The sequence below is a fragment of the Melanerpes formicivorus genome, unplaced genomic scaffold, assembly GCF_026170545.1.
Source record: "Melanerpes formicivorus ecotype bairdi unplaced genomic scaffold, bMelFor1.0.p_v2 SCAF_37, whole genome shotgun sequence".
Lineage (NCBI taxonomy): Eukaryota > Metazoa > Chordata > Aves > Piciformes > Picidae > Melanerpes > Melanerpes formicivorus.
In genome coordinates, this window is record NW_027142389.1 from 5,440,426 (window position 1) to 5,512,514 (window position 72,089).

At 41.3% G+C, this 72,089-nt stretch overlaps 1 protein-coding gene across 1 annotated transcript; it reads left to right on the forward strand.

Moving 5' to 3' along the window:
• The first annotated feature begins 2,167 nt into the window (after positions 1-2,167).
• KLHL4 (kelch like family member 4) lies at positions 2,168-40,383 on the forward strand. The gene is made up of 11 exons (XM_068157674.1): positions 2,168-2,834; positions 22,436-22,609; positions 23,521-23,657; positions 24,477-24,673; positions 27,267-27,479; positions 27,877-28,063; positions 30,963-31,187; positions 32,415-32,577; positions 35,202-35,414; positions 37,183-37,354; positions 37,956-40,383. The coding sequence occupies exons 1-11, from the start codon at positions 2,413-2,415 to the stop codon at positions 38,013-38,015; spliced, it is 2,163 nt and encodes a 720-aa protein (XP_068013775.1). The 5' UTR covers positions 2,168-2,412; the 3' UTR covers positions 38,016-40,383.
• The last annotated feature ends 31,706 nt before the right edge of the window (positions 40,384-72,089 follow it).

Consider the following 72,089-nt stretch of genomic DNA (forward strand, 5'->3'; position numbering starts at 1 on the left):
TAAATGTTTCAGAGCTGTTGCTAAGAGGAACTGACAGAGCTCCTGAGATAGCTCAATGACCTGATTAAGATAGCAGTGAGAAATCGTGTTCTCTGTCCAGCTCTACAGGATTTTCTCATGAATTGCTTTGTTAACTTGGTATATAGACACTCCCTCCTTAACACAGATCTCATGTAGGCAGTCCTGAGGAATATGCAGATACTACGAGGTCTCCTTACTTTCATAAGACTGGAAAGAACAGTATCCATAGGTCTGTAAGATGGAACTGAAAAGTTAACATACATTAAATTAAATATTATGTAGAAGAAAAAAGACCTGAAACCTCTGGATCTCCAGAACGTTGCAGATTGTTACAGAAGGTCATCAGGAAAACGTGATAACATCTAACACTAACTCACTCCTGAAGTTTGGGAGCAGCTTCTTTAACAGCTTATAGTCTCAAAAACCTTAAACTGAAACCCCCTAATAAACTCACACCCAGGCCTTTACCTTCACTTTAATATAAACTCTCAGAATTTGAACCACTTTTCTAGCTTCTCTCCATTCCTGTAACACATGAAACAAAGCATTTAAAAAATGTATTCCTTTAGTAACAGTCACAGCCAGCTCTGACGCATGCTGTGAGGACAGAAAGCCCTGGCAGCGCAGTGGGGTCAGCAATGGGAGCACCAGTGACAAAGCACTGCCAGGCTTGCTGGGGCTTGTACTCTAGCTCCCACAAATAATTTATTCTTCCATAGGAGAGAGGATTCTTATCTGCAGCCAGGTTTTTCTTGTTCTGTCTGTTAAAAATATTCCTTTGACTTCTTCCTTTGCCTTTTTTTGCCAACTATTTCTCTCAGGCTTCCATTCCTTTCTTTCCCTCTATGTGCCTGAACATTATCTTTCACCTATTTTAGTTTTCCTCACTTTCCTGTAATTTCTCTCACATGCATCCAGTCCCTGATCTTGCACACCATTTGCTTGAATATCAAGGAGAGGACAGGGACTTGCCAGCCCAGCAGAAAGGCTGATGGTTCCCCAGTCTTATGCCCTTATTTTGTTTGTTCTTTTCAAAGTTCTACTTCATATTTCCCTGCTTGCATTTTAGTGTTTGAAGGGTCAACATCCTGTCAGCAGGGTTTAGAAGACAGAAAAGAAAAAAATCACAAAGACAGAAATACAGGAAGTTAACATAGGAAGGTCTGAAGAGATGTCAGAAGATGTGCTGGAGGGATGCTCCCCTTTAGCTCTGAATCCTGTTTTAGTGACTATCTTGCAGCTTTTACGTCTGCTTGCTGCCTACAGCTCTATAGGTCATCAGCAGCAAACTGTGGAGGATGTAAGAAAAAAAAATGCAGTCCGTGCCATTATTCTCAGTTTGCATTGAAAACATTCTGTGGATATTATTTCCAAACACCTGGGGAACAGTTCCCACTGCCTGTTCCTGTTAAATGGATGGGAATGAACAGACACCAGCCATTAAAGCTGCCGAAAACATGTTCTGGTGCACACTATCAAAAGAAAGGTGTCTGCTAAAAAAGCCTCTCTCGTTTCACCGCCCGTGAAAAATGAAGAGCAGGATGGCAAAGGGTGTTTGCACAGGCACTTAGCCAGGAAACTGTGTGTTTTCCAAGGGTACTGTCATTCGGGGTGCACATCTCTGATTTTCATGAGCTCCCTCCCTCTTTTCTCATACCCCTGTAATTTCATCCAGAAATCTATCCGTAGGTGAGTAAATACATTCAGTTTTGCACGTTGTATTCAAATGCTGCCTCTTTGCTTTAGGTAAGTGCTACCACACTGAGGCCATTTGCAGGAATTTTACACAGCCAGATAAACAAATGCAAGCCCCTTAAGGAAACACATGAACTGCAGGAGAGTTTCACAGAGAATCCTTAGCAAAAATCTACATAAAGAGACTACAGAACAATTCTCTACAAACCTTCTGTGAAATGCAGCATTGCTTATTAGCAGGCTTGATGGAACAGCTCGTGAGATAGAAAGTCTTGTCACTTTATTTTGTGCGCTTCCCTGCATCTTAAGTTGCAGCTTCGGATCCCTCAGGATCATGTGAGGCTGGGTTATATATTAGAGAGCTGTGCTATAGTGCTGCGAGCGTGTAAGCCTAGCAGCTGGGTAGTGTTATGGTTGCTGCTTTCCTGTGCTAAGCTGATTTACTTGTTTAAGGTCTGACCTCATCATCCTGTCAGTATGGATCCCCACCTATACAGTTAGCAGCAGCTTAGCATCGGCTTGAAGAGCTTGCAGTATATTAATCAGAAGAGAGAGGGAGAGAGCTCCTCGTATTTGCTCTTTTGTTGTCTTTTCATAAGAAGAGGAGTTGAAACAGAAGAGATAACAAAGAATCCATTTCCTTTCTGAAAGAATAGGCTTTTTTGTCCTCTTTTTTTTTCCTTCCTCCTGGAAAAAATGTCAGTATCTGGCAAGAAGGAGTTTGATGTGAAGCAGATCCTGAGGCTCCGCTGGAGGTGGTTCAGTCACCCCTCGCAAGGCTCCACAGGCACGGGGGGCTGCCATCAGCAGGAAGGATATGAGCACAGAGGGACACCGGTTCAGAACAGGTTGAAGAACCACACTCGGGACAGAAATGGGCTGAAGAAAAACAGCAGTCCTGTCCACCACAACATACTGGTCCCTGTGCCAGGTCCAACCCCAGTGCACCACCGATCTATTCAAACCTGGCACCAGCAGAATCTCATAGAACAGCTTCGATCAAACGAGGATATCCCTAAAACAAGCACTGAGGAAAACTGTCTCAAAGAAGATCCAAGTAAAACCACACAGGAGTTGCAGATGATCACAGAAGAAAATTCAGATGAATCTGCAGAGAGGTAGGAGTTTTAAAGTCTGCACTTTAAAAGCCATACTTCTAACCAAGTTATGTCCTGGGGTTCTGTCTTTGCTTTTAACCAGAGTTCTTACTGCATTAGTCTCACATTATCTATGTGCACACCCACACTCAGACGAACAGGAGCAGCTTCATGTTAGGAAAATGAACAGGAGCACTGTTGCTGATATCTGCCTAGAATACATCATTTCTTAGCTAGTCCTTAAAACCAAAATCTGCCAGCTTGTCACAGTCTCCTTGTTACAGTTTTTGTGTGCCTGGATCTACTCTGTTTAAGTGCAAGGAGAAAAGGAGCCTTCTGAAACAGTGTCCTCATTCTGACTTTATCAATGGGTGCAACTTTGACAAATGGGAGCTGCAGGAGGTGCAGTCTGGGGGGTTGCCATCGATCTGCCACATTTCTGACAGCTTTTGTTTTTAGTGCCTTTTTGGCAAGCGTAATTAACCTTGAACTCAGTGGAAAGGAAGCATCATTACTTGCTTTTTATAAAGCTTTATCTGAGGTCACAGTACTCTCACGTGAATCCTTTCTGCAAGGTCAGGTGAGAAAACATTACAGCTCTGAGACCTTAGAGATGTAAGTACAAGGGAAGAGAATATTAACAGCAGTTATTTGATCAAGTGTGCCTTTCATTTTTCACTTTTATTGTAATTGTTATTTTTAAAACTGATGCCAGTATTATTAGCTTACAGAGCAGCAGCTTTAGCCCACCCTTACCCCACCTTGGACTCAAATGATGCGTTTATAATGTGATTATTTGCACCATTTGACGAGATAGCCATCAATCTTTGGGGGTATTTGAGGCATCTTGCATTGAAACACAAATCTATCTTGACATAGTTTCTCTCAGTCAAACCAAAGCTGACATTTTGTGTATTTTTAGCAGTCATTATTTTTCAAGTTGTACATCTGGTGGAGGGAACATTTGCAGATGAACAGAAGAAAATGCATTCCAAAATGTCATTTTAGAAACAGTACCTGTAGCCCATCTGTATTTCATCAAATCATTACAGAATGGAATCAGTGAGGTGTGTGATAATTGTGCACTAGTCTGTCACATGTGAGAAGTACACTCTTAGTACAACATTTGGAATGACAGTACAAATCTTCGGGGGAAAAAAGAAAGTCATTTTAGGCACATTTTTAAATGAAAGTAAATTTCATTTGAAGAAAAATAAGGAGCACCTAGCACTCAAAATAAGATTCTGTATCAGGTGAAGAAGGAGGAGAAAAAAATCATCATCATAATCAATTCAGTTTGGAAGCCAGTGCTCCTAAAATAACACGTGACAGTTTCCCCAGCTACACTTAAACTTTCTGCTAAGACCTCATGAAGCTTTGTGCCTCCATTCTCATTCAAATTTCAGTTTTACTGTTGAGCTATTTAAGTTTGCAACTTCCGGAAAAGTTTGGGGAAGGTATCTACCACACAAAGCATTGTTAGATTCAAACAGGGGTGTTTCTGGGATCAGTGAAAACCCTGTCACACACGTTGTAGGTTAAAATCTTAACACACTCCCCCCTTCAAAGGCTGAATTTGTGAGAAATTGTTTGGAAAGTGATTCATGACTGTAAGTTTCTCTACAGTTAAGGTGCTATTTCAAGGAAATAAAAGAGATCCTTAAAGACACCTTAAGATAGCTCAGGTATCTTAACTATGTACCAACAGAGATCATTGAGTAAATCACCATTCTCTTGCCCTGAAGCACCCAGCACAGGCCACAGATGAATTAGTATGCTCCTTTATTGGGAAGAAATTAAATGCTGAGAAGAAGAAATCAAGAGAAGCAGACCTGTATCTCTACCTATTTATATCTAGTTGCTGGATATAATGTAACTCTTTGGGATGATGCATTATCCTATACCCCTGAAATAATTTTGGGTCTCCTTTTCCCTTTAGAAGTTCCAAACAGTCACAGTCGATTGTAATCAACAGGATCTGCTACTAATTAACACATCTGAAAAAACAGCTTCTGCAGGATCCCTCCTCCATAAACCATGAGCTACACAATTATTGCAGCATAATTCACTTTCATATCTGAGGATTCCAGAGACAATCTGACACAAATCTATCTTTCATTCCATAGAATCTAATCCAGTGAGTTTGCCTCTGCCTGTAGGAGTTCCCTTTCTCGCTGAAGTCTCAAGCCACATGTCACTTGGACATTGAAAATAGTAAAAAAGGACAGAAAATGAGGCAAATAACTCAATCTCTATGAAAACAATTTCTACCAGTGGCTTAATGGTTCCTACAAAAAGCTTTGGAAACATGGAAGCAATATTCTCCTTTTCTGCAGAAAAACTTGAGCTGTCTTTCTCTAGAAACCTCAGGACTTAATGCTTTCAGTGACAGAGACACAGCACCCTGAGCTTTGATGAAATAAGGCTTGTTTAGTGAGAAAGAAAGGGAAACTAAGAATATTCCAACCAGCACTTCCACTTTGAACATACCACCATCAACATGCTTGTTTCTGCTGCCTTCCATCTTTCCTGGTTATTTCTTGGTACTCCCAAATTAAATAGCAAGACCCAAAGAAACCCTTCGACCTCCAGGTGTTTTTCCTGAACGGTATCCTGTGACATGACCAAGGAAGTAAATGAGGAGTTAAGTGACCAAAACTCTCTTGTTTTGTGGTACTAGTAGCCAGCTAAGATGTGACCAATCACTAAATGCTAGGTGCATAACAAATGAAGTGCTTAATGTTAAGCAAGGCCTCCCAGCCTGCCGAGGGACTGTACTATCCAGTGCTGCTAAGGGAACTTACTCCACAGGTACCAAACAGCCTTCTAGAAGCATCTACAATGATGGGCTCTGACTTGTAAATCCTTATGGAAGTTGCACACATTTCATTGACCTAATCCAGTTCCCACCAATCTGTTCCTTGAATGAGGACTGGGAGCCTTTCACAGCTGAAAACCAGAGAAATTGGCTAAAACCTGAACAGCTACCAAGTTATTTCATTTGTACATTGTTTTTCCCACTATAAAATATTATGGTAGTACTCCAAACCTGCAGAGCCCAGCAATGCAAACAAAAAGCAAAGGCCTTCAAAGAGTTTAGGTTTGGCTTCAAGTAAGTAGGAGCTTGAGTGAACTCTGAAAGAATGCATGGTAAATAAATAGCAGCTTAGTTCTGATGCATTTTAAGCAGTTGATGACCACCTCTGATCTTCCCTGTCTGGAATCTTTTGAAGTTCCAGGCTCCTTCTTTGGGGAGACCTTGAAGCAGATGCACTTCTTTCCAAGAAAGTGGTTTGTCAGTGGTCCAGAGACAGCAGGAAAGACTGAGGATTTGACTACTAGATTTTAGGTTGTTCTTGTGTGCAGCAGATGAACACAGACTTGTGCTTGCAACCCAAAAAACCCTGACACTTTCTAGTAAGAGGAACTCTTGCTACTGAATTACCTTGATTAGGTGATGAAGTTTGGCCTCGGCGGCATGATTGTATTGACCTTTGAATGTGAGCACTATGCAGAGTATTTATCAATGTGCTACACTGCCACATCCATTTATGCATGCTTGCTAGGAGATAGATTGTGACTGCAGAAGTACACTGTTGAAGCCCAGGTGTGCTGGTGTCAGATGTCAATAATGAGTGTGGCATCCAGTCATCATTTTTCTAATAACATGGTTGAAGAATTGCTGCCACACTCTAGTTTGGGTGACAAAACCTGGCTTTGCTACAGATATGTGCTTTCTACTCTCCCTAAATGAGACCAAAATAGGCTTCTAACTAATTTCAATAACATCTTTGGGTGTCCTAATCGGAGCAGTGAGTGCTGAGGTACACAGAACCAGGTCGTTGGGAGAAGTGTCCTCTCAGCAGAGGCAATGCCCTTTCTGTAGTGGCTCTTTATGATGTTTACTTATTTTGATAGTTCATCTTAAGAGATGAAAACTCATCTAGTTGTCTTCCTTTTTCTTTGTTGTTAGGAAATAACTAACAGACCATTTCCCTCACTGTCAGATTGATGTACACACATATTCATGACTGGTTTGGGTAACTGTGACACAGATCAAGGACACATGGTGTCAGGGTGCCTTCTGCGGAGCACTTTTTGGGGGGAGAGCCATTAGAGTACACATTCACCACGTCCTCTACAATTTGTAACAGATACTCACTGAAATGCTATCTGCTTAATTTTTCAGCACAAAAACCCCACAAACCCAACCCAAAAAACCCCAAACCAAACATTTCCAAAAGAGGAAACAGGTGCTAATTTTGCTGGTGAAAAAGGAACATATGAATTCTTCTGTGAAATCATTGGGCAAAGAAGACTGAGAAGGTTTTTTTGCACTAAGAGTCCAGGTGTGGGTATCCAAAGAAGCTGAGTCCTACCACTAATTCAGAGGAATGATAAAAATGACAGGACATGCAGTAAATGGAAGGACTAAGATGTATCTTTTGCAAAGATCACAAGGCACTGCCTTCAGAGTACATCATGCCACTCTTTTCCCGTCATGAGTAAGACTTCAGCTTCGTGAACCACCCCTGATGCTTAAGGTAAAAGTTTAGAAATTATTATTGCTAATCTCACACAGCAGCAGCAGCTTTGCTTTTAAAAAGAAAGCATAACTGCCCCAATTTTATTTCTGCCAAACATTCTGAAGATCTTAACTTTCACAAAAGAATGGTTATGGACATTGTAAGGAACACTGGCTATCTAGTCAGACGTCATGCTGATCCTTCCATGACAAAGCAGGATCACCTAAATTTGTTTTCTGCATTCTCTAGAGCACAATTTAAGCTCATTATTTCCTTGATCTTTGCCCCAGGCTATTGATAGCATATTGTTCCCCTTATTCTTCTTACTCCCACATTAGTCTTCTTTACAACATCCTTTCAAGTGTTTGAAAATTGCTGTAAGCCTCAAGAGCTGCACTTCTGGCAGTCTTTTTCCAGAAGTCCTATGCTAGACACAGATGGTAATTTGCATCATTCTCCTGACTCTCTGAAGCATCTCTCTGTACTTGCAGCACTGTAGTCAGACCTGGGTATGTTGTGGGTAAGGTCTGGCAATTTGGGTGCAGAGTGCAGGACTACCTGCCTGTCATTCTGACTAAAAATCTGTTTCAATATCCTGCTCAGTGTTTTTTCAGTCAACAGCCCTGTGCCTGCCTTGTGATTCATGTGAAACTCCAGACCCTGTACCAAGGACCTGTTCCCTAACCATCTGTACATTTTTGCAGTTATTTGTTCCTGGATATAGTACTTTGCACAAATAAATTCCCTCTTAGGTTTATGAGATAAGGTCTCCAATTTGCTGAGTTAATATTCAGCTCTGATCCTTTTTAATGTCTCCAATTTGCTGATTTAAAGTCCAGTTCTGATCATATGCTCCAATATACTTTCAGATCTTCTCTGCTGGGCATGATATTATATTGTAATAAAATTCAGTCAAAGCTCTCTCTTTCTGTCCTTCTCCCTCCAAGTAATTTAGAACATTTATGAGAAGTCATAAGGGGGTTGGCCTAGATGATCTTTGGAGGTCCCTTCCAACCCAGACCAACTTTAGTGGAAAGTTCCTTAGGAACTCAGTATGATTCAGCTTTCTATTTATCAGTGAATCATTGACTTCAAAGTTTCACACCTGTTCCACAACAGTTTACTCCAAACAGTGTTTCAGGCTGAGTTAGTACCATAGCTGTTATGAGGCACTGTCAATTCAGATTCTCATGTCCAAGCTACAAATGACAACTACTTCTTTCTGAGCTCTCCATAACGCCCACTACACTCTACTAATGATGGGCTTCAGTTATTTTGACTTGCTACTCTCGACAAATCCTTGCTGACTGTTAGTCATCTCTTCTATTTCTAACTGCTTAGAAAAAATTATTATATTACTTTTACACTGTGGAATTCAGCAAGAAGTAAGAACTGGGGAAAAAAACGACACTTCTGCCCTGTGGAGAATGTTGTGGTTTATTTAATCCTAGTAAGAATTGAATATATCCTTCAGCAGTGTATTTTCAAAAGATGATTTAATGCCAGTGTGCTATGGATGGCCAAAATGTTTCATTATTACCTGAAGGACAAGTGAAAACTAATTGTCTTCTAAAGATGACCTTTAACTAAAGTTCAAAATATGAATTTGAAACTGCAGACATTTGAAATGGGTTATGTTAGCTGCTGTAGCTGATCCCTCAGAAGTGATGCTTGGACAGCTCCTGTGGCCTGTGGAGGCTCCTGCACAGTGGAAGAGCACGTTGCAGCAGGGGTGTGGGGGTGACATTCTAGGCAGTGAGGGTTGATGTATACCCCATTGGCACCAGTGAGCTGCTGCATCTGCTAATGCCAGAGATTACTTTAGGCTTGCTTATGAACCGAACAAAGGCACACATGGCACATGAAATAACAGTGGCATTAAGCTGAGCTTTAATGGCATTTAACAGAAATTCACTCACAACTGACTGAACAATTATATGAGAGTAAGCAAGACAACTTTCCTTTGATATCTGATGTTTGCTCAATGTAGAAAATTTGTGACTGTGTATTTAAAAGTGGCCTCTGATGCAGGGTTTTAATATAATAGCAGAAGCACCTTGTTCCCAGAAGTCCATACTACACAAGGAGAGAGAGGACTTCTCAGCCAACAGTGATCAATGAAGTCATTCCAAGTAAACAAATGCTGTTGCCTCATCAGAGAGCCCTTGATATAAGAGTTAGAATCAATGTGTCTCAAAGACATCTTCAGCAGGTTTTATCCTTACTATCCCTTTCTGTTACAACACCTCATGAGGAAGTTGAAAAGGCAAAAAGTAGGTGAAATTACAGTGGCTAGAAACAGTTATTTAAAAATAAGGGAAGGAGTAGGTTTGTGTTTTGAAGTTAATTTGATATTTAGCCCGTGGAAAGAGTGGGCATTTCTTGAAAAGATTGGGGGGTTGCACGAGTTCACAGAGTGAATCATAGAATAGTTTATGCTGAAAGGGATCCCTGGATGCCATCTATTCTAACCCTGTCCCTACAGCTCCCAGTCAAGAAGGTTAGCATGCAGAATAATCTGACTTCCTGCAAAGACATGATATTTTAGAAGGCTACATTTAGCATGCCTAGCTTTCAAAGATGAATTATTACAGGCAAGGGGGAGAAAACCCCATCATTTAATACAATTATCTGAGTTTCTTAAATTACTTTTAATTTCAAAATAATTTCTTTATGATTCAATTATCTTCTCATTTCCACTCCATACAACTTGCTCTCAGCAAAGACAGCTGTTAAATTACTTTTTAAAGAGTTATTATTCTTTTTAAAATCACTTCTTAATGTCTCCAGAAAAAGTTAAGGAGATGATTAAATGCATGCAGAGCAGTTTCTGCAGACACACTGAGAACATGAAATTGTAAGATCAACAGGAAATCATCAGGACGTTGAAGGATTCTTGGAAAAGGGGGAGAGAGTTTGCTTGATTGGAAAGCTAGACTGCCTTCTGAAAGAAATTAATAGTGAATGTTTGTGTGGCTGGATTGTTTGGTTTGGAGCATTACTAAAATCTTCCACACTTAAAGAAATAAAGGGATTTTTCTTGTTGTTGTACTCAAATAGCTAAGCTCTCCCAATATACACCAGTTCAGCCTAGTGCCTTTATTTCTGCTAGAAGAAAGCAATGACATTATTTTAAAAGAATGGCTATATCAGGTGATAAGATAAAGAATGTAGCTGGTGTCTGCCATACCTGCAAGAGTGCAGGCTAAATGAATACAGAATGAAGCTGAAGTACTGTGGGGATTCACAGAAATAGCACAAGGTAAGAATAGGAAACAAACTTCAAAAATAACCTCTAAAACAAAGCTATAACAAAACTGCCCTCCCGTGTGAAATCAGGCTCAACCTCAGTGACTATCATCACCCACACTGCCATGAGGACTTCGCCCACAGCTCTGACAGTAAATATTCTCCTAGTCCACCCCCTTCCCTCCTTTTCCAAGCAAAAGTTGAATAGCCAGAACTCAATTCAAAGCTAATTAAACCAGATAGGACCAGACTTCTGAGCCTGGCTCTTTCCAACAATTCTGCCCATCCAATAATTATTACTATAAAAGATCTTTCACTTCGTTCTAGTAACTGTTTTCTATTCTACACCATAGGTCAGGCTATTTAACTCCAAAGCTCTCTGCTGCTCACAGGTAACAAGGATAAGCAGAAGCATTTCCGTTTAGTATTCAATGGCTACTTTCATTTGAGGTTGAAATATCTGAGATGGTATCTAAAGGACTACAGCTCTGCAATGTTTTGTCAGGAAAGAGGCAGAGTGTTCTCCTGCTGTGCTCTACAATTGTACAAGGCTGCCTTGCTCAGAGATGAAAGAGCACACAAAGACTACATGGCTCAAAGCTTGCTTCAGTGTTTTCTCAGCTAAAACCCATTTAGGATCTATATATCTTACCAGCATATTGACATTTGATTTAATCAATTTCAAGCTCTCTCTGCCAGCTCCTAACTTTGTAAAGGTGTGACTTGATGACTGGTTGTATAGGGAGCTGAAAATCAATTTCTGTGGTTTGTGCCTCAGATTTGTTGCTTATTTCATATATAACTTCAGAGAAACCACTTAGCCTCTTGGTATCACAATTTACTCATGTAAAAGATATCACTGAATACCTCTTTTCCATAAAGACACACTAAGAATGGATTAGGGTTTGCAAATAGCAGAATTTCCCTGAGAACTGCTACTAAAATGCCAAGTGGATGCCTGACTGATGCCTGCACATTCTGACCAATGCATTATATGATACAGTTGCAGGGTTTACCCTCGCGTGGCAATAACAGCACAAGAATCAAAGTCCACTACTTTAACTAGAAGTTCCCTGTTATGCTAAGCAGTAGAGACCTCCAACATACTTATAATAAAATGTTTTCAACATCAAGAAAAAGGAATACTTTGATAAAGTGGACAGCCACTGTCACCATTCTCTCTGCTTCAGTCTACCTGATAAATCAGAAGGCAAGATGAAGGGAGGCATTCTTGCAAGAAAGGAGCAGTTTCAAAGCCTGGTCATTTTAATAGAAGCTGAAAAAATGAAGAACCCTATTGAACTGGGCAAATATACCTTGATTTAAATGGAAATTGTGAGCAAACCACTAAGATATCCTAGGAGTTGGAGAAAAGCTATTTTAAGCTATTACATATGGCTTGCGTTGCTAGGGAAACCTCTCTTCCAGTGTTCATTTAGCACAGATGCTCAGGAAAGCTCTGTGTCTCCATGTCAGACTATTTCAGAATGCTTCAGAATGTGAAGAAATAGAGCTGCAGATATACACATGTGCAGATAAAAATATCCCTGCAAATTTGTCTTAGTCATGTTCTGCATCTTTGGGTGAAGTCAGTCCTTTCCATTTCTGCCATGATAAATCAAAAGCTTTGCCATTAACCCTCTCTCTTTCCAGACTGAAGATGTTTTTTCAAACAGGTCCTTCAGTTTTATCCATTGGGGTTCATGGCTTAGACAGTCATCTATTTGGAGCAAAAGATTTACTTTTGCCATATTAAGCAGTGAAAACTCACTGAAAAGGCCAGCACTGGTGACACCATTTCTGTCCTCCTTTTTCACCCCAGGGCAGCTGTGGCTTGCCAAACCGTATTATAGAATCTGCTCCATGCAGACTTTACTGCCACCACGGTCTGCATTTCCCCCTGACCTCTTCAGCTGCAGTCTGTCATGATCAGAGACTCACCTGCCTGCGTTGAGCAGGCAGAGGGGCTCTGACCTTGTGCATGTCACTGAGCATGACAGTGTGTGCTGCCCTTTCTGTTTCAGAGAGCAACAGCCCCATGCACTTAGAAAACACAGAACTGGAATTCTTCAACAATAATGACTCTCTTGAATTTTGCAGTATTTTAGTTTCTTTGGTTTAAGAGACCAAGGGGAATGGCAAATGATTTCTGTCTACCATTATCCACTCCTGGATCCCTCCACAATCAGAGTGCCCTCTCACTCTCTATCCAGGCAAGGTACTTATAAACTGCATTAGAACTGTTGATGAATTCAGCAGTGTGAATGGTAACCCCTGTGCAGGAAGGACCTGCAAGAGCACACAGGATCAAGCACTGGAGACACACGTACACGCAGCCACGGAACAGGCAGGTAACTGCTCTTATGAGCAGCTGCAAGCTCAGGAAGCAGCTTGTAAGAGTTGCGTTATTGGCCATTACAGTATGCCAGGAACCAGTACAGTGAGTATTAAACTTAAAAGGCCTTGAAGTTTTGCTTACAATTTAACAACATTTTTCAACTAGAATCCTTCTCAACAAAACCATAAAAATAATATAAAAATAGCCAATAGGTTTTTTTAAAGTAAAAAAGCTACAAATGAAGCCTGTTTATGGATGTGCTGTTGCAGGAACCACATAATGTGCTGGTAGAGGCACCTGACTTCCATTTACTCAATAAAGCAATAAGATACCTGCTGATAAAGAAGAGAATAAAGACATACTCTGACTATGGTGTTCTACTGCTTGAGATGATGTTTACAATGGCTATATATTGATCTAAACAAACATAACTATAGAACCCAAAGCTGCCTGCATTGCCTATTTGCAAACCTCACTTTTTAAATATCAGAGGGTAATGTATGAACAAGAGCCAGTTAAAGATATTTAGAGTCTTAGCATTACCACAAGATGTTTAGGCTAGGTAGGAAAGAGTCAGAAACTGAGTCTTGCTACAAAGCAATTGGAGTAATGAAAGCCACCAGCGATTCTGGACATGACAACTACAGCCTTCTGTAGAAAGCTCCCTGTTTTGTCCTACACTGCAGAATTTTGTGCTTTTTTTCTGGGTCATTCAGTTTACAGAAAACTATGTGTAAAGCCAGAAATTTTCTTCTGTGCCATTACTTACATCTCCCCCAGCCCTCATTCTGTGTGCTAGTACAATTGCTTAGGATGGACTTTTGATCTTTCTGTCTGAGATGCTTGACCTAGTAAAATCATCCAGCAGAGCAGCCAACTGGGTCTCTTGCTATATCCTGTCAGAGTGGATTTACAAGCAGCGTAAGACAGCTTCCTGGGAAGCTACAGCATTGTGATTGCACAGAAGACACACTGCTCAACTGGAACACAAACAAGCAGTGAGATAAGCACAGAAAGGAACAAGGCTGCAAGTCAGGAGTAAGTTTTGGTCTTGCTTATTTTTTTTTCCATTCACTTGAAGGACCCCCACAAAAATTTAGAGCGACCTGGTGTCACAGTATGCCAATGAAATTGATCAGCATGATGCTCCCATGGGATGCCACCAAGAACCAGAGCTCATACATGCCTCTTACGCCTCATTCAGTATGCAGGTCATTAACTAGTTGGCTGTTAAAGGTTCCCTTACACTTTTTGTTTCATTTAGTGTGACAGTGAAGTTGAAGTTGAATTTAACATACTTAGCAAAAGAAAAAAGGCAGGACTGGAAGGACAGGTTGGCCTGTTCAGTGGAGCAATAAAGCTCTGATATGTTGCCTAGACAAGATACTTAGCTTTTGTTCTCCATCTGGAATGATTTCCTTAGATGTATTAAGCAATACATCAGGTTGAAACCTCCTTTTTGAATTGTCACAGGTTGTTTTCTTTTGAGTCTCTATAGCTCCTAAAACATTCTTTGTTGCTCCCATGCCATTAAATGAAAAGGCTGTTACTTCACTTCCCCTTGCTAATGCTGTGACACTTTGTAAATGAAATGATGGAAACCCCACAGATTTTTAGCTTTTCTAATAAGTAGCTTTCAACCACAATCATATTTTAAAATAATTTGGAAGAATAAGAGAGCTGAAATGTGAAACTAGCTTCCAGACTCCTAACTTTCTCATCTGTTACGGTTGGATGCGGTGATCTTGAAGGTCTCTTCCAACCTGGTTTATTCTATTCTCATTGGCCATTGGAATGTGCTGCCCAGGGGGATGGGGGAGTCACTGTCCTGGAGGCATTCAAAAGAGGATTGAACTTGGCACTTGAAGCCATGGTTCAGTTAGTCATGAGGCGCTGGGTGATAGATTGGACTTGATGATCTCTGAGGTCTTTTCCAACCTTACTGATTCCATGAAATGGGTTTTTTGGTTGTTGTTTGATAAACTGTTGTTGAGCTCCTAATGGTTTTCCCACGCCCCAGATACTCTCTCTCAAATGCAAGGCCAAGTTCTAATGGACATTATTGAAGGAAAGCCTTTCAATATATTAAGGTCATTTGCACAGTCATGACAAAAAGAAAGGTCAAGACCCTAGCAAAAAAAAGGAAGACAAACCTACAGTAATATTTGTTCTTTTTTTTTCACTAGCAAGATGATATAAGATAACATACTGGCACATGTTTAATTTTGTTATTGTTGTATTAAACCTCAGCAAAAATTGTTACACAAATTCTGGTCACTGGGGACAAAATGACTCCACAGCCATTTGTTTTCTTACTCTTTTATCTCCCACACTCCCCTTTTGGCAACAGCAGTGAAAGGGGATAGCATACATAGGTTGTCCTCCCCACAATCTCTGCTAGCAGGAGTCTTTCTGAAAGGTGCTTAATGAAGTATGAAAGATGGACTTAATTAGTTTGATCTGCCAATAGCCATGCTTGGATTTACAACATTTCCATTTTTGTGCTGTTGCTTGTATTTCTTTTTGTGTGTCCTCTAACTAAACATGTGACAAGCTGACATCCAGCATTTGGTCATTATTCTTCATTTGCACATTCTGACAGCCTGAGACAGTGCTACACAGTGCCTTCTGCTCACATCAGCTTTTGTTCCTCAGAAAGATGCTGTTAAAATACCTAACAATATTGTCACTAGCTACACAAAAGTCGAGCGAGAAGTAGTCAGCCTCACTGAATTTCTCATTCATGACTTTGAATTCCCCTCCAACATAATCATGTAATTTAAATGGTAGATTAGGAGTCACACAATGCAGGAATGACTGCAAAATGCTTCTCGTACTGTTGGAGCCTGCATTAATCAAGACACTGGAATATTCCTGGTAGCTTACACGATACCACATCTTGCAGCATAAATTTCAATGTACAATAACTGAGGGAGCTGGGGTTGTTCAGCCTGGAGAAGACTCTGGGGGGTGGACTTTAGAGCTGCCTTCCTACAGGGATCCAGGAAGGCTGCAGAGAGACTTTTCATAAGGGTGCCTAGAGACAGGACAAGGGGGAATGGTTTGAAATGAGAGAGAGGAGGGTTGCACTGGAGCTGAGGAAGAAGTTCTTCAGTACAAGGGTGGTGAGACTCTGGAATAGGGGGAAGTTGTGGTTGCCTACTCCCTGGGGGTATTCCAGGCCAGGCTGGATGAGGCCTTGAGCAGCTGCATCTAATTGAGAGGTGTGTCTGACCATGGTGGGAAGGTTGGAGGAGATGAGCTCTGAGGTCCCTTCCATCCCAAACAATCCTATAATTCTGTGATATACTACAGGTCATAACTACATACATCATAACCACAGGTCCTAATCATCACTTGTCTAAACAGCACCATGGCTAATGTGTTCAATTTCTATGAAGCTGTTGCTTCCTACATCAACATTTAACCTAATATGTTCTAATCCTGCTTTTAAGTTAGTTCAAAAGCATCTGTTGATATCAGTGTATGGAAATTGATGTTGTTACTAATGGAGCATAGTTAAAGAGTAAGATTCAGTTTTGTAATTTCCTCACCCTCATGTGGCATCCCTTTACCCTTGCCTAGTTATCATGGAATGGGCTGCCTGGGGAGGTGGTGGAGTCACCCTCCTTGGAGGTGTTCAGGAGGAGGCTCGAGAGGGTGCTTGGTTGCATGGGTTAGTTGATTAGGTGGTGTTGGATAATAGGTTGGATGTGATGATCTCAAAGGTCTCTTCCAACCTGGTTTATTCTATTCTAGGTAGTTACAAAAGACTGACATGCAGACTTTGCATCTAATTAATTCTAGCCTTCTTTTCCTTGTAATCTCAACATATCTACTTTAAAGCTTTCTGTCTGGGGATAGTAAGATGAGAGACTTTATGTGCGTGCAAACAGAATAAAACGTGAACTCAAGCTTGGTGAGAGATTTGAGGACAAAGGCAAATGGGTGTTTGAGATAAGCAGCCCCTACCACGCTGGGCATTATACCAGCTAAAGCTAATTTTTAAGATGTTAATAAACATCTTTACCTGAAACCTTTCACTTGGTTATTGTTCTCTATTACATAACATCAATGAATACAATGTGAATTCTCCTGGAGTTTAATGTTCTTGAGTGGTGATTTAAGATGGCATTCATTTAAATGATTAGTCTGAGGCACTCCATGGAATGCAGACACAACCCACTCCTACAGACAGTGTGCTCTCCACACTGATCAGATATTGCTGGGGCTCCAATTCTGAAGGATGTAGCTCATGCTATGGAAATAACTGTTCTTCAGTCATGACATTATAATGTTTCCAGTGAAGTTTCATATTCAGATGAGTTTGAATCAGGAAGAGAACCATTATTTAAATTGAACACTCCTACTATATTATACATTTTAACACTGACAGGTCACAGGCAGGAATGAAGTCCCAAGTTATGCTGTGTAGGCCAAGGGCCATCAGAAGGAAGATTTGCTGATTTTCGCTCCTGTAGTCCTTCTAGGGAACTCAACAGCTAGAATCACCTCACCAAACCCCACTTTATTCAGCCTGTGGATATTTTGCACTTTGGGTATCTATCTCAGAGCTGTGAGTTTTACCCCAGTACAGCTACACTATCATCCCCAGAACTTTTTGGGAAGGCAGTGTAGGGCACTGCATGCAAAGCCCCAGAGGCCAGTAGGACTTGCTCCATGGCTTTTCCCAACCTAGCAGCCTAACTTAAGGCCAGCTGACTCCTCATTTTATTGTTTCTGGAAAATTGTGAAGGGGTCTGCAATAAATTGCTCTCAACAGACTGTGACCCTAGCAGTAAAAGATCAACAGCTGAGGGAGTGCACATGCTAACAAGAACAATCTGCAGTGAGCCTGGAAGATAATGTTATAATTAACCTCCTCTGTTAAAAAAATAAACACACAATTTCCAAAGGAAAACAGCTTACTGAGGAGTGTTTGGATCTATCCCTTATTGTAACATGAAGCCATAAAGGGTCGTACGGTGCTCAGGGTTTGGTTTTCCATTCAAATTACCCCACCAAACACATGCTTCCTATTCATGGGAGGATTCAAATCATGACAACCCCCATTCATCCTGATATGAATCATAATGGCATTCCTCAGTATATTATCATGTCTGGGGGGAAGAAGAAGACTCAGAGCAGCTACACTGCTTTCAGTGGTATGGTGAAGCTCCTGAGTCTAACGATATGCACCTGTACACTTGTAATCCCCCAAAAGGGAAACCTTCTTGTAACTAATGCCAGAGAAAATGGCCAGGTTTGTGTTAACACTAACAAGAAGAAGTTACTAAACCCAGGCAGTTTCAAGAGCTGAGCTCTAGTGGAAATGTCAGTATCAACTTTCAATGTAGACAGGTCCCTCTACCAACTTAAATAATCCTACATTTCAATGCTTAAGTCTTTGTTTGCTACACTAGTTTCTGTCATTTTTACTACCCCAGCAGTCATCAACATGTAGCACAGTTTTCTTTTGGGTCCAAGTTTTTCACCCATACCCTAGACAACACAATCTTTAGCTGTTACATTTACAAAGAATAAATACTCAAGAAGGCAACTGCAGCAGAAATGTTAAGGCAGAGGCTGAAACAGTTACTGATATGGCCCAATTTTATCAGCAAACAGTACAGTAGCCTCAATTTTATCCTTGTTTTAATTGTGTTCAGACAGGGCTAGCTAACTGAAACATTTCTCTTGTTTCTCAGCCAGCTGATATGGTTTCTCTAACAGATGCTACAGCCCTATGATTTTGTGTAAGAAGACAGCATCTCTCAATCTCCAGCCCCATGACATTGCCCAGCAGAGGGTCAGAGCTCAAACAGCTGCACAGGACAGACTCTGCCTATGTGGGGGCTGACTGCAATTCTCTAGAATAAGCAGAAACAATGAAAAGAAAAGAAAAAAATGATGAGTTGCATTGTAAATATTGCTGCACTAACAAACCAAATTGATGAAGCTGCTGTTTTGTCTTATGCCTTGTCACTGCTAAAGCACATGGGGAGTACCACAGAGCTGAAACTACATTGAGGCTTTCAGTTCTGCTAAAGGGCTAGGGGTGCCTAATGGCTACAACTGGTATTCAGTCTGCTGCTGCTGGCTGGTGTGACTTACAGTGCAGAGGTGAGGTGATCTGAAATCAGAACCTGTAAGGGACACTGATAACTGAACTTGCTTAAACTGAATTTCACAACTACTCTGGCAAGTGCATTCAACAAATCTTCATCAGAAAATACAAGTAATAGCCTTTGCAAGAACAACTGCATCTCATCACCTGGGTTTATGCTTCTGTGTTCCTTCAGCTTTATGTTCTGCTTTCTGGCCACAGGCACACTTAAGGAGGAACTTTAAAAACATACTGCATTTTAAAAAGCACATGGCAAATAAATGGCATTTATGTTCTAATTGAATAATGAGGAAAATTTAATTTACCCTATGTATGCTGATTAATGAAGAGTGCTGTGCTGAGTAATGAAGAGTACTTTATGAAGACAGAGAAAAAGATAAAAATAACATAATTCAGATATTTAAGGAATTGTAGGCCTGGAATAAATCAGAAAGTTTGCCACATTAATTCTGCTGACCAGAGAAGAACGAGATTTTACCTGTACACCATTCTGGAGTTACAGCTTGTTTGGGGTCCAGTACAATCTATCTATTACCTCCCCTGTCTTTTCTTAGCCAGTGTTTCATTCAGCAAGTGTGAGCACATCTTTGAAAGGTAAATTTCCTGTAGCTCACTAAGAACAAGTGCAGATGTGACCCTCTGAATTTGAACTCTGTTCCTAAAAAGTTTGTGGCTCACTGCCATGTATTGATGTAACAATGAAACCCTCTTTCTATCATATACTTCTCTGTATTAAATAGACAGAATTTGCCTGGAATGGACTCAGAGCATCACCTGCCTCTGAAACTGAATCCCTGATCCATTTCAGCTGTAGCTCTGCAAGTTACTCCCATCTCTTAGATTTCTTACACTTCAAACATGCCACCCCCTGTTCATACTCTAAGGAATATACATAAATAGTTACCTTGCAACTTAATTTTTACCTCCCATAATATACTACAGCTGCCATTTTGAATCAGCTGTGGAAGATAAACCAGCAATTATAACATTAATATTAACACAGGTAATGGAGCACTTCTTCTTGCTCTCAGTATTTTCTTTGGTCTCTGAAGACCTTTGTCTTTGAAATAATTATGTTAGTGGCATTTCTGCTGTAGTTAAAGGTCATTCTACAAAACATGTGAACAAGTACCCAGGATTGAATGAAACTCTTAGACTTCAAGTCCCTCTGCAAAGATTTTCATCCAAAAAATGACTGCTTTTTATGGGGAGTTACTTACTGCAAGAAACTAGAGCTGTGCATTTGCAATAGGGGCAGTTGAGTATTATTTTAATGGATTTCTGCAAATATTAAGGATAACTGCAAGGTAATACAGCCTTAAATACAATACATAGAGAGAATATAATGAATCTCAACAAAAAAGGTGTTTCTAAACAGAGTTTTCTGAGAAATGTTTAACAAAGCTCAGGAGGTAAGCAGCAAAATGTGACTGTTAGAGTATGAATTTGGCATCAAGCAGCTGATGCACAGCTAATGGGCATATAATCCAATTTTGCAGCTTCTTCATTCTCAATGAAGCACTGAAGGAAAACAAATACAAAAGTACAGTCATTAAAGTCACTGAGACAAATTAATTTTTATAAGCTGTAAACTACAAAGGAGATGCATTATGGGTGAACTTGATTTGCCCCTTTTCACTTTTCATATGGAACAGAAAGACAAGAAAATGCACTTGAAACTGTAATAAAGAGCTTCAAAAGCAAGCTGGAGTTTATTGCACTGATTTGGTGTCTCTCAGTGTGTTTGCAATTAGCAGTACAATTTGAGCTGCCGAGACAGAAACAGGGGTGCACATGCTGTGCACACACAGAATGCACTGGAGGATTTTGGTGCACCAGGCCTGCTCTTTCTTATGGGACATACATGAACAGCTGAGGGCTGACCTACCTCACTTACTCCTGAAATACCACATCCCTGCACACTTCAAATGATCTTACACAGCCTGTGGGCCTGGCAAATGCAAGCCTCTATGAGTTTCTTCACTGAAAGGTTGCCAGGCTAGAACAGGCTGCCCAGGGAAGTGGTTGAATCATCATCTCTGGAGGTATTTAAAAGCTGTGTAGATGCAGTGCTGAAGGACATGTGTCAGCAGTGGCCTTAGCAGTGCTGGGTTAACAGTTGGACTCAATGATTTCAAGGTCCTTCCTAGCATACATGATTCTATGAATACACTGGATTCTGGTGCATCTGAAATATATCAATAGGACAGGGGATCTGCAGGGTTTTGACATGCCAGTGTACAAAAGCTTCCATATTCCAAATGAGCTGTGGAATAGATTTTCAGATGGAAAAAAGATATGTCTGGAAAAAAGATACAGAATAGCCACAGCAAGTGTGGGTTTGCTCTGTACCATTCTGAAAGGCATGGAGAAAAAGTACAATACTTTATTGTGCTGCAGAAGGAACAGAAAATTCTATTGTCTCTCAATTCAATATTCTGATTTCTACTTCCCTTGAATTGTGATTAGCTAGTAAATGAGATGTATTTGAAAATGTGAGACCTAACTTACCTCTATTTTCTGCTAATATTACTGATTCTACCTGGTTTACCTATTTTTACTTCTGTATTTTCTGAATGTAATCCAATATTCTGCTAAACTTAACAGATTAATTTCATGAGTAGATTTTATCTCTCCTAATTGCTTATGAATATGCATTAACAGTATCAAAGACAACTTTTAAATGTAGCCAACCAACTGTCATTTCCTGGCTGGGCTTGGAAATTTAAACCTCAGGTGCTTATAGTTTACTAATATATGATATTAAGGGGAGAATTATGGACTCCTAGAATGGCTTAGGTTGGAAGGGACCTCAGAGATCATCATATACATTCCAAAGGTTATATAATGCATTGCTTTCATCAGCTTTTCATTGGGTAATTTGCCTAGAATTCTGTGGTCCTTGTAAATTGCCTTCTGGTTAATTTCTATTCTTTAATGCCATTTAATGCACAAAGCAAGAAGAGACACAGAAGCAAGTCTTAAAGACGTGATGCCCAGAATTTCAGGCCAGAAGATAATGTAGCATCACAGGAAAGCGTGAGGGGTTTAAATGTATTCTGTTTGTGAGCGATCGGGGGCTGCATTTATCACATCACTGCTGTGAGAACAGTGCACCACTGACACAAAGCTGATAGGAGGTAGGAAAGTCAGTGGCACCAGCTGTGCCAATTAACTGTGGTACACTATGGTTTATGTGCAGCCCTGTAAATAACTTGCAGATACCACACAATAAAAAATGGAAGAAGGCAGAGTAAGAGCAGGGTCTTAAGGGCTTGGTGATTTTAAACGTTTCTGTACTGCCATGTGAACAAAAAGGCTATGAAAAGCAGAGTCAGCAGTTGTAATGCTACACTCATCACACGGCCTCACTCCCTCACAGGCTGTCAACGACCAGCAGCTCCCTGCTTGGCATGAACACCAATGGCTCAGATGAGTATTTCCAGTCCACAAACCACGCAGAGCAAACGTTCCGCAAAATGGAGAGTTATCTGCAGCAGAAGCAGCTTTGTGATGTTCTTCTTATAGCTGGAGACCAAAAGATTCCAGCTCACAGGTATGATTCCCACTATTGTTTACATGTCTTCAAAGCCTGAAATGTCCAAATACCTGCTCAGTTTATGCCTGCCCTGTCTAGTTATCACAGAATGGCAGGGATTAGAAGAGACCTCTGGAGACCATCCAGTCCAACTGCCTTGGTAAAGCAGGTTCACCCAGAGCAAGTTGCCTAGGACTGCAATGTCCAGGCAGGTTTAGAAAGTCTCCAGAGGAAACCCTGCAGCCTCTCTGGGCAGCCTGTTCCAGTGTTCTACCATCTTCAAAGTAAAAATTTTTCCCTTATATTTAGGTGGAACTTCCTGTGTCCAAGTTTGTTCCTGTTGCCACTTATCCTACCACTGGGCACCACCAAAAAGAGTCTGGCCTCATCTTCTTGCCACCTACCCTTTAGCTATTGATAGGACCCCATCTCAGTCTTCTCCAGACTAAACAGCCCCAGGTCTCGCAGCCTTTCCTCATCAGAAAGATTCTCCAGTCCCTTCCTCAAGATGGTAGCTTTCCACTGGACTCTCTCTGGTAGATCCCTGTCTCTCTAGCTATGAAGCAATGTTGACTGTAAATTAGGACATCAACTTAGAACAAACCAATGTGCTCAATATTTCACATTCCTTATTGCAAACAGGATGAAATTCCAATATGAACTATTGACAATGTCCATCTTCCCTTCTTTCTGCTGTCAAACTATAGAGAGATCAGGGAAGAAAATCTGCCCAAACAAGCACTATGGGAGAAAAATAAATTACTAATTACCTTTTTAACTTCATTGCTCACTGCTGTGGGTCCGCCTCCTCTGCTAAAAACAATGTTCCTATTGCAAACACAATTCATTATGTAGTAACTCTGCATTTCATGCATGCTATTGGGATTATGAAGTAATTTGCAGTCCTCTTAAAATGCTTTTATCTCAAGGTTGGTTCTCAGTGCAGTGTCTGATTATTTTGCTGCAATGTTTACAAATGATGTGCGTGAAGCCAAACAAGAGGAGATCAAGATGGAGGGAGTAGACCCTGATGCACTGAAGGCTTTGGTGCACTATGCCTACACAGGTAATTCTTCCTTCACTGCCCACATCACTGTTGTAAAGGACAAGAAAATCTGCTCAACACATACACAACTGTCTCTTCTTCCATTTCATGTCAGTACATAAATACAAGCACAAATCATGCATGGGTGATGTATCTTGCTTCTAGAGAGGATTCAGAAAGATTGCTGCTTACGTAAGAACTTATTCTAGAAGATACACACGAAACATCTAACATGATGGTTGGACTTGATTAGAGAATCACAGAATGGCTTGGCTTGGAAGGGGCCTCCAAAGGTCATCTAGTTCAAAACCCCCTGCAGCAAAGCAGGGACATCTTCCATTAGATCAGGGTGCCCAAAGCCCTGTGGAGCCTGACCTCGAATATCTCCAGGCATGGGGCCTCAGCAACCTCCCAGGGCAACCTGTTCCAGTATTCTGCTGAGCTCATGGTAAAGAGCTTCCTCCTAACATCCAATCTAAATCTCCTCTCATTTCAAACCACTGACCCTTATCCTATCACCACAGACCTTTGTAAACAGTCCATTTCCAGGGGCAAGAATTTATGAGTTCTGGTGGCTTGTTTTTTCTTTTCAGGCAAAATCAGACTTAATACTGTTAGAGCTCCAACAAAACCGTTCCACTTGTTGCATTCCAAATCCATCAAATCAGTTAAGTCTGAATCCTTCTGCAAGGAAGGAAAATGAATGTCTGAATCACAGGACAATTATTTGCAGACTTTTCCAGAGAAGGATAGAAAGTGGGGAGTGGAACCTTTGCAGTAGTAAAGATACAAAGAAAATGACAGAATTTTTTTCTTCCTCTCTATATGCAAACTGTGCAGGTATTCTAGAGTTAAAGGAAGATACTATAGAAAGTTTGCTAGCTGCAGCTTGTCTTCTCCAGCTCTCCCAGGTTATTGAAGTATGCTGCAACTTCCTCATGAAGCAGCTGCACCCTTCCAACTGCCTGGGGATTCGCTCTTTTGGAGATGCTCAGGGCTGCTCAGAGCTGCTGAAGGTGGCACACACATACACTATGGTAAGATAACAACCAACTGCTTTCCAATCATAATGTTAACAGCAAGTGGGAATTTCTCCTGGAAAACATATGGGCCTTGGCAGAGTAGAGCCAGCTGAGCAGGGCTCAGGGCTACTGATCTCTCCAAGACTGATGCAGTGGCTTTGCTCTTCCTATGCTGGCAGGATCCATTCTGTACAGTCCCTGACACAAGGATATCTCTGCCCAGCTCAGTCTCTTCAGGGAAATTTAAGAACTGTGACTGTTACAGAAGAATTGGAAGGAGAGAAAAGCATGCTTAGAAAAACAAATATTCAGTTCTGAGGTTTCATGTTTCAGAGTTTTGCTTTGTGGAAGGACAGACTTATCAAACTGAAATGTGCAGTAGGACTGGTATGTGTTTCTTACAAGAAATGTAACAGGGATTTAACATGGCTAATGCCAAGAGGCAAACAGCACTAGGCCATTCTTATACTTTTTATTCAGCACAAAGAAAATTCTAAAGCTGATTGTAAGGTGAGACACACATAAAAAGAGCCAAAATTAAGAATGTGTGGGAAAGATTTGGAATGCTAAAAAGAAGCACATCCCTGACTGAACATAATCCTCCTCTGGCTCAAAGCAAGAAATGAATATTCAGAGCGTGGAAACAGAAGCAAGATAGCTTGCTGCAAAACCAAATCAAGGGATAAATATTCAGGGCAACAAGATGTGCTATAGCAACTTCAAACACAAAAAGAATAGCAACTGCTCCGCTAGATACAAAAGGAACTACTTGTTAGGAGACACATGGAAGCTTTAGTTTGACATATTAGTGTAGTATGTCAAAAGCAGTTTAGGAGCTTCATAACATTGAGAGCGTTCCAGCAAGAGATTGTACAATTCCACATGCTGAAATAAATGAGAGCAGCATGTGCAGATTGAGGACACTGGTTGTGCTCCTTCCTGTCATGCTAATGAATGGTTTGTTTAGCAGCAATCTAGATTCCTTCTATATTTTAAAGCTGAAAAAGGGCATTTAAGATAGAGGGTCACTCAGCTTTTATATAATAGTGCTGCCCTTGCTGCTCCACACCATTTAGGCTAACCAAAATCAGGAACCTCCCCGCTCTGCTGTTGCCTCTTTTCTCCCACCAGCCATAGCACATGGGAATGAACTTTAAACATCTAAAATTCAGGGTCCAGATTTCTGCAAAACCAAAGGAAAAACATATGGTTAGACATATGATTCTATGATGTCAGTGAAGAAGAGAACCTTTTTGTTTAGATTTCTTTGTAACCACTGAATCCTCAGGAGTCAGACTTGTACTATGTTTTAAAGCTATGTGTCACAGAAGAGTTGGGTCTTCAAGAACAGTATCTAATATGAAGGATCATGATGAATCTGGGAGTCTCAGCAGTCCTGTGCATGTAGGCTTTACATTTTGTCTTCCTGAGAACAACCAGAAGTATTTCCACCTCTAGAGCCACCTCCTGTATCTTGCATGCAGCACGGATTGAGAATACTGCCAGGAAAGAGGATCGTGCGTGTCATAAACCCACCCACCAGCTACTGACAGTGTAGAGACAGAAGAGGAAATCTGCCCCTCCAAAATAACCTTAGAGGACATTTAAACCCTTGAAATGATTTTAAAAAACCCAACAACCCTCAACCTGAAGAATAAGAGACCATAACAATGCAGACAGAGGAGTGTTGTGGAAGAGGATAAATAAACCATTGTTATGTTTCATGCCAACCTCAGCCCCTTGAAAATGCACACCTTGGGGGGAAGACAACACAAAGCTGCACTGTAAATATAGAGAGCACTCAAATGAACTGGCAGTATTGAAACAGCTTCTGAAGATAATCAGCTATAAACACCACATCCACTCAACCAAACCAGACACAATGGAGACCTTCCCCTTCAATTACTTTAGCCGTCGATGGCAAGTATTAACAGTTTCCTGCCTGCTATCTTTTTGTGCAAATAGAACTCGTTCTGATAAACATCTTGTGCTATATTTGGCCCTAAATGTGGACTGGCCTTCCTGTTCCTATTCTCTGAATGTCACAAAATATTCAAGCAGGATGTCTGTAACAGAACAAAGTTGACATCTCCTTTAATCACTTATACTCCTCTATTTACAACCTTGGTACGCTTCAAAAGAGTTACAGAGAGCTAAGAAACTACTGAAAATACATAATACAAATCACCTGGGCAGCCTATTCCAGAGCCTCACCACCCCCCTACTGAAAAACTTCTTCCTAAGATCCAGTCTAACCCTGCTTTCCCTCAGCATCAAACCATTCCCCCTTGTCCTGTATCTAGATAGCCTTATAAAAAGTCTCTCTGCAGCCTTCCTGTAGGATCTCTACAGATATTGCAAGGCAGCTCTGTGTCCCCCTGGATGCACATTATTCTTCAGTTCTGCAATAGAAAGGCAGCAAAGAGCACTCAAAATCTCCCTTAAATGGTAGAAGGAAGTACAATGATCTTTAAAACAGACATTTTCATTTCCCTGTGGTGTAGAACAGAACAGGAATGAAACATATGCAAAGCCTTCATTATCTACAAAAATGTTCTTTCAAGGTGTGAAAATCATCAGTCCATTGAATGTTTTTTTTCCTTATTAGGAGCACTTCACAGAAGTAATAAAAAACCAGGAATTTCTTTTGCTCCCTGCTAATGAGATTGCAAAGCTCTTGTCCAGTGATGACATCAACGTTCCGGATGAAGAAGCCATATTCCAGGCATTAATGCTGTGGGTGAGGCATGATCTGCACAACCGTCAGCGAGACCTGGGAATGCTCCTTTCCTATATCAGACTGCCTCTGCTTCCACCCCAGGTACGAACAGGAAGGGCTACCAGGGAGCTGAGCTGGCAGCCACAGTACTTGCCTCAAGGATCTTGGAGGCACAGAAAAGAATTCTGTGGAAATGTTTTGATTCTGGAGGGGCTTTGGGGTAGGGTTCTTTTCACCTTCCCCTCCCCCCCCAACTGTATAGTAGATGTATTCATTACAGTAAACACAGATCAAAAGCAATCTACTGTAAGTAGATGTCATGTTTGAAAGACTTTCCCCCTTACCTTTGTATGGCTTTGCTTGCATTCAAGCAGAGTTTTGAGCAAAGATCAGGTGAAAGGTGAACTGAAAATGAGTGTCTGTAGCTACTTCAATGACTAAGGAACATCTAATTGTACTGACTTAGATGTATGTAAGACCCTTCTTTTTTATTTCTTAGTTACTGGCTGATCTAGAAAACAGTCCAATGTTTGCAGATGACCTAGAGTGTCAGAAACTTCTTATGGAGGCTATGAAGTATCATCTTCTACCAGAAAGGAGGTCCATGATGCAAAGTCCTCGAACTAAGCCTAGAAAATCGACAGTGGGTGCACTTTATGCTGTAGGAGGTATGGATGCCACTAAAGGTAAGTTCAGAAACTGATGATTTAAAGATAACCAGATAACAGGTATAACAATTATTTAAACATATGCTAGGAAAACAGCAATTTAGGGACAAAACAGAGGGAAGACAGTAAGTGACAGAACACAGTACTGTGCAACAGAAGTTCTTATTTCTTTTAAGAATCATATTTGTAAATCAGAAACATCCACCTTGAGATGCAGACTAAAGTTGGATTCAGCTGGTGATTTAAAATTCCTTTGGAACCATTTCTGGGTATAGTTTGGCTTTTCAAATCAGAGGAAAATAATTCATATTCAAACTATGACAAGGTTCATTTAATATTGTTTAAGGACCCTGAGCTCAAATTTCAGGACAAAAGTTAGAAGACTGGAAAGCTTTTGAAAGAGGAGGAGAATAAAGCCAAACAGCACAATTAAACTGGGAAGAATTCCTAGCTGAAGCTTATAAAGCCTTATTATAAAATTGCAGATAGAAAGATTTGTACTTTTTTGTGGGGGTAACCACATGTGCACCCTCTTTTTAGGGCTTCATACAGAGGTTATTTTCAGGTTTGTACTTGAAAGTTAAATGCTATAATTTGTATTCCAGTTTTTATTGTGGTATTCACAAGTGCAGTCAGCTCACAGCTTTACCCACTACAGGATTCTGTTTAATAGGCAGTAGATGGAAATAATTTTCTACAGGAACCTTCACTTGAAACCCACAGCTTGGAGCCAAAGAGCTGTAATTAGTTTTAAGTCTAGCAACTTGCTGAACAGTTGTACCTTCAGCTGTGTGAGTTCACTCACAACAGAATCACAAAGCAGCTAATCTATTTCACGCTTTGCAAGAAGTTGCTGAGGACTGATTTTCCCTTCGTGAGAGATCTTGCAGCTCTCCCTCACTATCTCTGTGGCATCAAATCAAGTGTAAACTGCACATCCATTGCCATCACAACGGGGAATTTGTCATTCCTAGGATGGTTTAGCAAGATGACAATAAACTGTAGCAATTAGATAGCTTCACTAGTTATGAATTGCATAGACCAACCAGGAACTCGAGGTAATCTGTAAGCTCACTTTTACCAAAAGAAGAATCCCATTTTCTAACATTTTTTCTCTGTAAAGGTTATGCAAAGAAAGGGCTATTTCAGTCAATATCTGCACTTCTTGGTGCCTCCTTATTACCTTGGAATAAAGTCAATTGTTTGAACTTCTGCCTTTTGATGGTCAAGAAGAACAGCACTTCCTCTCCTCCCTGCTATCCTCTACAGCTCTGACTCATACTTTCAGCCTGTGCTGGATTGTAAGATTAAGGAAACAGCACCTGAGAGACTCTGATGTACTGGAAGAACAGCTCTAAGAAGGGAGTAGCTTCCACCTCTGGCAATGATATGCTTTCTGTGATAAACTCTCAGTGAATGCCAGGTTTGGCTTTGTCCTTGTCTCAGGTGGTACATGAAGTCAAATCTCAACTTCAAGTGATCAAAAGATGATCAAAGAGCTACTTTTGGGCTGGTGTCTTGAAAAATGTCAATGTGTCTAAACCACACTAACTCAAAACCTACCTTCCAGCCTCTGTAAAAATTACAGCCTACAGGGTAGGCTGGTTTTTAGACAGTGTGCAAGACACTTTTGAAGCTGAGATCTTCACTCACACATTAGCATAGAAGAGAAAACAGAGTAATGAAACAAAGAACAGTCAAAGCAAACCAGTTGCTCAAACTAAAAGATGTCAGAAAAAACAGAAAAAGTAGAATTTCTTTCTTTTTTCTGCAGATGGCACTGCTAGTTGCTTTCCCAGTCTATGCATCTGGAACAGCACGTAGAGGAGAAAAAACAGATAGCATGAGATAAGCTCTTATTTCACTACATTTATTGAGTATAACAGATGATCTCTAGCAGATCTCTAAACCAAATGCTACCTCTATTTTCTGCTTTATTGCATGGTTGATTTGCTGCTGTGAACCATTCCTTATCTGCAGACTATTGTAAATCTCCAAATGCCACTTCTCTAGCCTCAAATCCCTGTCAAGGAGCCAGCAGCAAATCAACTCTGGTTTTCCCATCCAGTTGCCTTCAACTAAGCTGAAGCTTGAGCTTCAGGACGCATTTTATGTGCAGCTGACAATAGCCTCCTCTGCCTTGGTTGCTACTCAGCCATCTCCTCATTGTGCTAAGTCAGCTCTCAAAGGAGCAATTACGGCTGCTGAGTGACTGACAAGAGCCAGGGTACGGAAAAGCGTTGGATTTGACTGGCAGAGACTGGGGCCCTAGGAATAGCTGCAGTAAAGGCATGGCTAGAAGGTCAATGACCTGAAAAAAAATTGGAAATATAGCTTATATATTACAGCAGACAAACAACTATTGCAAGGCTGCTGCAAAGGGGAACCTGAGGGAAGTCAAATGTGTACTTGTACACAACTGGGGCTTCTGCTTGTCTCCATTACAAAAAGGAGAACATCCAACCTATTCATGAAGATGCACAGCCAAGTCCTAAGACAGATGTGTGGCCACTTTCTCCAGGACTGGTCTGAACACAGCTACAGTTGAAGAGTACATAACTGTGAGGCACCATATTCACCAGGAATATAAACCCTCCAACCCTAGAACACCTATCCTGGGGGTATTTAATTGAGTAACAGATTTAACTTCTCTCCAAAATATTCAATATTCATAACATTGCTGGTGTTTAATTCTGCATTCTTCTTGCCCCTGCTTTATTCACACAGATGTGGCAGTCATATATACATGGAATTGAAGCACTTTCCTCACTAGGTTCACATTTTGTAACTGAAGTTCTAGGGAGCCACAGAGTCCACACACAGAGTATCACGTTAGAGATCAGTATGTTCTGGGTTGTAAGGGACGGCTGGTATTTATCAGTCGGTGGCTAGCTCACAACACTCACAATTTCAACAGGTACCACTACAATTGAAAAGTACGACCTCAGGACTAACAGCTGGGTACAAATTGGTACCATGAATGGCAGACGACTGCAGTTTGGAGTTGCAGTCATTGACAACAAACTCTACATCGTGGGAGGAAGAGATGGTCTGAAAACTTCTAACATTGTTGAATGCTTCAACCCCATCACCAAAGTTTGGACTGTAATGCCTCCTATGTCAACACACAGACATGGCCTAGGTAAGAGGTGTTTCATCTTTGTGAGTTTCTTGCAACACACAGGAATTAATTCTGATTAGCTGACATAAATTGGTCAATGATTTAATAATCTGCTGCAATATAGGTAGATGTTTTTCAAAGACAGAGGTGCTTACTATTGCCCTAACTTTATGACATTCACAGGGAATGAGTAATATGAATATGAAATCTAGACTTGATTTCTGGAACTATTAAAAGCAAGGTGAGTGTAGAGTTGAGGAGACTGTAAGAGAGGGAATACGCTGATTTTGGGATGATGTATCACAGCTCTTATGTGGAAGCTGGCCACTCCTCAGTCTGCAGAAACAGGTACTGCTTGCAGTAATTCACAAGTTCAAGTGATACTGAGAATACTTATATTTTAATGACTAATAGGAAAAGACCAATACAAAATTACTTGGCAAACCTTTATGGCCTCTATTAACTTTCTCTACTGAAGAACATATAGTGTGGAATTCTTACCAGCCAGCCTGTCAAATTTATAAAAGCAAATACTAGTAGGAGGTAAATGAAAAGAAGACAAATCAAATAATTCTCCTTGCAGTCTTTCTAATTACCAACTGCAGGGGCACAATTTTACCAAACAAGTAGGTCCCAGCTGTAAATCTGAGTGCCCAAAGCTAGGCTTCTATCTGTGGGTCAGCCTGGTTTGCAAAGCCGCCTCACACTTGCAGCTCCTATTAGCCTCAGTGTGACTTTGTGGAGTTAGAACTTCTGAACAAATGAGGCCATGCACATAGGCCTGAAAAGACAGATTTAGAAAACTTCTGAGCAGCCAGATTCAAACGTTTTGCCTTGCCTAACAAAGGAAGCCAACTGCAGCAGCAGCAGCTGCAGCTCCCCAAAGGGGAGACACCAAAGCCCTTCTCTCCAGAGGAGGACAATGATACAGGGTATTGGAGCAGCAGCTAAATGATTCTCATTTAGGGGCTCACATTTTTTACAGAACAAGGTCAACAGAATTGGGAGAAATAGAATTGTCCAAGAAGACATCATGAGAATTAGAGCGGCTTATCCTCTAACCTTTTGGTAAAAGCTGTATATTGAATATTTTGTGTGTCTTTCTTTGTTCTGCCAAGTGACATGGCAGCTTTTAGATAGTTTAATACCACCTGAAATTGCTTACCTGCATACAGGTCACTGATGTATGAAGTTAATACACCACTGACCACTGAAATGATTACTGTTAACATCTCTCTATCTTATAAGGAGTAGCAATGCTGGAAGGACCAATGTATGCTGTTGGTGGCCATGATGGATGGAGTTACCTTAATACTGTAGAAAGATGGGACCCACAAGCACGGCAATGGAATTATGTTGCTAGCATGTCAACCCCCAGAAGCACTGTGGGTGTTGCAGCACTGAATAGCAAGTATGTCAACAGGAAAAACTCTCCTCTTCTTGTTCATCTCCTTCCTTCCTAGGAAATACAGTTTCCTACATTTTCTTTTCAATTTTCTAGTAATAAATCACCTCAAGAAGACAAAGAGGAAATCCAATGCACAGTAGTAAGGAAGGAAAGCCTTTCCTCTGTGGTGCAGCAAGTTGTTTGCAAACTTGCAGTCCTGCTTTAAACCTGTTTAAGCCTTCTTACGGTTTAGCAATTTGAAAATGTTATTACACAGATCAGAATCTTACCCAGAATATAACTTAAGGGCTTATAAGATCATCTGCTTTCCAAAAGTGTTCCAAGTTTCTCATGACATTTAAAAATCACTTTGTCTAAGGAAGCACCACTGGAAAAAAGATGTACAAGAAGTGTCACTTTACACCTCCTATCCTAATCCTCATCTATTGCTTAAATGAAGTGAGATAGTGTTAGCTCTACATTGGTTTTCCCAGTAACAGTTTCAATACATAGTTAAACATCCTTTGCTTGGCTCTGGTGAGACCTCACCTGGAATACGAATAGAATAGAATAGAATAGAATAGAATAGACCAGACCAGACCAGACCAGACCAGACCAGGTTGGAAGAGACCTTCAAGATCATCGTGTCCAACCCATTATCCAACCTACCATGCAACCAAGCACCCTATCAAGTCTCCTCCTAAACACCTCCACTATGTCCAGATCTAGTGTCCCTAGCACAAGAAGCACACAGAGCTGTTGGAGTGAGTCCAGAGGAGGCCACAAAGATTATCCAAGGGCTGGAACACCTCTGCTATGAGGATAGGCTGAGGGAGCTGGGGCACTTCAGCCTGGGGATGAGAAGACTCTGGGGGGATCTTAGAGCTGCCTTCCAGTACCTGGAAGGGATGCTACAAGAAGGCTGCAGAGGGACTTTTCATGTGAGTGTCTAGAAACAGAACAAGGGGGAATGGTTTGAAGCTGAGGAAGAGGAGGTTTAGACTCAATCTTAGGAAGAATTTCTTCAGTATGAGGGTGGTGAGACTCTTCAACAGGCTGCCCAGGGGACACTGTGTATGCCTCCTCCCTGGGGGTGTTGAAGACTGAGTTGGATGAGGTCTTGAGCAGCCAAGTCTTCCCTGTTCACTTTTTAAATTCCAGAGAAAGAGGATAAAGAGCAGAAATACTGATGTCATCACATGTGTGACTTCTTCACATACAAGTCAGAGTTTTGCATTCAAACATGACATGACTTCAAGCACTAACTGAAAAGTCCAAGAGAGGCAGTTCAAGTCCCTGTTGTATCTCAGAGGAAATGTTCTCAGCATAAACTTCACCAGAAACTCCTGTTGGTACCTTCCACAGCAACATGCAGGAAACCACTTTGTCAAAGAGGAAATGCAGCCTGATCCTGACTCTGTTTTCAATCACTCCTGATACAAGCTGCCTCCAGCCTGTCTTAAATCATGTCTGTTAGTCTAGTGATGTAATCTCTGGCATACCAGGGGAAGCTGAGATCAACTGTCCAGTGGTCTAACCCAGCAGAATGCTCCTCCTTTTCCTGTTTCCCTGACACAACATATTTTTTACTATTTAACCTCACCAGAACAGACTTGATTTAAGTTTCTGTGGAGCAGCACTTTTTGACCAATAAATGGTCTATTGAAAACATCAGTCAGCAATGGTCTAGTTGTTCTTTTCCTTAGAGAATGGGAACCACAACCATGTTTCTAGACAGTTACAGCAAACAAACCCCAATCAATTTGTGTATGCAGTGGTTTCCTCTCTCTGTGAAAGCTGTAAACAAGTAGTCTGTATCTAACGTCACAATGTGAAAACAAACCAAATCCTCAACTATTTTATGGGCCAAGCAACAAACTGCACAACTGAGCTCTTTCATTCACAAACATGAGAGGAGAGAGAGAAATTCTGCATTATTCCAATAGTCACCAAGAACTTTCTAGTTAAATTATACATCAGAGTGATTCCCTGGAGAAAAACAGGCACTTCAAGCAAAATTCAACTTATGCAGTGAGGTGAGGCTTGGTGTCTTCCCTCTAGCAGCAGGTGCTTGAAATTGTGCCAGGGGAGGTTTGGGTTGGAGATTAGGACAAATTAATGTTAGAGTGGTCATGCATTGGAACAGGCTGCCCAGAGAGGTGGTGGAGTCACCATCCCCAGAGGTGTTCAAGAAGTGTGTAGCTGTGGTGCTTCAGGTGTCCAATCTAAACCTCACCCTAGCACAACTTAAGCCCATTTCCTCTCAGCATATCGTTGGTTACTTGGGAGAAGAGACCAGCACCAGCCTCACTTCAACCTCCTTTCAGCTATCTGGAGAAAGCAGTAAGATCTCCCCGCAGCCTTCTCTTCTCCAGACTAAACAACCCCAGCTCCCTCAGCCTCTCCTCATACGATACCCTCCAAACCCCTCACCAGCTTCATTGCTCTTCACTGGACACACTCCAGGACCTCAGTATAACTCCTTCACAAAGCATGCAAACCCCTTTGTACCAGGAAATCCCCAGAGCATAGCTGTCAGCTGTGCATAATGAGACAGTGGTCTGAACTATGGTATCCAGATAAACTTCCTATTAAAATGGGAGACTAAAGACTGAAGTTGTTTGCCTTCTTGTGGGTGTTTATCCCAGGCTGTATGCTGTTGGTGGACGAGATGGGAGCTCCTGCTTAAAATCAATGGAATGCTTTGATCCGCACACAAACAAGTGGAGCATCTGCGCTCCCATGTCCAAGAGAAGAGGTGGTGTTGGTGTGGCAACCTACAATGGGTTTTTATATGCTGTAGGAGGTCATGATGCACCTGCTTCCAACCACTGCTCTCGGCTTTCTGACTGTGTGGAAAGGTAAGGACGTTGTGTTCTTTTTTCTTTCTACTTTTTGTATTCCAGGAAGGAAATATAAAATAATTCACAGCAGCAAGGGAAGTATCTTCACAATTGGAATGTTCTCTTTGTAAACATATTCTGCTTGAAAAATACTATTTAATCATGGTTTTCCAGTGCTTTTGTGATAACAAAACAATTAACCCTCAAGAGCAAGTTTTTCCCAGCTCCCCCTTCTATCCAAGCTGCCCAGGAGCCAGATAAAGATAACACAAGAGAAATTCATAGAATCATAGAATGGCTTAGGAGTGAGGGGGCCTTAGAGATCATCTACTCCAACCTCTCTGCCATGGCCAGAGACGCCTCTCAAGTAGACCCAGCTGCCCAAGGCCTCATCTGACCTGGCCTTGAACACCCCCAGGGAGGAGGTATCCACAGCCTCCCTGGAAAGCCTATTCCTGTCTCACCACCCTCAGACTGAAGAACTTCTTCCTAAGATCCAGTCTAATTCTCTTATCCCTCAGCTTCAAACCATATCCCCCCTTGTTCTATTGCTAGACATCCTCAGTCTTCCTCTTCAGTCTTCCTGTAGGATCCCTTCAGGTATTGGAAGGCAGCCTTAAGGTCCCCCAGGCATCTTGCTAGGCTATAAAGAATAGGAAGCTGTGACCATTCTATTTCTCAAATTCAAACACCCAGGTTTGAGCTACCTGGGTCATATATTGTAAGAACTCAATAACTTTCCAGTTGTGTCTTCCTCCAATAATTTGGCTAATAGTGATTAAAGGTTCAAAAATATAATAAATATCCCATGGTCAAAGAGGCAGCAGCTGCTACACAGCTGTTTTGTGATGGAAAAGACCGACAGGAGAGCCCTGCTTCTGGCAGAAATGATTCTTGCTACAAGAAATTAGCTAAAATAGGTGCTGAGTGTCTGATTTAGCAAGCAAATACACCCAGCAACTGAGCATGCACCAAAGCAAACTCCTTCAGCCTGAATGTCCACTTCAAAACCAGTGTATCAATACATTGGTCTAATGACTGTCGTAGCACACAACTCTCGCTTGGAATGAAAACGCTGTTTGTGTGACCCTTTTCTAACCCCATGCTTTGTGCTCTCCACTGATGAGCACAGCTGTTAAGAAAATAGAGATGCTGGCCATTTATTTTCAGTATCAGCAACATTGTCTCTCGTGTCCCTGTGTGACAAGCAAGGAAAACAGAGCAAGTATTGGGCTCCCTGTGGTGAATAACAATGGCTACGTTTTGTTCTCACTTTGATGGTTTAAAGTTGGAATTCACTCAAAGTTATACTGGAAATTGACTAAGTACCTGTTGAAAATAAAAGCAAGCGATATAAAATGCTGCCATGCATTGTGTGCCACAAACTTTTATCAGCTATATGAGAGATTTAACAACTTCTGCAGTGAAGCTTTCTGAGAACATCAGTTCTGACAGGAAAGAGAAACCAAAAATCCTTATGGAGAAAGACTGGCAAGATTGAAAGGAACTGTGCTGAGTCAGCTGGTGGCCACACTGTTGTTCCCTCAGGCCTCATCTATATTGTTTAACCTGATAGAAAGGGAGAGGCTGCCACCCCAAAGTGGGAATATGGGAATTTTTCATGGGCTTGAAGACCTCTCTAGTGCCCAGACCAAACACATTACTCATGGTTATACTAGTTGAAGGTGAAAGCTGAGCCACAGTCCAGGAAAACAAGTCAGCCAAAATCATCAATTTAAATTTAAAATGTGCCTCTGCAATGTGTTTTTTCTTAACTGGATCCCAGGTATGATCCTAAAACAGATGCTTGGACAACAGTGGCCCCCTTGAGCGTGCCCCGGGATGCTGTTGGGATTTGTCCTCTGGGGGACAGGTTATACGCTGTGGGGGGCTACGATGGCCACACGTACCTGGACACTGTGGAGTCCTACGATGCTCAAAATAACGAGTGGACAGAGGTAAGAGGAAGAGTTTCCAGATAAATAATAGGGAGTCTTCCTGCAGATGGGAAGAATTCTGTGCAGTCATGGAGATTATGTTGAAAAATTGTCGTTGGTTTTGTGACAAGACAGATAAGGATGTGGTGACACTGTAGCTGGGCTTGTGTAAAACACTGCCTGCCTCTCCCGGGAAATAACTGCAGAAAAATTCTCAGACTAAAGGGCAAAGTGAACCAGGCTGCAGCAGACTGCGTGTGCTTGGAGCTGCAATGCCTGTGTCAGCAATGCCCTCTGCTGGGGCACTTCCAAGGTTTTGTAGCTACACAGCCTGTAGGTTTTGAACACAGGAATACAGGAACACAGGGTTTGGAAAACGTAAGCACGACACCAGCCACCGCTCCTGTAGCTCTCAGTGGCTGCTAAAGCCCTTCCCCCAACAGCTGAATCCCTGCTATTAGAACACCACTTAGAGCTACTTTTTGTTTTTGATAGTACATTACATCAAATAAATTACTAACTACAAATTACTAAGTTCTAATCCTATCCATACGAGTCTACTCAAAATGTTTCCTCCTTACTCTTTCCCTTTTTCCTTCTCTTCTCTCTCCCCCCGGTTTAGGAAGTTCCTGTCAATATTGGAAGGGCTGGAGCATGTGTTGTTGTTGTGAAGCTGCCCTGACAACTAGAGATGTTGTGACTCTGGACTGAGTCGAGTTTCACCACGACTGAGTCAGGAAGATACCAAACATGTCCAGAAAGCACTGCAGACTGCCCACCACAGCGGCCCTCAATTACAGAGAACAATTATTTCTGAGCCATTGTGCTATGAGAGCACTAAAGTGTCTTCCTGCACTACAGCAATCAGAGAACTTTGCATAAGTGAATGATTTTCTTTTGCCTCAACCATAAAAATTCAATAATCTGTGGAATGGTTGCAGTTGGTCAGAAAAGCGTACCTGTTACTTACAAAAGGCAGCAGTACAGTGATAAACAGCTGTATCAGGTCTCATACACACTTTTCTTTCCTATGTTGGCAGAAATGCTGATGTTTAGAAAGAGCTTTTGTATTTGAAGTACAAGAAAATGAGCAACAGAGAACTGCACAGAAGGAAATATTTGCCCACAGACACCACTGGCAATAGAATATTCTCTGCAAAAAGAATTCAGTTCTGTATTCAGAAATGAAATTACTAAGTTCACTTTAAAATCGAGCCAGAGGAGCATAGAACTGGTTGCTGTTCTACCTCTGGCATTGCTAGTACTGTGATAGAATAGCTTAGGCTGGAAGGGACCTCAGAGATCATCTACTCCAAGCTCCCCACCATGGGCAGGGATGTCTCTCAACTAAACTCAGCTGCTCAAGGTCTCATCCAACCTGGCCTTGAACACCCCCAGGGAGGAGGCACCCACAGCCTCCCTGGGAAGCCTTCTTCAGGGGTCTCACCACCCTCACACCTAAGCTCCTATCTAACCTGCTGTCCCTCAGCTTCAAACCATTCCCCCTTCTCCTACTGCTAGGCACTCTCATGAAATGCCTCTCTACAGCCTTCCTGTAGGATCCCTTCAGGTATTGGAAGGCAGCTCTAAGATTCCCCTCCCATCTGAAAAACTCCACCTAGGCTGAACACCCCCAGCTCCCTCAGCCTATCCTCACAGCAGAGGTGCTCAAGCCCTTGGATCATCTTTATGACCCTCCTCTGGACTCTCTCCAACAGCTGTGTGTCCTTATGCCGGGGACACCAGAACTGGAGGTAGTATTTGAGGTGGGGTCTTGAATGAGCAGAGCAAAGAGGCAGAATCCCCCCTCTTGCCCTGCTGGCCACACTGCTCTTCATGCAGCCTAGGATACAATTTGCCTTCTGGGCTGTAGTTTGCATAACTGAGTAGTGCAAGTTCAGAGACAGCAGAGCTAAGGTATCTTCATGTCGTTAGGTACGTGCCAACAGAAGGAAATCTTTCTCTGTCCAAACACAATGCTAATTAAACTTGCAATCATTTCCACATGTGATGTTTTAATGCTGAGAAGTGTGCCAGGTTATTCATGGATTTGTCTTTGCCCACTAACCACCTGTCAGCTCCCATTAGGCTAATTTGGCTATTCTTGGGATAACCACCATGCATTGAATTTTAAAACAATCACATAATTACATTCCTTGACTATAGCTCACAAAATAGAATGTTTATATCATATTGATATGACAATCTTTGACCTCAGCTGAAGATTACCAGCTTTCTCTCCTGTACAGTAGAACTATGGTAAGAAGAAACCAGATCCACTGTGTACCATTGTCTACCATTTATATACACATGTTTATGCTTTGTTTTAAATTGAGGGGACATCAAGAACAAGGAGGAAAAGAATCACCTGCAAACAGCACATGTTCCATATGCATGTTGTTTTCTTTTTGTGTGCCAACTTCAAATGAAGGTTTGATTTGTTTCAATTTAATTTCCTTTTTTATATGGTTCCAAATGCTGAAAGAAGAATGTATGTAAGATATTCTGTACTGTAAAGCACAATATTTGGACAGTACCTACTTTGGTGTGTGTTATGTTGTTTTGTCAGTATCAGAGAGAGGAAAATTCTCTGAAGGTGTAGACTAACTCTCCTGGTAGATTACTGTGTTTTCAGAATCCAGCAATATGCTCTTTTAAAATGTTTGTAGTATTAATCCTATGGAATGCTTCTAAAAATGAACTCTCATGAGCCTATTTATAAAAGGAAAACATTTTTAACTTTAAAAACCAATTACCTTTACATACAGCATGCTATATTCAAATAAAGTTTACTTTCACTGCTAGAAGTATTGAGACCATATCTTGACAACTTTGTGGGGTTTATTTGCAGCTGTTTGAGACAAGAAAACACAGAAGTGTCAATCTCGGTTTTGCACTCTAAAAGAACACAAGATCCTGTCTTAACGTCCTTACTGTGTCTGGTCCAAATCAACAAAGATTTGCCTTCCACCTAGCATTTCCTTTTAGATAAAGTTCATAATTTTTCTTTCATTGAGACAAGAGTAGAAACATGGAGTCCAAGAATGGCTCATGTTGGAAGGGACCTCAGAGGTCATCTACTCCAAGCTCCCCACCATGGGCAGGGATGTCTCTCAACTGGACTCAGCTGCTCAAGGCCTCATCTAACCTGGCCTTGAACACTCTCAGGAAGGAAGCATCCACAGCCTCCCTGGGCAGCCTATTCCAGAGCCTCACTACCCTCATACTGAAGAGCTTTTTCCTAAGATCCAGTCTAACCCTGCTCTCCCTCAGTTTTAAACCATTCCAGGACCAGTCTCTGATAGCTGCACAGCTTGCAAATGTTAGGACTACAGAGATGATACAGAACGCCCTTGCCTTTATCCCCTCCTTCAAGCATGAGACACTTAGGAAAAGCATTTAGAGATAAAAAAATCTCCTCAAACATGCTTTTCAACATGTACAATTGCCACAGTTTTGGTACGAGACCTATAGAGATCCTGCCTGGCCACTGCCCAGCGCAATTTTGCAGCAAAAATTAACTTGAAATCATTAATAATAAGAATACTAACATTTGCTCTATTCACTGCCAACCCTGCTCTGGTCACGTAACATCCATGTGCACTCTCTTTCAAGTCTCAGAGTATCAGAACTTAACATTTTCTGCATTTCCTTATTCTTCCCTAAAAAATTCATGTCATGACCTTTGTTTATTTAGACAAAAATCACATAAGGAAGCAAAAGTGTAGCATCCTTTTAGCCTGCAGTATGCAGCTACATCTATCAGGCTAATAGATTCAGTAGCTCTTCCTACCTTGAACGACAACTGCTGACGCAGAGCAACTTTGAGTGTGCATGTGTGTGCTATGTGAGGAGATGGTCTACTAATTCCCATGGTAGAATTGGGGTAACAAGGACACTTTCAAGACGTTAAAGCTGGGTCTCATTATAGAAACAATACAAAGATAAGCACAGGTAAGGGGAAATGAGAAAAGATGGAGCAGGTATGATGTAAAGTCAGAGAGCAATCTGAACGTAACCTTACAAATTAAAGCAGGCAGCTTGGGGAGGAACGGATTTAAAAACCACATGTGGAGGACTAATTCTGTACATCCCTCTCCTGGAATGAAAATTCAAGCCTCAGCCTCTGTCTGAGAGATCTGCTATTAAGGTGCCATGGCAAGCAGAAGTGATGAAGGATCTGTCTCTTTCCATGGTAGTTTTACGTACAGATGGGAGTTAGGCTGTGCACAGGCTGACAAACCTGCTTGGAGCTGTTGGTATGGAAGTTGGTTCGTAAGAAGAAGAGAATACTACACACTCATATGCTGGATTAATTTCTAAATAACCTATTTTAGGATGAAACTATGGTAACAATTCTCATGAGATCAAAATCTTAAGTGCTAGAACACGTCAAAACAACACTTGAGTAGATGCTTGCATTGAAGCAATAGAGTGGCATAACCAAAGTTTCGAGAAAAAGGAGCTCCACAGTGGCTTGGGTTTTTTTTTCCTTCCATATTATTTGTACAGCAGTGAAAAATCATGTGAAAGGAAACTAGCAACTCACAAAAGGAAACTGGACACCTAATAGGAAGACAGAAGAAAAGGGAAGAATGTGGAGATGTTTAGACATTATTAGGTGAAGGGAAACCTTAGAGAGATTCTCTGATGAGGTGTCATCCCTTCACATTTCCTCTCTTTCTCCAAAGATGAGGAGGTGCAATAGCTATGGAGCATCTTTGCTTGTTAGGTATACCCTGACAGCTGCAGCCACAGCTGGCTCTCAGGCAAAGTGTGGGAAGAAGCCATACTCTCATATCTCTGACCTTGTACTGCTTGGGCTTTTCATCATAATGCTTGCTGGCAGAAGCATTACCAATTGTGCTACTTTTTTTCTCAGATCATTGTGTTTTCTTTCTTTTTAAGTCCTAGGCCTTAAACCACCTTTTTTCCTCTTTGGACTAGGTGATAATCTCTACATGAACTGAGCCAGCAACAATATCTTATCTAACATCATGTATGAGAAAGAGAGACATCTCTTACTCCATGAAATCAGTTCTGGGAAAGACTGAAAGTTCAGCTTAACCACTTTTACTTCTCTAGCTACCACCAGGCGGCACTAAGGCAAAGAGCCTAGGAAGCAAGCAGACCAGGAAAATCCCTTCCATCACTTTAGCTACCTCCCAAAGAATCAGGAATTGACACCTGAATTACAGACACAAGTGGCCACTTGTTGCTTGGACAACTCACTGTCCAGGAATGATCTTTTAACTGTGGTTTTGTAAGTATAGATTAATAGTTTATGCTTACTAACAGAAAAACTATACCTGAAAGCATGTTTGCATGTTACTCCAGCAGGAAGTTAATAAAAACAATCTCCAGTTGCACTTACCCTTTTCCACGTGAGAATCAGTTTTAAACAAACTCAAGGGTCCAAAAAAGGTTCAGTTTACAGGAATTAAGAAAATACTCTAAGATTTAGCTCAAGCTATTTCTGTAAATTGAAAGTTACAAGAAGTGCTGAGGAATGGGGAGTGGATATGAGGACAATTTTGTGCAAGACTGCATTAGATTGGATACAAACCCAAAATATCACCTAGGTGATGGTAAGAATTTTGGCTTTTCAAGGTAGGATTTCTCTTGATCTGTTTTCTGTACTTTAGGTGTCCTTTCCTGATCCACTGTCGAGGCAGTCTGCCACATCCCCTTCCTCATTAGACATAGGCAGGAAAACAAAAAAGGAAAGAAAAGCAACCAACCAACCTTGGTATACGGACAAACGAACAACTTGGAGTGCCTTTGGAACGTCAGAGGACAGACTGACATTGTGTTAGCAGATTACTGCCTTATCTGCTTTTCCACAGACAATTGTGGTGAAAGAAGACTGTCCTTTTCACTGAATAAATCTGACAACAGAAGTGGAGTAATTTACAGCTAGTAAAAGTCACAGTCAACAGAATACTATGTAACTTTGCCTGCAGCCGTCTGAAAAAGGAAAGTCCTTTGTCTTGGCATTGTTTTTTTTCTCCTGGAAATACACCTCTCTTCTGAACGTCATAGTTTTGTTTGCATAGCATTTTCTCTTTACCTGTTTATGAGACCTCCAGGGGTAATTTCCTTGTACGTGTTTTCTGGTTGTTGTTGGTTTTGGTTTTGTGTTGTTTGTTTGTTTTCTATAACCCCTTCAATTTGTGCGCTCTTGTAACTACTACCCTTTGGCCCCCTCGTTTTCAACCTTCAAGGCATTAGAAGCGTTTCATTATTCTATTGCAAAACAGATCACTACCAAAATATTGCAGTATCCCTGTAATGTATTGCAGAGATGTAGTCCAGAAAACATTTTGTAATCTGAAGAGCAATACAGAAAGCATGAAAAAAGGCCAAAAAAAGGTGCAATTCTTCATTTCTTATATAAAAGAGTTGTGCTAAACCAAACCATAACCTCTGCTGATCACTGCTGGAATTTTATAATTGCAGAAATAAAGGATTTAAACAGCTTACCTTCCAAACTTGCTCAGCATTTTGTCCCCGTGTAGGTTGTTTTTGGCCCATCTGTAGATTTGTCCACCTGTGGATTAAGACAAGAGCTTTTTACCAACAGGGTCACACATTTGATTTCCTATTTAGCATTTTCTCGTGGCTATTTGAGAGCTTGTCAGAGACCTAGAGTTACTTGAACTTTGAAACTTGAATTTGGAAAGTTAATTTTTCAGACAGGGAGGTCAGAACCACAGACCCACTTCCTAACAAAGCCAGTCCTGTTCCTCAGTAAAGTCTGCCCCTGACCTGGTGCTTGAAACGTTGGGTGAGCCATTGAGGGTACAGGCGCTGAGCTCAGTGCAATGCAGGGTTTGCTCAGCAGATGGTGCTGTGGGACAGGTTTTACAGCGCCCCGGCTCTTCTAAGCGAGTGTGAGGCCACCTGGCAGTAATGTTTACCCTTTAAACATAAACAAACTCTTCCCTGTTTTGGAATCTCAAGAGCCTAGTCAATTTTTTCGTGAAGCTGGCTCCCATTCCCGCACTTCCACCGCATGCAAACATACACACAGCTGACGAGAGAGAAATTTTGGAGTTACAGCGAAGCACCTCCTGCAAAAGCTCCCAGGGCAGCCGCCGGGTGCGGCCGGCCCTGCGCCCCTCCTGTTGTTTCCCTGCACCTCTCCTGTTTCAGCACGCTGCCAAGCTGAGTGGTTTTCCTTTTGCTGAGCGCGATTCAAACAACCTTTTCTTTAGCCGCAAAAGCTCAGCATGGAAAGCTGAGGCGAAGAGAAGCCTGACCTGCGCTCGGCGGCTATCCCCGCGCTCCCTGCAGCTTCTCCGCTAAGCGGCGCCAAGCCCAACCGCCTCCCTCAGAGCGCTTCTAGCGTGCGCAGGACACCTGCGCGCCCGGTCTCGCGCGGTGCTGCGCGGGAAGTACAGCCCGCGCCCGCGCGCCCACTTTTGCATGCGGCTGCTCTGATTCTCAGGACAGGGGAGGCACTGGACCTCATGGGATGCTCAAGACTTAGGCAATACCCCAGGCACCCCTCACTGTGCAGCACAGAGCAACACGCTCTGAGTTCTCTCTACTGCATTCTCCGTGTGCTTGCAGCTCTGCAGATGACTTACTTAGACGTTCAAGTCCTGTGCTTTATGTTACTTCAGTGCTGAACAATCTGTTGCAGGTCAGAAACTGTGGAGAGTGGAGGCCAGCTCACACAGCACAGGAGGGAGCCGTGATTTCCCCACCTTCCCCCTGGAAAATACAGCAGACAGATACAATGAATTTGAACCTTGAGGGAAAAATAAAAAGAGTCTTCCCCTTTCCTCCTGACCTGTTTTGGGCAGCAGGAGTTCATTAATACCTTAACACACCTGTGCATTCAGCTTTCCTGGAGAGAAACTGTACTCTCTTGCTATTTGTGCAAAACTTCACACTGATTGTGCTGCAGAGGATAAGGCTGACAGGTTGATCCAGGCAAAGACTACAGCAATACATCCCATCACCTTTCCTTCAGTTTCTGGAACTGAAGTCAGTAATTCATTAAAGGAAATGGAAGCCTTTATTACAGACTTTAATTTCCATGTGGGTAAAACCACAAATGAATATGTGAGAGTCCATTGCCTACTAGGCAGGAGCAGCTCATTTTCCTCTCTCGGCTCCATCCCTTGGCCTGTGCCCTGGCAATTTACAAAGTGACAGCAGTGCACAAGCCTGTTATCACTGTGGCTGCCTCCCTCTAATAGTTTCTATAGTGATAACTTCAGGGCTCCATGGTAATGGACACAGCCAATTAATTTCCTGTGTATCCTTTCTCCTTGTGTAGCTTTACTAATGCCAAAACTAAATGTCAAGTAGGAAAATCTTCTGTTTTGTCCTTCTATCCGAGGAACAGGAGACGAGTGTAAAATCTAAGCCAAACACTCCATCTCTGAAGGTTTCACATATGACTAATTACAAATTGGAAGCATATATGCTCTTAAGCTCTGTTTTTTAAGAGACAGGAAATACTAAGGCCTTCAGTGAGGAGTACCCACAGGATGTCAGATTGTGAGTCTGAAAGTTGATCTGGTAAGAGAGCAGGGAGTATTTCTTCTGTGTTGCCTTTTGCAGACATTACTTGAGGGACAAAGTAATCTGGTGCTTAAAGGTCTGGAGGATGTCCCTGCAGCCACACAGCTCACTGGCAACTCATGTGATGGTGAATCATGAGGATTTGACATGAAAATATCCCATCCAGCAGCAATTCCGATATTTTGTAGTGGGAACTCAAGCCAGCCTGATGCTGAGCCAGATTTGTAGCTAAATTGTTATTCCTTGTGATAACTGCTATTGCTTCCTATTTGTCACTGCACCAGGCTCCTACATGCATCACTCTGACAGGCGCTCTTTACAGCGGCATTTCTGGAACTGGGTCAAGGAGGTTGATGGGTAATTTGTGCTTGCAAGACCAGAAAGCATGATAATGGGAAGGGAGGTGATTTTGAGTGGTTCTGTCCAACAGTTCATTGATCTGCTGGTGTGGATTATGATAGGGCACTTTCAGAGGCTCAGTGCTGCCAGCCCATGTACAGCGTGGGGGCTTTTTGTCTAAAACCTGTCTCGTGGCTTGAAAAGAATGAGCCCTTTTTTGGTTTATTATTTTAACTTGAGTTTTCTAAGAAAATGAAGGTGGGGGGGTTTCATCACTAGAGCAAGCCCAAAGATATTTTCTGAAAAAGTCATCAAGCTATACTGAAAAAGAGTCTTGCTTCATTACTTTGAGTTTAAGCGTTCAGCATGGCTACAATAAACCCAGAGATACCAGGAGTACATGGAAATAGTGGTAATGAGCCTGAACAGGAAGCTGCCCTGTAAAGCTGATCTGGGCATGCAGGTGATTTGCATATAAGTGCCAGTCAATAATAAGATAATTGTTCTCTGGTAATTTTGGAATTAAAGTAGCACTATTCACACAAAGTTTTAAGTGTGCAGTTGATTAAGTCGGATCAGTCTGCAAAGTGCTTCTGTTTAAAAAGATCAGGTCTGAAGAATAAAGTCTTCCATCAAATGATTAGGTGGAACAGCAGCACTTCTGGCTGAAATCTGCAGTTAGAAGCTAGAAAGGTATGAGAGGTTTCGATGCCGACAAGACACCCTTCAAACATTGCCTTGCCTACAGAGCTGCCCAGTGACCAGTTATGCTGCCTTTGTTTACATAACACCTTCCTTTGCTCTTACTTTGGCCTTAATCCCAAAGAAGCCTCTAGCAAATATATATGGCTCTCCTCAAAATCCAGTCATTGATCTTCAGCCCTCAGGGAAGGTGATCAGAGCATCCTAGAGTTAAGAGACATAGCCTCAAAGAAGTCACAATTTACATCCTGTGCAAAAGCATCATCTCATTGTGTTTGTCCGTGGAGGGTCAGTGAAGCAGAAATTCACTGGCCTGCCACTTCTCACAGGGCTGGGCATCAATACAGGCAGTGAGCTTAACTCCCTGCAAAAAAAATCCATTTCTGTTTCCTTTTCCCTTCTCAGATCGCAGTATAGGCTGTGAGTTAAAAACATCACAGGACAGAAGGCCCACAGTTTTGTACTGGGAATGATTTAAATCCAGAACGATTCCTGAAGATAAAACACTTTTTATTTTTAATGTTCACAGCTGGCTTTTAAATTTTGTTTTCTTGCATGGGTTATTATTGACATGAAGGGGGTTACAAGCAAGTTAGACAAAGGACAGTGAAATGCTGCTAAAGAATTCCTAAATACATGAAGAAGGTGATCAAAACTGTTCTACAAATATAAAGAAATGGTCTGTGAAGGTTTTGTTGTATCTTTCATACTGCATTTTTGCTCCTGGGGAAACTCTAGACAGAAGAAAAGCACAGAATTCTCAGAGTGGCTCACAGCATGAAGAAATAAATTGCTTAGGGGAGCAGAACCAGTATTTGTTCAGTCATTGTCATATGTGATTACTCTGCTGGGAGCCTCAGGCATGCTCCCCTGCTCCCTTGCAACATGCCAAAAGGTGACAGGATGTTTGCTGAAGATGCCTGTTCTTCTTTGCAGCTCTTTGATACTTGTTGCCAAATGGCCTTTGCAAGTCCTCTGGAAGCATGTCTTGTTTTACCCAGAATGTGGCTTTTAGAACATAAGCCTAGAAGCCCATTGGGCAGTCCTGCAGCCAGGTTTTAAGGATGCACATCACCACCACCCTCCACCCCGCAGAGAACTGAGTGCACAGCCACATGCTAGAATAATTCATGCTTGTTTCCAGCAGTTGACAAGTTTTAAGACTGAGGGTATAGAGTTATTTAAAACAAGGATTTGTAGCAATTAAACAACATTAGAGAAGAAAAAAAAATCCTTAACAAGCTAGACTTAAAGACTTTCTGTAGCTGCTTTCGCATCTCAGGTTATTTACACTCACCTGACTGCAAATTAAATCTCCTCTCAGATTTTAGTGTTCAAAGAATCTGCTGCTTCCTTCTTTGACAGAGAAGCAGAGAGGTGTGTGGAACAAAAGTAATGACCCTTCTGTGAAGCTGCCCTGCCCTGAGATGCACCAGTCTTTCTAACTTCCCAACTACAAAAGCGCCCTTCCTCTTGCCTCCAGACCTCCATCTCAGGAAGGAGCCACATCCTTCCCTTGTCTTTTAGGAGGTGTTGAATGCATGATTTGCTTAACATCTCCAGATTCTGGGAAGGCTGTTTTGGTCTCTGGTTGTTTTGTTGGTTTTCTTTTTGCTTTTTTTATTATCCTCTTCAAATTTTCAGGAATTGGAAAAAGCTCATGGCAACCCTCCTGTACTGAATTCCTCTCAGCGTCACACAGAGATCAAAGAGGAGATCGTAAATGGTGATTTTTTGTTGTTTTGAGAGATGTCCTTTCTCCCCTCTGTATGCTTTTAAATATATTAGATAGCTCCAAGGATCCTTGCGTAGCATGCTGGTGAGGCTGCCACAAACATGGAAGTGCAAGCATGCACAGAGAGAAAAAAAACCGCATTGTGGTTTGGTTAAAAAGCTTGTTTTAAGATGTATTAAGGATAGCCTATGAATGATCTCATACTGGGGCTTTGAGAAGAGAAAATAATTCACAAGTTGTTTGGTTTTGTTTTCTATTTGCTTAATAGAGTCTTAAACATTTTGAAGAAATAAATGATAAAGAAATTCAGAGTAACTAATGACTGACTCCATAGCCATGACTGAACCTCTTCCAATTTTCTGCTACTCACCTCTTGTGGCCAGTGGCTATCAACTCACCTTGATCTCTGAGGCTGGGGGTTGGTTTGGTCCATGTTGCATCTCCTTACTCTGAACCAGACATATTTGTCCTTCCCAAATGCTGGAAAAAAAAGAAAAAAGAGGATATCCTCAGTTCTTCAGCACTTTTATTAGACAGTACAAGTCTTTGTGCATCTCATATAACTCCTGAAAAGCAAAAAAGGCAGATTGTTCTGTAACACTTGTGTTTTCAACCATCTAAGTGCTTTTACTTACATATATTTGTCTCTTGAGGGACAACGCAGCAAGACCATGGTTTATTTGTACATATTTTCATTTGAGATATTATAATCTAACAAAACCTTCAGGAGCTTTTTAATTATAGCTATCAAATGTTTCATTTTCAGTAGTAATATAAACTTCCCCATTTAATCACCAGGAGTTCAAGACCCGTGATTACCCTTCTAGCAGAATCACTGTTCCCCAAAAGAGAAGCTTTGGAAATCTCTGAAGGAACCAAAGGGCATGCTCTGAATAAGCTTAGTGGAATGAATGAGTCCTTCACACATTTTGGTGATCAGAAACCATTCCATTGTGTCTAAGGCACATAGTACAATGCGTGTCAGAATGAAACGTGAATTCCTTTGACATGAAGTTCTGCTCTTCAATGAAAACAGGCTACAGGTGGATGGAAATTGCTGATGAATGCTCTGCCAATCCCTTGCCATCCTGAGAATTCTTGGCAATGTAAATATGGAGACCAAGTTCAGATCTTTCTACTCACTTTTACACAGTATTGACTGTACCTGTCCTGACAGCCTTCTATACATGGACATGTTCCAAGGGCTCATGCAGTGTTTTAGAGGAAAAGTTAGTCTGTAAGCTGTTGGAGCTTTTCAAAGTCAGCACCTTGGTCAAACCTGGGCCCATTGCTCCAATACAGTTCTATACTTTTTTTCATGAGACCTGAGAGCATTTCATTTTAGTCATACTACTTATTACAGATCACTTAAGGAGACTTTCTGTTCCATAAAGCACCTCAATAAATAGACTTACTTTTATTTGTTACATAGAGGAAGATTTACCAGAGAGAGAGCTTGTGCCCAACATGGCTTATGGTGTGTTGTAACAGGCAGCCAGCAAAGCACAGGAAGTGTACTATATGGAACTGCCAGCTAGCTGTGGAGTACATCAGATACATTTTTGTGTGTCAGTTAAATTCTGCTTTAACAGGCAAAACCTTAGGGCACTCCCTCCTTATGACATTTCTATGGTAGCTCACCTACTAGTTCTGAGACTGCTTGAGGTATATTCATAAACACAATTGCCTATTTATAGTACAGCTGACTGAATGCTGTTCTGGGGGAGGGAAAAACTCAAGTCTGACTTTCATAGGGCTGCATATTTTCAGAGGCATTACATTATCACAAGGAGTATGTTCTGTTTTTCACCTAGACTGTGGAGGACTCAAAGGCAACATTTTACAAAGCAGCTCAATGCATTTCATTACTTCTAGAACTATTCATTTTGGATATTTTAACATTGGAATCATCTCCCATTTAAAATGCTTTTATTTTTTTAAGGCTAAAATATCAGAAAAACAAATGGAGGTGTCTGGTTTGGCCCAGAGACATCCTGGTCACGTTTGTTACGTGCTTGAGCGTGTTGCGTGCATAGAACTGTTGGAAACTTTTATGTGCTTCAGCTCGCTTAATTTTATTCTTCTAAAAGCTCCAGTAATCCCAATTTTCTATGCATGTCAGAAAACACTTTATGAAATTGTGATTCTGAACTTGAGATAAATCCTCTGCCACATCTGCCTTCCTGTAGAGACATGGGTCAATGATTAATGAAAACACAATACAACTACTACTGACAGGTGGGCTTTGAAAAGCAATGCTTGTGATAAACTTCAGTAGATATCTCAGCATTGATCCATAAAGTCTTTATTAGCATCAAAATCATTTGCTTGAAGCCTTCAAGGATTTCTTACCCCTTGGCATTGTCAGTTTGGGAAAGATATTTACATATGACATTTATTTGAAGATTTAGAATACTGAGAAAGAGAAAACATTCTGTAGAATTTAGTTTGCTTTCTGTTTGTCAGTTAGATTTTCATTTCTTTAGTACAGAGTAGGGGAGCAGGAGGAGGAAATTTAAGAAAGTTAAGAGGTTTCTTTTACAGTTATTCATTTTCTTACAATGTCCTCCTCTTAAAGTTGTAGTGCAACTGTGATTTAGGCTCCTAAAGCTACTTCGAATTAGATAAACACTTTAAACAATGAAGTGTTCCTGAGCTGCCTTACCCTGTGGTGAGCAGCCTGTGCTAATGCATCCCTATCCAGAGTTTAAATCACTACAGGCCATTAAGAAGCAGAGCTGAGTTTAGGCTCCCCCTCTGTCTTTTCAGATCATTCCTGCGGTATCCAACACACCTACAACAGACACAGACCTACCATGGAGGTTTCTTGCTTCCATAAGTTTGATTTAAGATATTGCTCATATGGAAGTTTGAAAAACACCAAATGATTGGATAGGGCTGGGTGATAGGTTGAGCTGGATGATCTCGGAGGTCTCTTCCAACCTGGTTGATTCTATGACTTAATGAGAGATTTTAATTCCCAGATTACATTTACACATTCTCTTTGCAGCATGAGACTCCAGGGTAAAAACTACTGCATGACATCCCTCTGATTCTCTTTGTCAATCTGTGTTCATAATGCTGCCACTTTCAGAACTTTTGATCCATTTGTCTTCCTAAGGAGCAAGCAGTGTTACTGAAACACAATTTTACTTCTCACCCTGGTTTCTATGCTGAAATTCAAAGCAGTTGATTCAGCCTTATTAAAGCAGAATTGGTAATGTACAGTTCAACAGAGGACTGAAAGAGAAATTACAAAGCATGGTCATTTCAGTGTCTATACAAAACTCTACCACAAACTGGGAAAGCATTAGCCAAGTGCTCAGATTTTGACTGCTTTGTAATTTATGCCAATAGAAGGGCTGCATTAGCATCAGTGAGCTGCTGCTAAGTGCTAAGGTCAGTTGTGCATTTCATACTTCAGCTGCAGAGGAAGAATTTTATTGCTTTTCACAGTCATGGTGCAGTAAAAAAGGTGCTTTATGATGCCACAGACAATTAATTGAGGTACATTACCTAGAAACTAAAAAGGTCACACGTGGAACATAATTGACACCTCATAACCCCTATTAATGATTACAGAAATGCAAATTAGTACTTTCCAGTTTCCAGTGAGCAGTATAACTCTTCGCCAGCTCTGAATTATGTTTCCACTTGCTTACAATCTTTACTCTTTAAAATGTTTCATTTACCTTTTTCAAAAAGGAACCTCAGTCTCCATTAGAAGTTGTGCATTATGGAAATTATACTCTTCCAAAAAAGTCTGGGGAGTTGCAATTATATTTCTGTGTAATAGGCACAGAGTAAGAGAAAGGCTTCATGCAAATATACGAGTATCACACTTAATGCTTCAGTAACCTCCCTTGCAGGCTCCGTGTGCTAATTCCTCTGCTGCTTCCAGGGATTTCAGAGAAATATTTGCCTTCCCTTCTGAAGTAAATTTGAACATTTTAACCCAATTCCTTGTCCTGAAGAATGAATTACAGGTTTATTTAAAACTTTAGTGATTTTGTTGTTGTGTACAAAAGGAGCAGTCCTAACACAGAAGGATGGGAAGGCACAGTAAGTCAGCTGCTTTGCTTCTAGTTATGCATGACTGCTTACAAGTTCAGGACATCAGAGCTCAGATCCTGCAGATTTTACCAGAACCAATGCTACAGTTCAGTGCTGCTTCCCAGCACTTGTATTGAAACCTGACAGCATGACATCACGATATGACATCACTGAACTATGAGAGTTCCTTTCTTTGTAGGCTGTAACATTTTTAATGCTATCCAAGACCAAAGAAACATTCAGTGGAGTGTGAAAATTCTTTGAGTTAGATTTTCTGGGGTTTATTTTGTAATGTGCAGATGTAGTTCCACCTGAAACTTAGATCTGCTGCTGCTTTTCTGCTGTAAAGACTCTGATGGAGTAGAAATGAGAGCACTTTGCTTTTATGTTTGAGCCAGGAGCTCTAGCTCCTTGCCACCCTTATGAAGTTCCCAGGTAAATATGTTAAATCCAGAACTTCTTTCTCCTATGCTTTTCAAGTATGCATGGGAGCCACAAGTGTACAAAAAGGGGAAAAAATAACAAACCCCAACACCTTGCAGTAGAAGTTCTGAAAAAACAACAGCACAGTTCATGGAGAGATTCACAAAGTAGCCCTAACGTAGAAATCAAATGGGGACCATAAAACACAAAAGCTTTTTAATATGTATTTCAAAGAGAATGGTCAAGTACGGGCACAGATTGCCTAGAGTGACTGTGTCATAGCCATCCTTGCAGAACCTGACTGGACATATCAACCTGCTCAGGGTGACCCTGCTTTGAGCAAGGTAGCAAACTCCAAAGGTCTCTTTCAACCTTAGCTTGTGGCTTATCCTGCCAGTGTTCCTGGACAGCCTTCATAAGACACAAATACCACCTTCCTTAATGTTTGTTTCATTGGCTATGCAAACCTGTATCTGCCACTAACTGATGCCAGCTAATGAGTTAAGCTTCCAGTATTCCTTGTCTGACTTTGTTTCTTTCATAGAGCACAGATTCAGCTCCTTTTCTCCTGAGCTCCTACTGATGTCATTAGATGGCAGCAGACCTAAATGTCATCCCCAGGCACCTTCATTATGGCCCTGTTGCACTGCAGATATAGTAAAAGAAATACAAAGACCACTGTGACCTTTCTTGAGCTTTCTCAATTTTTCCCAAGAGACTCTAAGGACTGATCATCCACATCCAGCTCTCCATCCTGATCAGCGCTATCAGTAATTAAAGGCTATGGGTTACAGAGCCCCCAGATTATTCACAGAATGTAATCAGACAAGCAGTTTTAAAGTACTGCTAATGGCTGTGTATTGAAGCACACTGAACTCTTTCAGAGCAGTGGTTTGCTGTTTTCCCACATCTTTGGTAGCCTTTGTCCTGCAGAAGCTCATTGCACCAAGTCATTCAGCTGTTGAGAACTGATAAAGCTGCCCTCAGCCTGAATAGCCAAGAGTGCTGGGAAACTCCCTCCTCGTGACTGTAAAGATAATCTTTAGCAGTTTCTGACCTTTTCAAATTTTCACCTTGCAGAAGCATTTTGGAATGAGACCATTGATTTATTTGCTCTCCCCAGATGACTGCAATGTTGATTTATAAAGCCATTTGATGGAAGTTTTCTTTCTTTCTCTGGCTGTATGAAACACAGGGCTATGCTAGAAACAATTTATTGTTTCGAGCTTTAAAAATGGCATGTATATTTAACAGTTTAAAGCAGTTAGCCGTCTTGTAATAGAGGTGGTAGCTTTCCTTGGTAGCTATCTGCCTTGTGATGCAGGCTGAATTTTAAAGACAAATGTTGCAGAACCCTCCCTGTGGCTCTTGGTAAACAGTGCAGAACTCCAGCATGGCTCATTTCACATTTGATTCATTGTGTTGGTTTTTGCCCCCTTATCTAGAAGTCATGAAAACTCTCCTTTTGTCCCTTCCTTCTGTCTAAAACCATGAAAGCTTTATGCTTGTACTGTATGACCTAGGAGCATGGTGGTGATGAAGACTACTAAAGAATTTCACTACAAGAATTTACAGTAAGTCCTGAAGTTCTCGCTCTCTTGGGGCTACTGAAGTCCAGTGGCCATTCCAGCTCTTAACAAGTGTGAAAATAAGTAAGTAAATAAATAGCAGCCGTAGAATCACAGTCCTGTGTCATAGCAATACTTTTCCTCTGAAGAGGTGACAGAGAAGTACTTTCACCTGGTAAGCATGACAAAGATTTAAGAAGAGTGGTTTTCATCAGTTACACCTTCATTGCCCAGTTACTGCAACTCAGCTGAAAGAAATAAATATGCAGTAGAAAGAGCCAGTTTTTCTTTACAATGCTCTGCATTTTCCACTATCCCAATTAACAAATCAACTTTTGAGTTATCTCCCTAACCAAATCTCTTTCCTCATTAATATTTTGAGTGAAGTCACCCCTTCCCTCCACCAAAGAAACAGGAGTCCACTGTACAATTGCCACAGACAGCACTTCCCTTCTGTAAGAGCTCTATGCAGCTATTTTTCCCATAACAAAATTTCCTGCTGTTAAGTCTCTTACTGTTGAGACCCATAACAAGCTTTTAAACTGTAAAACCCCCATGAAAGTAATGGATATGCAGTCAGAGCTGTGGTTTGTCATTGTTTGTTTCATTCAGAATGAGGCTTCAGACCCGTTTTGAGCTTTCTCTATCATCCAGACCTCAGTTGCTCTTGTGTTCAAATTCAGTTTCTTCCTCTCTTCCTTGATGCCAGCAGCCAAACAGGCTGCTGCTTGTGGTAGGCTTTTTTTCAAGCTGAAATTAAATTACTGATATTGTAATTCAATTCTGCATTTTAAAATTGATTTGCTTTGTAAAAGTAGCTGGGAGTGCCATTACAGATGGTCTGGCTGGGCTGTGTGACGTTCTGAGGAGGTTCAGAATAGCATTTGTCTGTGCTGAATTACAGGACCATTGTACATGCCACTGGACAGGGGTGAGATGCCAGGAGTTCTGAGGTGCAGGCAGTTGTAAGGGTATCATGTTTGATGCAATACAAACTCTTCTTGACTGAAAGGAAGGCAAATCCCAAGGTCGTTCATCCAGAAGGGGTACAGCATATATTGAGGGTTTTCTTGCTTCTATTGAATTATTTCAGTCATAGTTTGTTATCTCAGCTTGGATGATTGACTGATTATTCCAGTATTGCTTAATAAAAGATGAGAAGTCAAAAGGCCTATTGCATTTCTGTGTTTGTTGATCCTCCCCAAATAATTTGTTTGCTTGTTTGTTCTTGTTTGATCCTTGTTAGCTCTGTGCAGTTACAGACTGAGTTTCACACTTCTGTTCCTTTGGCAGTCATGATTTCAGAGGACTATAAACTAGGAGTTTACACAGTAGTTAAATTCTGGAGATTCAGTGTACTGGTAGCCTTTTTTTCCCCTCTGCTTTTTTATCCCCAACAAATCTTTTTCTCCCCACTGTGTTTTAGCTGTTGATATTGGTAAAACAGCTATTGACTGATTGTGAAAAGTAATATACTAACTCAAGCATCTGCAAAACAAGAACTTAGTTCAAAAGAATAGCTTTTTGTTTGCCATTATCAATCAATACCCAAGCACAGTTCTACCAAACCCCATGCTTTTACTCTTGCCAGTGCCTGTTCTTAAATGACAATTTCAGAACAAACCATGTCACTCTGCAGCACATTTAGGAACAAATAAACTTTAGTCTGAACCATAGTTAAGTTTTTATCACTCTCTAAACCACGCTGCATTGGTTAAGGCTGGATGGGAGGTATCGTAGAGCTCACAACAAATTCTTCTCTTCTCTCTGGCTGCTTTAATACCATTTTGCCAAGCATTTTGAGATGAGATGAAGATGTACTGTGTGGAAAAAAGTGGGTTGCCTCAGTACTTACTATGAGGAAAAATAAGTGATTGATTAGAAAGCATAAAAACATTTCAGGGTTGTTTTCCTGGAAGATTTTATTTTAAATCCTAATGTAAAAAAAAACAATTAAAGAAATGTGAGCCTATGAACCTTTCAAGAGAGTGACAACTATCAAATCAGGCTCCAAACAGTACTCCTGAAATAACTGCAGCAAAAGTTTACTTTCATCTCCAGCTACAGTACGTTTATGACAAGATGCCAACATATGTATTGGAACTTGCATTTTGTCTGCCTCCTGAGGACTGAAGAACTTGACAGTCCTAAGACAATTAAGGCCTTTATGATAACGTGGTCAAGGGGGAGAGAAAAACAAACAAAAATGCTTGACTGTGTACAAAAGAGCAAAAGAGAACAAATACCAGGAGATAACAGACAAAGTAGATATAAAAAGAAATTCATAGAAACTGAAGCTGATGTCTGAAACTTAAGGAAATTCTACAGCATTTTGTGTTTTCTTGGGTTTTAGCCAAGATTCAGTTAAGGCCCTTAAATTAAACAGAAGTCTCTTGGCATTTGATCACTGTGAGTTTTAACTCCATTGCTCTATATCTGCATGCTAGCAAATACAAAAATGTATATGTATATATGCAAGATTCATCTCTAAAATACTAAGTATAGAGTGAAACAGATTCCAACCACCACGTTGCTTTCTGATCTGATACATTCAGTTGGCAGGAAGAAAGCAGGAACACAAAGATCTGCAGCAGATACTCTTGAAAACTCACACAGCTTCATTGTTTCTGCTTTGCTCCCTGGTGGTTGGGCTTCAGTGTATTAAATCACTGAATGAGATTTTCCTACGGTGTTTGAAAGGGAAGTGGATTTCGAGAAGTTCCTCAGAGTTCTTTCAGTCTATTTGCTCCAGTTTCATTTTGTGGGTTTTTTCCTTTTTTTCTTTCCCCCTCCTCTTTAGTTTTGGCTCCTGACCTACTCCCTCCAATCTTTCTCATTTTTGCAGAATATTGTTAATGAAGTGTGTGCAGTGTTGCTGGGAACAACATGCCACAGTGGTTTTTCTTTATTTTTAAAGCATGTTTGATTCCATCTAGCAGCTGCAGGCCCTGCTTTTCCACAAAAGAATCTGATTACTGAGTGTGATTAAAATGAATTTTTCTTTCTGTGGCAAACTGTGAATCTGACAAGCACATGTTTTTCTGAGTATCAGTGTGATACTTAAGGTTGTAAAGACACAATCATCACAAGACTTTTTATTTACTATTGTTCAATGAAAACAGAGCAGAGTGAAAGAAACTGATGAGGTCTTTGATAATCAATTCTTATCAGAAATGTCTTGGGCAGGATGTGGTTTTTCAATTATCATCAGTTGTTCAGGAGTTGTACACAGAAGCTTTTCTTTTTATCATCTAGAAGTGCTGATTTTATCTTTTATTTTAGGAAAGATTAAACCCCATTTGCATGCTTGAAATTAAAACTATTCCTGCTTGGCCTGCTTTCTAGATAACTGGCATTATTTTCTCTTGCATGATTTCCATGTAAGCACTGCCCTGTAACTACTGAGCTAATCATTAAAAGGAAAGACTCCAAGGTGGGAAAGCCAAGAAATTGACATATAGAGGTCTGGGGAATCTGAGGGTGGGATATTTGGTTTTAAGTTGTCTGTGAGCATAGAACAAGAATAATAGGTAGGGTAGCCTAGCCATTCCCTTTGGGGAGAAAATGGAAACAAGATCCTGGTGGTGGGGAGAGGGAAGACAGAATGAGGGAGTCAAAGACAGGTGCTGAGACTGTTAGTGGGAACACCAGCATCCAAGCATTAGCTCTAGCTCTGGGTTAGAGCCTGAGCAGTGAGTGCAAATGTTTGCCAAAGCCACAAATTCGTGGTAATTGACAGTAGATTCCACAGAAATTTGTCTAAAGGCTTGGCATTTCAAGACACACATTCTGGCACTTCTCTGTTTCAGTACATTGGAAAAAACCGTGAGGGAAGGGTGGGAGAGGCTGGTAACAGCACACCACACGGCCCGTGCAGCACGTAGATTCCAGGCAAGGAGTAACAATGCTATGGACCAAACAAGCGCCACAGTGATCCTGCAATACACACTCAGAACATCAACCAAAACATCCAACATTCCCATCAAAGTTTCTAGCAATAGGTGAAATAGCAGTGGCTGAAGTTTTCAAAAGCATCTGCCTGATCAAGGAAGAATTTTGACCAATTTTCCTCTTCTATGGCACTGCAAAAATTGCATTTTCATGATCTGTTCCTAAAGCACAGGTCAAAGGCAGACCCCCATGTGGAAATCTTACGGACGCTGTAGCACTTCCAAGAGATTTTGGAGCAGTGAATGCATGGAAGAGTCAGCTGAACACTTCCACCTTGTGTCCAGCAGATGGTGGCAGAAGCTAGAATACTGAAATATTTGGTAAAAAGATGGAAAAGGGCTTAAATGACAGATTTTGTTTGTAACATGACTTCAAGTGCAGGTACTGGGATTCTTTCCGCTTTGTCCTTCTTATTACAACTACTGTCTTTGTTTCATTTATTTTTGAAGTGGAGAGAAAGGTGCATTTTGTTGTCTTCATTCAAAACTTCGTTATCATAGTCTTTGATATCATCATTTATGTTGCAGTTCTACTGGATCAAAGGGTCCTTGATTTTACCACTCCTTGACCCTGCTGCTTGTTACTTAAAGTATTTAATGCAGAACTAACCATATTAAGAAAGAGTAATACCACTGTTTGCTTGATTCACCCAGAGCTCTGCAATAGCAGGACAGGGCATGACAGAACCTCAGACAGTTCCACTGCCTTAACACAGGCCAAAGAAACAACAACAAAAGACCTTCTCTGCAGCTATTTGCTTCACAGTGCTATACACTGTGGCTCATAAATCATTCCTGGTCCAATATCAAGAAACAGTGAGAGAAACAAAAGCAATTTACTGTTCTTCATTTCAGACCATTAACAACAGGGAAGCAACTGATATATTTGGTGAGGCTGGAGCAACAATAATGCTCCATCAACAACCTAGCCCAGAACCTCTCTATTAGGTAAAGAGCATGGATAATCCTTAAAGTTTTCCCCAATGTTAAGCCAGAATTGGCTTTTTGAATTAAACAACTGCTGCCAAGGTAGAGCAAGGTGAAATGAAAGCAGACATCAAGGAGTTTGCAGGACTTGCCACTGTTAGTCAGAGTATCAACAAGTAAGCAACAGAATGATCCAATAACTAGAAGGTACCTTTGAGCTCTCTCGTATTACTTTGTGACCAAACTCATCCATTCTCCCTCTCACTTAGTGAAGTAAAGCTTCAGTATAGGGAGGGAGAGCACTGCAGCAAAAAGATAATGAGAACAAGCACTGAAAAGCTTGGCCCTTTCAGCAAGGCAAGGCGCTGTGCAACTACAAAAGAAGTGCTTATCCTAACTGTATTTACAGCAAGATTTCTCAGTACTCCATATCTCCAATGTTTCAAGCAGCCCCAGTTGCTCTTTACACAGAATGATCTACAAAAATTGATTACAAGAAAGAAGTTTCACCGAGTCAGACTTCCAGCACAACATTCACTTCCACAGGAAAGGTGATGACTGCAGGATTATTTCAATTCTGATTCAGAAGTCTTTACTCAGGGGTGTCTATAGACAGAAGATGCACACACACACACACAAGCATAAGTGAGCATCACTACAGTTCCACAAATTAATCTCACTGGAGTATTTATAATAATTTGTAGGACATAAAATCTGAACACAAATCATCACTGGGATTGTTCTCAGATGGCTCATGCTATGAAACTGATGCACATACACATGGGTTCAAGTTTGCCCTTGTGAAGGAGTCCCAGTTTCACTGTCTAAACAAATGCTTGCACAGCTAGAGAATCTGACTGGAATGTTTTGGTCTTGGTTAAGAAATTGAGCTGCCAGTCATCTGGATCTAACAGGCTGCAAGCACATATCTACGATGTGTTTAAATCAGGAAGAAGAGTTAACAGACAGGAGGAAATGGCATGGCTTAATTCTAGCCAGCAACTAAGCACCATGCAGCCCCTCAGCTCCTTCTGGGATGGGGAGGAGAATAGGGAAAAAAAAGTAAAACTTGTAGGTTGAGATAAGAACAGATAAGTGATAATAGATAAGTGTAATAATTAAATGAAAATAAAATATCACAATAAACTTCCTATAACACAACATAGTGATACTAATGAAAAGGAAGGTAACCAAAATAGAGCCCAGGAAAGACAAGGGCCCAATGCTCACCACCTGTTGAATGATGCCTGGACAGAGGTCTGCCCCTCCCAGCCAACAGATGGGGGAATTCTTTTTCCATAGTTTTAAGGGAAATTTGTGTGATGTATTTAAACTGTAGATGATATGTGTTTACACTGTATATGTCACTATGTATTTAAACTACCTACAGAAATATGTATTTAAACTACCTCCTGTGTTCAGTTTTGAGGCCCTCGCTTCAAGAAAGAGCAGGTCCAGAGCAGGGCAATGAAGCTGGCAAAGTATCTGAAAGGCAGGGTCTTCTGAGGAGCAGCTGAGGGATTGAAGAAGGAAGACACTGAACTAATTTAAATTGCTCAGCTAACAATGACTAAGGAGTGGAATAGCAACAGTGGGAGTGTTTCAAAGGCTTTTCAAGCTTGGGCACATTTGTAACACAATTCAGGTATTCAATGACACGTTAGACAAAAAGCGTAGGTCAGACTTCCCACAGCGTGGAACTCTTCCTCAGATATCTGTGAGGGAAAACACTCCACTGAGTTATTTAAAGTTAGGCCTAGCAAAATTCTAGCAAGTTTCTGATGAAATACTTGAGTGCTGGCAGGGAACTAGATGAGGCTATTATCAGCAATCATCTTTTTCCATCCCTGAAGTTTGACCAAAGCCTTTTTTGACTCTAATAAAAATTGCAGATGTTCACTGAAGGCAATGAGATTTCTTCCAAGTGAGGTAGCAAATACTGGCATAATTAAATGATAGGATCTCTGTTTATTTTTAGATTATTTTTAAACCAGAGATGGAGTATGTTGCTTTAGGCCATTCTTCCAAGAGTTCAACACTGCAAGTTTTGTTCCTGAATTAGGTTTGCATAGAAAGATTTCCTTTCTTTACTTTCAGCTTCCTTCCTCAGCTCTTACTTGGGTAGTTAGATGGTAAATGCACTTCAGCACTTAGGTGTTTCTAAACAGTATTGACAACAGCAGTGTTTTGATGCTTAATGCAAAGAAATACTGCAGTTGCCATGGGACAGAAACTACCTTTCTAAGAATGAAAAAGAAACTTGTCTGTGCCAGACTGGCTTCCTGCATCTTCCACATGGGAGGTCAAAAGATACCATCCCACAGCATCTCCTGAAACAGGGATGGGAAAGTTGGCAGGAGAAAAGGTGAGGAGGGAAGAGGGTGCTGAGAAGAGCTACATTTGACACTGCATGAACTACAGCCCACGCTGGATGCTGGTGGTGAACACACAGAAGCCCAAAAAAGCAAGAGGAGCAGAAGCTAAGAGGGCAGAAAGCCCAAATCTGCCTCTGTTTCTCAGGCAAAGCTATGCTAGAGAGGCTAATTTAAAGCCAGGACATAACTACAAATCACACACACCTTTTCAAAATACAAGTGCTTGTAACAGACAGAATAATGGAATCATTTCTCCAACAGCAGCATCTGCTGTACGTCAGAAGTGCTTAAAAAGGAGCCTTCAATTGGAGTGTGTGTGTCTGTGTCTTAACTCACCCACACAAATGCAAGCCCATATTTCATTTTGGTACTCTGTCCCTGGGAAAAAACAGCTTGCTGGCTTGCTCTTCTTTTTTCCCTTTTTTCTTCTTCTCCTCCTTCTTTCTTTATCTGGGATGTTTGTGCATTGCAGAAATATGTACCCCATATGAAAGTGTGAATATTTGCCAGCCATAACTACTTCCTAGGTAAGTCTCAAACCACTGAAGTTATCAAAAAGATTTCAAAAATGAAGCACTTGTCAGACTCTGCTTCGGTTTTAAAGCTCTGGAGCACCCAGGCTTATTTCCTCTCATCCTGAAAGCAGGAGCTTTTGCCTCGTTACATTTTGAGCAGCTAAGCCTTGCTGTTTTACTCTTAGAGCAACTAGATTCCCATCTTCAGTAAATGGCCAATCTCATACTTCTCTTTTGACACCTAATATTTCTCCAAGTTGAAAAAAAAATCATCTTTGTCTTTTCTGAGGCTGCAGCTCTTAAACTTTGCCATCCCCATTTAATTTTGCAGGGAATGCTCTTTTCCCCTGCCCCAGTCAACGATGCTCTTTTCCCAGGTCAGTCTGTGCTCTGCAGCATCTCTATGAGTGCCAATAAAAGTGCACCATCTGTCAACTTTACTTCAATGCTGAGAGTTTGCTATCCCTTAATGTTTTGACACAAGGGCTACAGTAAAGTAAAAGGTGGCTACAGTGATCCTCTCCTCCTGAGTAACTGCTACAATTTTATTTCTCTCTTCCCCCCCCCCCCCCCCCCCCCCCCCCCTTTGTTAGCCACAGGATAATCCCAGCAACAACCACTTTTCCCCTTTAATTGAAGCAGCATGACACAGTCTCTGGACAGGGAATGCACAATTCATTTTAAATGGCAATGTTTCCATTTGACTACTTTGGAGTGAAAAAAATGTTTCTAATCTTTTGAAGCTACCTACTGGAGAGGATTACAAATATTGCTAATGCTGGGGAATAGAGAAACAGGAGGTGATAACTCTTGGAAATGAGGGAGCACGAGGCTAGTGCTTCTCAGTTATTCACTGAACAACTGGCTTTTATGCTGTATTTAAAATACATACAATAATATAGTGGGTGTAGAGAGAGTGTTGTGTTAAAGGCAACGTGTAAACCTGGAACCACTAAAGCAAGAGAGAAGAACTCCCAGCAAGACAAAGGACAGCTCTAAGTGGTTATTCTAAACAGAATAGATAGTCCACCATCCCTTCTCTTAAGCAGAATAAAAGCCAAGCACTAGAACACTATTTGAATATTCAGTTCAGTTTCCAGTTTAAATTTGACTAAGCTTTATGTTCATTACATGTTTATGTAGGGCATAATTATACATTGTACTGAATCCTAAATACCAAAGGCAGCAAAGGAAGTATGAGTTATCTTCAGTTAAGACTCAGGAGGTAACTGATGTGTGCTATCAGGAAGGAGGAGGTGGCACAAACTTTAGTGGAACAGACTGTGAGGGTGTGACTAATCCTTGGGACTAAACAGACAATCCTTGAGACAGAAGGGAGTTCATTACCATCTGAGAATCAAGCCACTGCATTTTGGGTAGAAAAACTCATCATACAATCTGCTTAGGCTAAATGCCTCCATGATCCAAGCCATAGATGGCCTTTGACTACATCTGCAGTCTGGATCCTCACCAAAGCTCCCTCCATCTGTTTCTGCTTGTATAACAATAGTCTTGATCAGCATGAAAATGTAGTTTGGTATAAAAGCTACCCAAAAAACAACCAGCCAAAGAAACAAACCCAACCCAACCGCATGAACCCAAACCCAAACCACTGAGAAAGAAAACAAGCAAGCAAAGCAAGAAAGAAACACACAAAAGCCCCTGCTACTGAGTGGAGTTTTTGGTTTGGTTTGGATTTTTTGGAATGATACTTTGTTTCTGAGGCTCATTTTTTTTCCTGTAGCAGCATGCTTGTACCAAACTTAAACAGAACCAGCATGAGTTTAGGTGCGGGCCTTGAATGCTGGAGCCCTTGCCCAGAGTACTCGTGCTGCTGTAGGGTGGTAACCAGAACCACTAACCAGAGTTAAAGTAGAGGTCCAGAGTCACTGCCATGATGCATACAGGCACATGAAACTCTGTGATAGAACATGGGCAGCAAAACCAAATCAAACCAGGGTATCCTCTTGGGCAGCAGGGAGCTAGGGCTGGCAGCCAGCACATTGTCCCTCAGTGCTACAACTCAGGCTGTCTCACTCGTCCTCGGGTTTGTTCTGTCAGTTGGTAAGAACACAGCTGTGCTAGTGCAACCTGCAGCTGCAGGACAGAAACAAATGCCTGCATGCAATGCTCCCAAAACTGTGCTAGTGCAACCTGCAGCTGCAGGACAGAAACAAATGCCTGCATGCAATGCTCCCAAAACTGTGCTAGTGCAACCTGCAGTTGCAGGATAGAAACAAGCACCTGCATGCAATGCTGTCAGATTTTACACTCAACAGCAAGCACCATATTTGTAGGAATCTTCTACAGTGCTGGCAGTAGATTTCACAAAATGATTATGAAATGCTAGAGACCTATCAAAATTAACGTAGGTTGGGTATGAATTGTTACTCAATAGCTGTCTGACTCCAAATCTCATCTAGCTCTCGTATTGCAGACATCCTGTTGATACAGAAGAGGGATGGAACGACGATTACATCAAGGCAGCAGCCAGCATGCTGGAGCCCGGTAAAAGAAAGCAAAGGGCTAGCAACAGAACTGTGAAAACACCAAACATCCTGAACGTTGTAATGATTGAGGTTTGCTATTCCAAATTCAGCCTTATGGTTACATTAGTTTCTCTCATGTGACCCAGTTATTATAGAAGGAAAAAAAGCCTTTAAATCGTGCTGCATATTGACCTACTCTGACCAGGAAGCTGAAATGCAACTACATGAAAGTTCTTCACAGCAACATATTTTAGTGATAGCTTCTTGCATCAGAGGAAACCAGGATGTCTCATGGACATCTACACGAGCTGGCTCACAAAGCAACACTTTGCAAAGAGACCATTTGCACATTTCTGTGTATTGCAGGAAAACCTCTGGAATGGAAGGTTTGGAGTTTTATGTACTCCCCCAGAGTAAATCACATTAAAAACATAAAAGTAATTCTATTAAGAGAATTCCCCCAAAGAAGTCTTTAGTGCTTGTAAATCAATCAAACAAAGTCCAGAGAAACTAACCACGGTCTGATCTGCATTAAAATTTCCTTTTCTCGTTTAAGTCTCCTTCTTGCCACTGAAGTTCTTCAGCCTAGAAAAGACCCCCAGGGGGACCTTAGAGCTGCCTTCCAGTACTTGAAGAAATGCTACAGGAAGGCTGCAGAGGGACATTTCGTGAGGGTGTCTGGCAATAGGATAAGGGGGAGTGGTTTGAAGTTGAGAGAGAGTAGGTATAGACTGGAACTTAGGAACAAGTTCTTCAGTACAAGGGTGGTGAGACTGGAATAGGCTGCCCAGAGAAGTTGTGGATGTCTCCTCCCTTGAGCGGTTGAGTCTAGTTGAGAGGTGTCCCTGCCCATGGTGGGGGAGGTTGGAGTAGATGATCTCTGAGGTCCCCTCCAACCTGAGCCATTCTATAATACAACTAAACAGTCAGTGTTATAGATGACTCCAGGTAAAAGGTTTTGGTAACAGATTTGTTGCCGGTTGGGCATGTGAGGGTACAAAACTTCACCCAAAAAGCAACCTTACAATAGTTTTCTTCATCTTATATAGTTCCATCATCTGCATAAGCAAACTTGTGCTAAATAGAAGGCAGGCAATGATAATTAGTCTTAGAATAGGTGGTCAAATCCCTTCTCCCTACATTCAGTGTGGTAAGGCTCAAAGCATCCACTTTCACACATGCCCAATTGTGCAGGCCTCTTATCTGAAGAAAACAAATTCCTAGTTCTGAATGTTTATCTTTAAGACAGCTCCTTCTCAGCCATGATGTCTCCAACTAACCAGACAGTACCCTTGCAAGTCTGCAAGATAGGTTTCTTTCCCTTTACCCTCTAAACAGGCCTCACAAGATCCTGACCCTTAATCCCAGTGCACTCTAAGTCTTATAATTTTAACACAAATCCCCAGTGTATTCATCACAGTCAGTATTGCTGGCATTTAGGTATTTTGCATTAGCATACTTTAGGAGTTGGATTTTTAACATTTGAACATTAACACAATTGAAATGTTGTACCTTTCAGTACTTTGCTTGGTACCACAGTAGACATCTTCGAGAAGGAAGCACTTGTAGCTGCTCTCAGCCACCGGGTAGCAGTTAATTTGTTTTTCTACAGTACCTTTCTCATTAGAAGCTTTTTCCAGCTCCCAATCAGGTCACAGAGCCCAGCCATAGTGCTCCTCAGAAGGCACCATCCTGTACTTTATATTGCAGGTATTGTAAAAAATAATCTTATGTAAATCTAATTGATTGTAGTTGATTATAACTCCCCCACAAAAATAAGTTATTGCAAACCAATCCACTGCAACTGAGAACGACTGCAAAGGTGATTTTCCACACACTACACATTCTACCACGAGCTCTTACAGGCTAAGAGAAAATAACTTTGCTTTTCCATTAAAATATAATTGAAAAGGTACAGCCTTCCTTCCCAGTTAATTTGCACAGAGCAACTAATGGAAGTATTGCAGTGAGACTGGGCTTCAGTTGGAGGTAATATCAGAAAGGCAATGTCATCACAGCATGGCTCTAATTACTCCATTTTTACACTAATTCTGAGGGCTCTTTACTGAAGACCCAACTTGATGCTTTAACATACTTTGGTTAATATATGACTCGCAGAGAGCAATTGTTTTTAACCATTGTAACAAAGATTCCCTCCAGATGTGCATCCACCCAGGCATTTTGAGATGCTTCTCAGACAGAGCTCTCCCTTTTCTAAGTGACCTGCATACAGGGCAGCTGCAGCAGAATCTGCAGGAGGTTTTGAGAAGAGGCTGGAGAGGAAAAGGCTTCAAGGAGACCTTATTGTGGCCTTCCAGCCTCTGAAGGGGGCCCACAAGAAAGATGTGGAGGGACTTTTTAGGCTGTCAGGTAGTGATAGGACTGGGGGAAATAGACCAAAACTAGAAGTGGGTAGATTCAGATTGGATGTTAGGAACAAGTTCTTCCCCATGAGGGTGGTGAGATACCGGCACAGATTGCCGAGGGAGGTGGTGGCAGCCCCATCCCGGGAAGTTTTTAAGATCAGGCTGGATGGGGCTCTGAGCAACCTGATCTAGTGTGAAGTGTCCCTGCCCATGGCAGAGGGGTCGAAACTAAAAGATCCTTGAGGTCCCTTCCAATCCTGACAACTCTATGACTGTATAAATTCCAAGGTTTACACGATACTGTGAAAGGTTAGGCACAAATGATTCCTGAAATTCCTCTCAGCCTTACGTTTCTATGGTTATGCAACCTGAGCATTTCCACTTTTGTTTTGAGAAAAGTACCTCTCAGAAACTGGGTTTAATCCAGCAGGTCAGCAATAGTTAGATGCTACAGAAGGTTACCTCTAATTGCACTGAAAGTGTGACTGGCAGAAGGTGGCTACTCTAAAACACATTAAAAAAGAATTACATAAGGAAATGCCATTTCAGTTTGCGAAGCTGTGTGAAAGTGAAACTGCTGTAAAGTAATGGAGGTTGCAGCTCTTTGGAAGGGCTCTTGTGGGGATTACTGCTTGCCCTTACTCTGTGAAGAACTTTAATGTGCTTTAGCTCGTATGGTGACTTCATGCTTTGAGTTGAAATCCCTTGGTTATACCACAGCTCTCTCACTTGGAGATAACAACCACAGGTTAAAGAATCATAGACTGGTTTGGGTTGGAAGATACCTCCAAAGGGCATTTAGTTCAACACCCCTGCAGTCAGCAGGGACATCCTCTAGAGTAGAGCAGGTTGCTCAGAGCCTTTTGGAGCTGGAGAAGAAGATACTTTTTATTTCCTTGTCAGTATGCATCTTGCTCCCCTGTGCATATCTGTGCCAATCAAAGTGACAAACACTGGAATCAAGCTCCATTCTTTAACTCAAGACTTGTTTTGTACAGTTGTGTAACTGCTGTAGCATTGGTGCTGTTGGCATCATGACAAGCACTGGAAGTTCTCTGGGATCTACCTACAGTCCACTGAACTAAAGAGAGTTCAATGAATTGAGCTGATTGTGTATTCAGTGAGTAGATAGCCTACTCAATCACATTTACTTCTAATAAATTCAGATTAGCTCCAATGTGATCATAAATTGCTGGAGCTGCAATGAACTGTAGACCAAACCTTAAACTTTACATTGAAGAACTTGCCTGTGAGAGGCAGTTGGCCTGTGAGCACCTTCTTGGGAGTCAGCTTTCCTCTCACACTGGATGTGTCAGAGTCTGATGCTAATTTCACTCAATTTTAATAACTAACTGTTTTAACCACACATGCAGTCAGCTAGCAAGAGATGTAATCACGGTGATTTCAGTCACAAGAAGTGCCTACAGCCAGCCTATTCCATGCTCAGTAGGCAATCCAGAAGGTAATTTCTGATTTGCTAAAGTCTGAAACAAGTTCTCTTTAGGAAAGACTACAAAGACATCATTATAGTGCTTTCTGGGCTGCTATGGTTTGTCTCTGAATACAAAGAGATTCTCTGTAAAGACAGTAAAACTGCAGACCATTTAAAGTTCTTGAAGTTTTAAAGTGCCTCTGGTAATTGCATAACAAGCTACAACATCCTAAAGAATGCACAAATTCAAACCAAAACAGAGAGCAATCTCTGGGAATCCAGGACATTATTCTTTAGTTCTAATAATAACTTTTCTTCCCATTCTTCAGCACTAAGACACACAGCAGCAATCCTTTTCCAGATTATTCCCTTTCCTATCCTTTTCTCTTTGTTGGGAACCAGCACAGGGACCATGCACTATAATCCTTTTAACCACCCTTTTTGGGAGATTCAGCAAAGAGAGACAGCTGTAGATTTGCTGGAGGAAACAAAACAGCTCGTCCTCAGCTGAAATTTTAAGCTGTATTCCAAAGCTGTGGAAGTCCTAAATGAAGTGAATAGGAAAGTCAGGAATCCCAGACAGCAAGGCAGTGGTTCACAGAGGATTCACTGATCAAGTTTTCAATGTGTCTCAGAAGCTATAAGCTTAGGAGAAAAAATAATCTTTCTAAAGTAGACATAAAAACCTGTTCTGAGCCACAGTTTTGCTAGGGGAAGGAAGAACCATTCGTGCTGCATGTGGAAGTTTCCTGTCCCTATAGCTCTCTTTGATGTAATGCCTTTGAGCCAGCACTCTAACACTCTAAACAGCCACCTTTGGTGGGTTTTTTTGGTTACCCAGAATGTATTTTCCCTGCTGTTTAGTCAGGGAATCTTCCAATTACCAAGCAATTTACTTTGTGACTGAACCATGCTTTTCTCCACATTTTATAACATTTGCATTTAAATGCTCAAGGGCTTCTGTCTAGGAGTAGAATCCATTGTTAAAAGATCTTCTGACCTTTTCAAATGACTGCAGAATTACTGGCTCGTGCTTCTTTCTCTTCCTTTCCTATAAGAGATTACTAATTCCTGGTACCTTTGGCTGTCAATTATGTGATGGAATTAGAAAGAGAAAACCCTAAGTGTGAAGTGAAAGTTGATTCAGCTATAGCACTCCCCAAATAGCCACAGCTACTTGGAGTCTATTCACGCAGCAGAATACATTAGGCTGCGCTCCGTGTGTGCTGCAGTGAACCACAATGCTTGCTGATTATGGTATAATAGACACCAGCCTTTCCCACACTCCACAGTCTCCAGTTAACATTTGAGTTTTCTATCACATAAAATAGAACATGAGTACATTATGCATGTATAAAAGCATCTGGAATAATAGGAGTTGTTACAATTGTATAGCCCTCAGCACATTAAAAGCATTCTCTACCAAGAGATGTGCTGTGAAGAAAGACTTTTGTAACAAAGTCCATTTCCTCCTCTTCCCTCAACTGTCTTAATTATTGTACAAACAGGAATTAATTGCAGGAAATGCACTTGCATGCTGTCTGTCTCACCAAATATTTTCACTGTCAAGATCAGCAAGCAAAGGCTGAAGCTGAGCAGGATGATAAACAAATAGGGGTAAGTCAGAGGATTTGTTAAAAATGACTTTGTACACATTTGGATTTGTGTCAGCTGTAGATTTCCCAACTCTAAAAGCTGAAAAAAGAACAGGTGATATTCTTAGGAAATCATGAAGTTTTGTCTGAGTCACATCTTAAAGCCTTTAGCACAGCCTGCTTTGATGACATCATTCTTAAAGAGAGGCCTTTTTCCATGGATATGAGAAAGAGTAGGATCGGTAGTGAGCAAAATCTCTTCAAATCCTTCAAGAACTGGAGCATCAAAAGCCATACTATAAACCATGAAGCTGTAGGTAGATATTGTGTGATCTTATCAAAGGAGGAGGAAATTCCAGGTCGTTGTGTCTAACAGTTTGCAGATTAAACCTCCTGCCAAAGAACAACAGCCTGTGCAGATCTGCCAGGACAAGGGTAGAAGCAGTGGCACGTACTGAAGTGCCAGCTCAAATAAAAACACAGATTCACTTTTTTTCCCCATTCAGTAAACAAAGAACATTTATAAAGGGCAGCATTAACACAGACACAGAAGAATGTCTTCCCTTAACGGTGCTGTCAGAATAAGGGGGAGGAAACTGATTAGAATCTGAACACCAGGAAGCCAGACATTCCCAGGACATACAACAATTTGTAACAACTAGAAGAAAAGAATATTGGAGGAGAAAATAAGTCAGACCTGTCAGATAAAGTCAGTGAGTTCATGATTCAGCAGTGGTTCACTGTTAGCCCAAAGGTCAAATATGCAAGAAACTATATTGGCACACTTTATGTTCCAGCAAAACGCTAAGCACACATTCACAAAAGCACCGAACTGCACAGCCATAACTTAAAACAAGATACCACAGCCTCCTTCTGTTTTGCTGCCTGACCACACTGTGACCAAAGGCAGCAGCCCTTTCCTTTTTATTTTTTGCCTTCTTTCTTTAGCCAAAGTGACATCAAAACCAGCCTGTAGCTCTCAGAGGCCTCTGGCATCCAAACACCAATTCTCATTGCACCTTCACTTTTCTGTGAGAGAATTGCCATTTGAAGGATTGATCCTGCTCCCCATCACCAAGAACATAAAATTACTTCAAGATTTGGAAATTATTTCTGAATTATGAGGGGTTTGGTGTTCTGCACTCAACTGGCCATCTGCAGGAGCAATCCCCTTGATGAGAATCTCATAGTCGATACTACTCTATATGAGGTTCTTGTAATCATGCCACTGAAAGAGAAAAGGCAAGCAAGATCCTGGCATTTGGGCTCCCCAGTTCAGGAGAGACTAAAATGAGCAGTGCTATGTTTATATTGGGCATTAAAAAAGATTTTTGGTTTTTTAATAAGACTGCCAATACTAAAAAACTTTAAGGACTACTTACATTTTCTTCCAGTTTACTGGTGGAGCACCACTAAATTAGGCCCCCGTAAAGAGATGAGAGCTAAAGAATTTCAGCAAAGTGCCGGATCCGTTCAGGGCTGAATCACAAAACCTATGTTTTCTTCTTTCCTCTTTTGCAGGTAGATTGTTGGACTGGATTGTCACCAGGCTCAGCTAAACAGATTGTGTCTTCTAAATTTCACAAGAGGAAAGGAGGAGTGGTTGTCTCCCCGGAGCTGCCGCAGGGAGGGCACCAAGATGATTCCTTTCCTTATGTCTGGCCAAAGATAAATTACCAGTCAGCTCCTGCCGTGCTGTGACATATTTTTGACTGTATCGTCATGAATAGCAACACTGTAATTACACAG

Excerpts from the sequence above, each read along its gene's own strand:
- KLHL4 (XM_068157674.1), top strand. The coding sequence starts at position 2,413 with ATGTCAGTATCTGGCAAGAAGGAGTTTGATGTGAAGCAGATCCTGAGG. Across the intron at positions 31,188-32,414 it reads AACACACAGACATGGCCTAG|GAGTAGCAATGCTGGAAGGA; the intron begins GTAAGAGGTGTT and ends CTATCTTATAAG. Across the intron at positions 32,578-35,201 it reads GTTGCAGCACTGAATAGCAA|GCTGTATGCTGTTGGTGGAC; the intron begins GTATGTCAACAG and ends TGTTTATCCCAG.